The sequence below is a fragment of the Oryctolagus cuniculus genome, chromosome 1, assembly GCF_964237555.1.
Source record: "Oryctolagus cuniculus chromosome 1, mOryCun1.1, whole genome shotgun sequence".
NCBI classification, from domain to species: domain Eukaryota; kingdom Metazoa; phylum Chordata; class Mammalia; order Lagomorpha; family Leporidae; genus Oryctolagus; species Oryctolagus cuniculus.
This window is the reverse complement of record NC_091432.1, coordinates 214,790,109-214,862,197: the sequence shown is the minus strand read 5'-3', so window position 1 is coordinate 214,862,197 and position 72,089 is coordinate 214,790,109.

Here is a 72,089-nt window from a genome sequence, read left to right as displayed (position 1 = left end):
CCACTCCCCCCCCCCCAAAAAAAAAAACCCTCAGAAAAAACATGGCTACATAGCACTTATTACTGTGGAGGAGTATCTGAGTCCAGAATGAGTTTTCTCTCTTTGTCTTCTATGGGCTGTGGTTTTTATCCCCCCCCCCCCCCCCATCTAGTTCATTTGGTTCTTTTGGGAAAATCCACAAGGTACCGTTGCACCTGCCGATAATGATGCTGTACAGGTCCCCTTCCTCTTCCTACTTCCATAAGTATATAATGTAGGCCGGTCACAGTGTCACAGTCAACAGAAAGTGATTCCTTCTTAGGCAGGAACCTGAATCAGTCAGGCCCAATCAGAATCATACAGAATTGATACAAGGACAAGGGAGAAATAATTGTTTCTGCTCAATTTGTTAAGTGAGAGAGTGCATGTGGCATTAATGGTAGCCATGTTGGGGGTTGGTGATGGAGGGGGATTCAGAGAAAGAGAGGGACACAGAGAGAAAGAGATTGAGATTGAGAGAGACAGACAGACAGACACGCCAAACTGAGAAATGCAATTTGGAGTCTTGATTTAGCTGCCTCTGAAACCATATTTATCTTGGGTTTACCAGATTACTTGAATCAAAACCTTCTGTTTTTTATTTTTTATTTTATTTATTATTTTTTTTTTGACAGACAGAGTGGACAGTGAGAGAGAAAGAGACAGAGAGAAAGGTCTTCCTTTGCCGTTGGTTTACCCTCCAATGGCCGCCGCGGCTGGTGTGCTGCGGCCGGCGCACCGCGCTGATCCGATGGCAGGAGCCAGGTGCTTCTCCTGGTCTCCCATGGGGTGCAGGACCCAAGCACTTGGGCCATCCTCCACTGCCTTCCCGGGCCATAGCACAGAGCTGGCCTGGAAGAGGGGCAACTGGGACAGAATCCGGTGACCCGACCGGGACTAGAACCCGGTGTGCCGGCCTGCAAGGTGGAGGATTAGCCTAGTGAGCTGTGGCGCCGGCCCCAAAACCTTCTTTTTTAAAAGATTTATTTATTTATTTGAAAGTTAGAGTTACACAAAGAGAGAAGGAGAGGTGTGGGGCGGGGAGAGAGAGAGAGAGAGAAAGGTCTTCTATCCACTGGTTCACTCCCCAATTGACCACAATGGCCAGAGCTGTACTGATCCGAAGCCAGGAGCCAGGAGATGCTTCTTGGTCTCCGATGTGAGTGCATGGCTCCAAGGACTTGGGCCATTTCTACTGCTTTCTCAGGCCATAGCAGAGAAGTGGAGCAGCCAGGACTCGAACTGGCGCCCATATGGGATGTGGCACTGAAGGTGGCGGCTTTACCAGCTATGCAGAATGCCAGTCCCAAAACCTTCTTTTTTCCGGCCCCCAAACCTTCTTTTTTTTAAAAGTGCATTTAAGTTACACAAGTTTCAGGTATTTCATAGATACATATTTAGGAACATAGTGATACTTCCCATACTACCTCCCTCTCATCCAAACTTCAACCTGTCTTCTTCCTCCTCCCTCTCCTATACCCACTCTTAATTTTTACAGATATACTTTTAAGTTTACTTAATGATTGTAAGGTTAACTCTACACTAAGTAGAGTTCAACAAATAGCATGAAGAAAAAAAACCATTGTTTTTGAACAGAAGAGACACAGGCTGTAACAATCAACGAATCTCAAAATGTCCATGCCACTCCAATACATCACATTTTAGATACTCTATTGGTTACCCCAGATCAGGAAAAATGTGCAATATCTGTCTTTTGGGGACTAGCTTATTTCACTAAGTATAATGGTTTCCAGTTGCATTCGTCTTGTTGCAAAAGACAGGATTTCATTTTTCTTTTTTACAGCTGAGTAGTACTCCATAGTGTATATAGGCCATGCTTTATCCAATCAACAGTTGGTGGACATCTGGGTTGATCCCATATCTTAGCTATTTTATTTGTTCTTCAATTTACATGGGGGTACAGATAACTCTTTCATATCAGATTTCTATCGATTCTTATGTGTGGATTTTATATCTTGCCACTTAACTATTTATGAGTTCCAATAGTCTCAGTGGAGTCTTTTGGGTCCCCTATATATGGAATCTTGTCATCTGCAAAAAGGGACAGTTGGCTTCCCTCTTTTGTATCCCTTTGCTTTCTTTCTCTTGCCTAAGCCTCTGGCTAAAACTTCCAGAACAATATTGAATAGCAATGGTGACAATGGCATCCTTATCTGGTTCCACATCTTAGGGGAAATGCTTTTCTTGTGCATATTTTAGTATCTTTTCTTTATGTTTTACTGTTTAATGGTTTACTACAATGTGCCATGGTGAAGATCTTTTCTGTTCATGTCTATTAGGAGTTCTATGTGCTTCCTGTACTTGGACGTCCTTTTCTTTCTCCAAATTGGGAACATTTTCTGTAATTATTTCACAAAATAGGCCTTCTAATCCATTCTGTCTTTGTATGCCTTCAGGAACTCCTAAGACCCATATGTTGGGTCTTTTGATAGTATAATATTGGATAGTATCCCATAAATCTCCAACACTATTTTTAATTTTTGTAATTTCTTTTTATTCTTCTTGTTCTTTTTATTGGTCTGACTAAAAAATTTCTAAAACCTTCTTTCATAAACTTAATTTGAGTTGTTTCTTTTACTAGTCGCTAGGGATTTTGTCCAGTAGTGTCTTAGTTCCTTTGGGCCACTATAAAAAATTCCATTGACTGGGTGGCTTTCAAACAACCAAAGTTTCTTTCTTGTTGTTCTGGAAGCTGGGAAGTCTACGATGAAGGTGTACCCGACTCACTGCCTGGTGAGGACATGCTTTCTCGTTCCTAGATGTTGACTTCTTAGGATGTCGTCACGTGGCAAAGGAGCGAGGCAGCCTTCTGGGGTCACTTTTATGAGGACATTGACTCCAGTCCTGTGGGTTCTTACATAGGTTTGCCAGATCTGTAAAATCAGAATCAGGAAAGGATTTTCTGTCCTCTGGTCTCCTCAGCTCTTGGAGGCCCCAGCTCCGGTACCATCACCTTGGAGGTTAGGATTTCCACATGTGAATTTCGGGGATATACAAACCTTTAGAACATAACAAGAAGAAAAGAATCTACTTGTCCACTCTGAATACTTGTAGAATTCTTCACCTATCCATGAAATTTAAAAATGTCTGCAGAGCATGGTCAAGTTATCTCTTCAGTAGGTTTGTCAGGATCTGTAAAATCAGAATTAAGAAAGTATTTTTTGGCCAGCGCCACGGCTCAGTAGGCTAATCCTCCGCCTTGCGGCGCCGGCACACCGGGTTCTAGTCCCAGTTGGGGCGCTGGATTCTGTCCCGGTTGCCCCTCTTCCAGGCCAGCTCTCTGCTATGGCCCGGGAGTGCAGTGAAGGATGGCCCAGGTGCTTGGGCCCTGCACCCCATGGGAGACCAGGAGAAGCACCTGGCTCCTAGCTTCGGATCAGCGCGGTGCACCGGCCGCAGCACGCCAGCCGCAGCGGCCATTGGAGGGTGAACCAACGGCAAAGGAAGACCTTTCTCTCTGTTTCTCTCTCTCACTGTCCACTCTGCCTGTCAAAAAAAAAAAAAAAATCAAAAAAAAAAAAAAAAGAAAGTATTTTTCTAATATGTTTCTGAAGACAGCTTTTGTTCTATTTGTTCTTTTCTCCATATGTTGACTATCTAAGACCAGTCATCTGGGTCTGTCATTTTTCTTTTTTTTTTTTTTTTTTTAGAATTTTTTTTTTTTTTTTTTATCTTTTATTTAATGAATATAAATTTCCAAAGTACGTCTCATGGGTTACAATGGCTTTCCCCCCCATACCGTCCCTCCCACCCACCACCCTCCCCTTTCCCACTCCCTCTCCCCTTCCATTCACATCAAGATTCATTTTCGATTATCTTAGTATACAGAAGATCAGCTTAGTATACCTTAAGTAAGGATTTCAACAGTTTGTTCCCACACAGAAACATAAAGTGAAAAATAATAGATGATTTTTTTTTAAATGATGATGAAATCAGATCAGACCTATTGTCATGTTTAATCCCAGTGAGAGTCAAGTTGGGAATTGATAGTTTCTTTTCTTTTTTTTTTAACAGAAGATCAGTTTAGTGTACATTAAGTAAAGATTTCAACAGTTTGCACCCCCATAGAAACACAAAGTGAAATATACTGTTTGAGTACTCGTTATAGCATTAAGCCTCAGTGTACAGCACATTAAGGACAGAGATCCTACATGAGGAGTAAGTGCACAGTGACTCCTGTTGTTGACTTTACAAATTGACACTCCTGTTTATGGCATCAGTAATCTCCCTATGCACCAGTCATGAGTTTCCAAGGCTATGGAAGCCCCTTGAGTTCTCCGACTCTTATCTTGTTTAGACAAGGTCATAGTCAAAGTGGAGGTTCTCTCCTCCCTTCAGAGAAAGGCACCTCCCTCTTTGAAGACCTGTTCTTTCCACTGGGATCTCACTCACAGAGATCTTTTTGCCAGAGTGTCTTGGCTTTCCATGCCTGAAATACTCTCATGGGCTTTTCAGCCAGATCCGAGTGCCTTTAGGGCTGATTCTGAGGCCAGAGTGCTATTTAGGACATCTGCCATTCTATGAGTCTGCTGAGTATCTCACTTCCCATGTTGGATCACTCTCCCCTTTATTTATTCTATCGGTTAGTGTTAGCAGATACTAGACTTGTTTATGTGCTCCCTTTGACTCTTAGTCCTTTCATTATGATCAATTGTGAACTGAAATTGATCACTTGGAATAGTGAGATGGCATTGGCACATGCCACCTTGATGGGATTGAATTGGAATCCCCTAGTATGTTTCCAACTCTACCAATTGGGGCAAGTCAGCCCGAGCATGCCCCAAATTATACATCTCTTCCCTCTCTTATTCCCACTTTTATGTTTAACAGGGATCACATTTCAGTTAATTTTCAACACTTAAGAATAACTGTGTGATAATTACAGAATTAAACCAGTCATATTAAGTAGAACAGACAAAAAAAAAATACTATGAGGGATAATGTATTAAGTTGTCCATTAGCAGTCAGGGCTATGCTGATCAAGTCACCATTTCTCATAGTGTCCCTTTCACTTCAGGAGGTTTCCTTTTTGGTGTTCAGTCAGTTGTCACCGATCAGGGAGAACATATGGTATTTGTCCCTTTGGGACTGGCTTACTTCACTCAGCATGATGTGTTCCAGATTCCTCCATTTTGTTGCAAATGACTGGATTTCGTTGTTTCTTACTGCGGTATAGTATTCTAAAGAATACATATCCCATAATTTCTTTATCCAGTCTACCATTGATGGGCATTTAGGTTGGTTCCAGGTCTTGGCTATTGTGAATTGTGCTGCAATAAACATTAGGGTGCAGACTGCTTTTTTCTTTATCAATTTAAACTCCTTTGGGTAAATTCCAAGGAGTGGGATGGCTGGGTCGAACGGTAGGGTTATATTCAGGTTTCTGAGGACTCTCCAGACTGATTTCCATAGTGGCTTAACCAGTTTGCATTCCCACCAACAGTGGGTTAGTGTCCCTTTTTCCCCACATCCTCGCCAGCATCTGTTGTTGGTAGATTTCTGTATGTGAGCCATTCTAACCGGGGTGAGGTGAAACCTCATTGTCATTTTTCTTGACATTTTACCTTGTTGATCTCTGTCATCTGAGAAAACTCCCAATATTTGAACTTCACATCTCTGATTTTTTTTTTTTTTTTGGACAGGCAGAGAGAAAGGTCTTCCTCTTACCATTGGTTCACCCCACAATGGCCACTGCAGTCGGCGCACCGCACTGATCCGAAGCCAGGAGCCAGGTGCTTTTCCTGGTCTCCCATGGGGTGCAGGGCCCAAGCACCTGGGCCATCCTCCACTGCACTCCCTGGCCACAGCAGAGAGCTGGCCTGGAAGAGGGGCAACCGGGACAGAATCCGGCGCCCCGACCAGGACTAGAACCCGGGGTGCTGGTGCCACAGGCGGAGGATTAACCTAGTGAGCTGTGGCGCCGGCACTGACTTGATTTTATACCTTGTACATGTTGATCTTGTCTACTTCCAATGAAATTTTGCCAATTGTTATGTTATTTATTTCTCTGTCACTTCTGTATGAAATTCAGATTTATTTCAAAACTTCTTCCTGTTTCTCAGCTTCTTTGTAATTTTAAAGAGTCTGTAGTTTCTCAAGTTTGTGAAAAGCAAAGAAATTCACATGAAGTTTTTCATTTTCCTTGCAATAACAAATCTCTTTCAAAGGCACATGCTTCCTCTGAAGAATATTTTAATAGATTCTTTTTTCTTCTGTTGACACCTTTTCGAATAAAGAGAGGTCTATTTGTCCTTAGTGTTTACCCATCTAACCATCTAAGGTGGCTGAAATATCCTTGGGTCTCCTCTGTGTACAGCTAACTACTAATAGAATTTTTATTATTTTATTTTAAGCTAAAGGACTGACTAATGAATACTTACATTACCAACAAATTAAGGTGCATGAAGAAGGGGCGTGATCCTGGGCCATCACACAGGCTAGAACTTAAGGTTTGTTTCTCTCTTTTTCTTTGGAGCTGTTACTCTCAATACTATTTGTGCCTTGCTCTCCATGTAGCACAGCTATGTTTGTACCTTCTGTTCTTGTTCCATTGCCCAGGGCATTGAGGTCCTGGCCTCACCAGGCAGAAGCAGTGCTGTTTCAGAGGAGTCTTGCCACTCTGCCCACTTCCTGCTTGGTGCAACAATAGTGCAATGCCTCAGGTCTTCTTAAATAGCTGCTTTTGAATGTTGTTGACTGTCTTAGTTCAGACCTGTAGTAATAAAGCAGTATTAATTGTGTGGCTTCTAAAATGCAGAAATTTATTTCTCATAATCCTGGAGGCTGGGAAGTTGTAGGTGTGGTATCTGGTGAGGGCCCATTTCCTGACACATGGCAGAAGAGAAAGAGCAGCCCTAGAGGCCTCTTTTACTTAATTATTTCAATTTATCTGGGAAGGGGGTAGGGAGAAGAGAGAGAATGAGCAAGTACTCGCTCCCATCCACTGGTTCACTCCCTAAATGCCCACAACAGACAAGGCTATGCCAGGCTGGATCTAGATCTCCGAGGGTGTACAGAAACACAATTACTTGAGCCATCACTGCTGCCTCCTAGGGCTTGCATTAGCGGGAAGCTGGAGTCAGGCACTCAGACCAGGTATCAAATCTTGATACAGGCATCTTAACCTGCATGGACAGTGAGAGAGACAGAGAGAAAGGTCTTCCTTTGCTGTTGGTTCACCCTCCAATGGCTGCACTGTGGCCGGCGCACCACGCTGATCCGATGGCAGGAGCCAGGTGCTTTTCCTGGTCTCCCATGGGGTGCAGGGCCCAAGCACTTGGGCCATCCTCCACTGCCTTCCCGGGCCATAGCAGAGAGCTGGCCTGGAAGAGGGGCAATCGGAACAGAATTCGGTGCCCCTACCGGGACTAGAACCCGGTGTGCCAGCGCCGCTAGGTGGAGGATTAGCCTATTGAGCTGTGGCGCCAGCCCCTGGGACCTCTTTTCTCCTTAGAACCCCATTCATTAGGGCTCCATTTCCATGACTTAATCACTTGTCAATGGCTCCACCTCCAAATATCATGACATTGGGGATTGGATGGATTTAGCATCTGAATTTGGGGGAACACATCAGCATTAAGACTATAGCACTACTCACAGCTATAATTATACTTCTAGGGGGCGCTCCCCTGTGCTCACTGCTACCCCAACCTACAGCCCCTTGCTTGCCACATTTCTGAGCGGTAGTAGGTTTTGCCAGTGTGTTGTTGAGTTAGTACAGACTTAGTAGAGTACAGTTGTGGTCAGTATAGACTCACAGATGTTATCTGTAAGTATTATCTTTTAATTTGATTTTTTAAAAAAATTTATTTATTTGAAATCAGAGCTACATAGAAGGAGAGAGAAAAAGAGAGAGAGAGAGAGAGAGAGAGAGAGAGAGAGAGAGAGAGAGAAATAGAGATTTTTCATCCACTGGTTCTCTCCCAGAATGGCTGTAATAGTTAGGACTGGGCCAGACCAAAGGCACTAGCCAGGAGCTTCATTGAGGTCTCCCACATAGGTTCAGGCTGCCAAATACTTGGGCCCATCTTCCACTGCTTTCCCAGGCCATTAGCAGGGAGCTGGATCAGAAGTGGAGCAGCTGGGACTTGAACCGGTGCCCGTATGGGTTGCCGACACTGCAGGAGGCAGCTGTCTTTACCTGCTATGCTCAATGCCGGCCCTCTTTTGTTTGGTTTTATCAGAATCATTCACAACCTATACAAAAGAATGATTTCTCAGTTTCTAGCACAGAGGCAAGATTTCTCCCATTTTTATATTTTCTTTCCCATGTCAAAACAGTTTTGAGTGGAATAGAGAATTAGACTCAGCTTTCCTAATTGTTTTATTTATTTTTTAAAGATTTATTTATTTATTTGAAAGGCAGAGAAGAGCTTCCAGTCATTGGTTCACCCACAAAATGACCAAAACAAAGGCTAGGCCAGGCCCTGCTGAAGTCAGAAGCCTGGAGTTTTATCTACGTCTCCTATGTGAGTGCAAGGGCCTATAAGCACTTGGGCCATCTTCCACTGCTTTTCCAGGCACATCATCAGGGAGCTGGGTCAGAAGTGGAGCAGCAGCTGGAATTTAAACTGGTGCCCATATGGGATGCCAGCACTGCAGGTGGTGGCTTAACCTACTATGTCACAATGCCAGCCTGTACCTAATTCTTTATTGCAAAAGTACCCTACTGGCTCTTTGAGCTTCCTTTTTGTCACTGCTTTCCTAGTGCTGGTACTGAACTAAATAGTGATTTGGCTCCTAAGGGATGTTTTATTGTGTTAGGATTATGTTCAGCTTCACATAATCAAAAACTACTCTGGTTTCACTTGGCAGATGATGCGAAGTCTTGGGGTGATCAGTCCAGGACTAGAGACTCAGTGTTGCCATCAAGTGCATCCTCTGCCTTCCTGCCCTACCACGGCTTCCAGCAGCATCTGCAGCCCCAGACTGTGCATCCGTTCCAGGAGGAGGAGGAGGAGGAGGAGGAGGAGGAGGAGGAGGAGCGAGGCAGCATCAGGAAGTTTCCGCTTGCCTTTCCCTAGCTAGCAGTGTGCCTCAGGGCGCTCCCAGGCGTGGGAGGCAGGGGGCGTTGGAGTCTTCTATGGACTCCACGGCAGAAGCAGGGGAACAAAGGATGGTTTGGCAGAGGTAGTAGTCAGCTAAACTCTGGTGTCTGCTGCCTTCTTCATTCCAACATCTGTTGGTCCTGAGAAGGAACAGTGATAGGGCAAGGCTGCTCTCCTGGCTCCACGGAGGGGGAAAAGGAGCCCAGACAGGGGAGGAGTGGCTCGAACTGGAGGTTTCTCAGTTTTCTCCCTTAGTTCCTCTCCTCCAAATCTTTGTCTCTCCATATTAAGGGAGGTAACAGTCTTTCCAGATTGCCTCCATTTTATTCCACCGCACAAACATTGTTATTGCAAGGATACTGTTATGTGGTCCACAGCACAGTAATTAAGGCTGGAATTTTTTCCTGACTAATCGTGCTTCCTTTTTTTTTTTTTTTTTTTGAGTTATCGTCTACTTTAGTTAATTAATTTAATTTTTAAAAGATTTCTTTATTTGAAACTTAGAATTACAGAGAGAGAGAAATATACAGAGATCTTCCATATGCTAGTTCATTCCCCAGATGTCTGCAATGGCCAAGGCTGGGCCTGTTTGAAGCCAGGAACCAGGAGCTTCATCTGAGTCGCTCAGGTACGTACAGGAGCCCAAGCACTTGGGCCATCCTCTGCTGCTTTTCCTAGGCCACTAGCAGGGAGATGGATCAGAAGTAGAGCAGCCAGGACACAAAGTGGTGCCCACGTGGGATATCGGCATTGCGGGTGGTGGTTTTACCCGCTACTCTGCAACATTGGCCCTTTTGGTCCACTTTGGAGAACAGAGATTTACATGTATAGTTTATGTTATGGGTTCCCAAAGAATCCCTGTCCTGCAGATGAAGATGGGTCTGTGGTCCTGGATCTTCAGGTTCTTCTTTGCCTTATTTCTGACAGTCCAGCAATGTGTCCCCCCTTCTTTTTTCTTACTTTTCTCCTGTCTGCGTTTACTGCTCCTTGGCATTTTGGACCACTGCGGAGCATTGAGTGGCTTTTTCCATTTCTTTTGTGTGACTCAATAGCCACAGCAGGCTCCCAGTGGAAGTGACACTACTGAGAAGGTCAGAGAATGCTAATGGGACATTTAGCAGCAAGTGTTCCTCTTGACTTCTTGTTGAAAGTAAAATGGAATTGACAGGAGAAAATGCAGTTCCAACTTAATGTAGAAATAGTCTCACCTGAGGGTTTTTATATTAGTCATTGACAGACATAATTAAAGATGTTATTTTATAAGCAATAATGGCATCACCCCCATCCTCTAAAAATTGCCTGTGAGTGCAATATGGGGTGAGTTACCAGAGCATATCCTTTGTAAACTATAACCTGGGCTTTGGATGTGCTCACTATGTACGCAGTAAATTGATGTACATTAGAATTATGTTGAAATTTGAAGATGAGGATAAGTGGATAATTTGGGGACATATACTACTACCACAACTATAGAGTGGATAAGAAAAATTTTTATGCGCCTATCTCTGGAAACATCCCTGCTTCTAAGTGTTATATATTCTCCCTTTCCTGGTTAGGCATCATGATAAATGAAAAGGTCAGGTGAGTCAGGGTTAGAAGTTGTAAGAGCATGTCCTGGAACTCACTAGTTACATGAATTCAAATAAATCACTTGATTTCCAGTTTTATAATCTGTAATGGTGATATTAGTACCCTTCATTAGAGTTATTAGAGGAATTACATGGCCAATTCAGTTTGAAAATCATGAAGCTTTATGTCTTTGTAAGTATATACTATTTTGTAAACTGTGCCTCCATGTAACAAAGGTATACTATACTTTCTAAGTAGGTACATAACATTCATGATATTCTGTTATATGGAGAAATCAAACATTTATTTGTTTTATGTATGAGACAAATATATGTTTGAAGGTACTTCAAAACATTTTTTGGAAAATGGAATTAAGAGAGAATCCAAGACAGCTAAATAGGGAAAAATGTGCTAATTTTGACCACAGGAAGATAATAGAAGAGAAACAGAGAAAGTGCATTCCCAGGGGAGAGTTGGAGAAGAATGTGCAGTGCAAACTCTACAGGAAGAAAAGAGGCACTGCGGAGCAGTGTGCAAAGTGGAAACACACAGCAGCAAGCTGAGACGCTATTGGTGACTCCCACTGCTGGGGGGCTGGAGGAGACGCCATCCTCTCGGAGCGAGGTGAGAGGAGACTGCAGTAGCCCAAGTCACTGGTGACACTGCCTGAGGGAGAGCCTTGTGTACTGCACTGAGTCTGGCCTAGAGTGCTAGTTGAGGGCAGGATGCCCATCTGTCCCCATGAAGGGAGAGCACATTTCTTCTCTCCATCCCTCATAAGGGCTCCTGGTGACTAGCAGGGAGAAAGCACCATCTTAATAACATGAGTAGGGGCCGGTGCCATGGCTCATTTTGTTAATCCCCTGCCTGCAGCGCTGGCATCCCATATGGGTGCCAGGTTCTAGTCCCGGTTGTTCCTCTTCCAGTCCAGCTCTCTGCTGTGGCCCTGAAGGGTAGTGGAGGATGGCCCAGGTGCTTGGCCCCTGCACCCACGTTGGAGACCGGGAGGAAGCACCTGGCTCCTGGCTTCGGATTGGCGTAGCTCCTGCTGTAGTGGCCATTTTGGGGGTGAACCAGTGGAAGGAAGACCTTTCTCTCTGTCCCTCTCTCTCTCACTGTCTAACTCTGTCAAATAAAAAAAAAAAAAATAAAAAAAAATATAACACGAGTAGAAACTATGGTGTCTCATGTGCCCTGATGTCTAGGGGATTTTATTAGAGGGATAAATCAACAGTCCCCAGTGACTTTGAGTCTTGCCTGGAGGGTTGACAGAGGGCTGGGTGCCCACTTAGGACTGAGAGGCACTCCTCTTCCCCGACTCTCACAGGTGCCTGTGCTCAAACTGCCAAGGCAGAGCACCAATGGGCAGCTGGCTCTGGGGATGCCTCTGCTCTCTACACAGAGCAGGTTCGTGGGGCTGAGAGTGGGTGCCCTGCATCCTGTGACTAAGCGAGCCTTGTGTGCTGTGACTGTGGGAATTCTGTGAAAGCACACTAGGGTGGGTGCCCTGCATCCTGTGACTAAGCGAGCCTTGTGTGCTGTGACTGTGGGAATTCTGTGAAAGCACACTGGGTATAGCTGTGTCTAGGCAATCCATGTCTGGTTTCAGAGGCTCAGAGTTCTCTGAGTGCCTGGGGTAGGTCATTGCTGAGCGTTCTATGCCCACACTGAGGACCGCACAGATCCTTTGTGTGGTTCATGCACTCATGTGGGTGGGGTGTGTAGCCACTGGGGGCTTATCCTGGGCATTGGTTACCTTGGCAGAGAGATGATTCTGTGATTAGGCCAGTTGACATGATTATGCCCTCCCTTGGGTGTCATCCTGGACTCTTGCCCCATCCTTGAGCACTGACAGCGCTCCCTGGCCTTACTCAGGATAAGCCTCTAGATATCTACTGTAGAAGCAGACACTCCACTAAGCCACAGAGACATGGTTCAAAGATAAAAGCCGTCAGAATAGAAAACCAACAAGTGTTTCCACAATTGCCTAAAAGTAAACGCAGTACTACAGCAAACATGCATGAGGAAGACAACGTGACTCCCCAAAAGGAACACAGCACTTCAGTGTTCCAATGTGAAGATGAAGAGATTGATGAAATGCCTGAAAAGGAATTCAAAGGAATTGTTCAGAAGATTACCCAAAAGCACAAAGAAATACATGAGACAAAAAAATTGATACAAGACATGGATGAACAATTTTGCCTAAAGATTGACATATTTAAGAGAAATCAAACTGTAATATTAGAAATGAAGAGTTCAATATGTCAAATAGAAAATACAGTGAAAAGTGTTAACAACAGACTTGTTGAAACAGAAGAAAGAATATCCAAGCTAGAAGATAAATCCTTGGATCTCAGATTAAAAAAAAAGAAAAATTAGAAAAACTGAAATTAGTATTTGAGATTTATGGAATACTATGAAATGACCAAACATATGTGTCTTAGGAGTTTCAAGTTGTGGAAAGAGAGAATTGATTAGAAGACCTATTCAGTGAAATAATAGCAGAAAACTTCCCTAATTCGGAAAAAGATGTGGACATCCAAGTACAGGAAGCACATAGAACTCCTAATAGACATGATGAGGAAAGATCTTCACCATGACACATTATAGTCAAACTTTCAACAGTAAAACATAAAGAAAAAATTCTAATATATGCACAAGAGAAATGCCAGATTACCTTCAAAGGATTCCCAATTAGACTAACAAATGATTTCTCATCAGAAATCCTACAGGATAAGAGAATGGAGAGACGTAGCACTCTGATTTGGGATGCAGCCATTCCAAAACCTCTCTTCTGCTAGGCCATATACCCACTTCATGAACATCATTTACTTCTATTTCTCCCTGAACTTTTCATGTATTTGCATCATATGTATTACCAACATGACTGCAGCATACAACTTGGTAGATTTTACTTTGCTTACACACATTATTTTTTTCAAGAATATATTAGTTCACCCAGGCATTCCTGTGGCTCACAGCGTTTGGAAGTTAGTTGAGCCTTTATCTGATTCTTAAATAGTCACAACATAATGATTGCATTACCTTCAATTTTCCAAATGCTTAGATTACGATTTTTTAATTCAAAAAACATACCCAATTCACCATTTTATCTCTGACTCAGACAATTGAACAAATGACTGCAATAATTGTTGCTGTTATTTTTTATCATAATATTTCTCATAAAAACTTCTTGCATTTAATGTGTGTCTCATTTATTTCCACTTCTCATTTAATGTACTTATTTCTCTCACTTGTCACATTGTAAAAAGTAAACAATTGTAAGTCAGAAACAATCTAGGTAAAAGTCCTCTGTGGTTTATTTCTTATAAATATTTATGGTCTCTATGTTAAGCAGCCACAAAAGTACACATAATAGCCACTTCTCTATCTTATATTCCCAATTTCTCTTCCTATGGTTTATGAATCATTTCTAGATAATTTCTCTAGTTACCACATAAAGAGAAAACATTTGTGTATATGTCAGCTTAAGCACAGAGGGTTGTATGAGTATAGGTGAATGAAACTCTAATGCTACTTTTGTATCTTACTGCAAGAAGGCAGTGCATTAGTGAAGCATAGAACCAAGGAAAAGGTTTAATTCCCTCATGATCATTGAGAATATTTTGATACAAATTCTCCTTTAGACTGATTTAATAAACTCTAGTGAAAGGGAATTTGTATTTTCATTTAACTTTTCTAAGGACAGGCATGTAAGTAAATTAATTTGCTTACTAACAGTTTTGCCTTCCTCTCATTATTTTCAAAATACTATGATTTTCTTTCTGACAGATGCTTTTTATTATGAAGAATGTCAAATCCTACAGTACACTTGTTCCCTCAAAATATTTTTTTCAGAATATTTTTTAAAACTAGAATCCAATCAAGATTTGGCATCACATTTTATTACTAAGTCTCTGTGTCCTTTTTTTTTTTTTTTAAAAGATTTATTTATTTATTTGAAAGAGGTACACAGAGGAGAGGCAGAGAGAGGGAGAGAGGTCTTCCATCCGCAGGTTTACTCCCCAATTGGCTGCAGTAGCCAGAGCTTGGCCAATCCAAAGCCAGGAGCCAGGAGCCAGGAGCCAGGAGCCAGGAGCCAGGAGCGTCTTCCGGGTCTCCCATGCAAGTGCAGGGGCCCAAGGATTTGGGCTATCTTTATCTGCCTTCCCAGGCCATAGCAGAGAGCTGGATTGGAAGTGGAACAGCTGGGTCTCAAACTGGCTCCCATATGGGATGCCAGTACTGCAGGCGACAGCCTTACCAGCTACGCCACAGCAATGGCCCCCTCTGTGTCTTTTTTGGCATGGTTAAATTTTTGGATTTTTCCCCATTTGAAATTGTAATTTAGTGTATTTTTATTCACTTTTAAAAATTATGTTGATTAACTTTTTTTTGAAGATTCATTTATTTTTTTGAAAAGCAGAGTTACAGAGAGGCAGAGGAAGAGAGAGAGAGAGAGGTTTTCCATCTCCTGATTCACTCCCTAGATGTCCACAGTGGCCAGAGCTGTGCCGATCTGAAGCCAGGAGCCAGGAGCTTCTTCCAGTCTCCTATATGGGTGAGGGGCCCAAGGTCTTGGGCCATCTTCCTCTGCTTTCCCAGGCCATAGCAGAGAGCTGGCTTCAAAGTGGAGCAGCTGGGTTTCAAACCAGCACCCATGTGGAACGCCGGCACTGCAGGCAGCAGCTTTATCTGCTACACCACAGCACCAGCCCTGGTTATCTTTTCATATATTGAAGGAACCTGTTGTTTCATTTTTGGTGGACTTCTGACTTCCTGCAGTGGAATGCCCCAATCCCTCTGTGAATTCCATTTTACCCATTTTGTCTGACTATGGACATATATTCAAAACAGTATTTTAAGTTTTGCTTTCTACCCAACTATAATAAATATAACCATCTAATGTATAATATTTTGTATATATCTACTCTCTAAAATCATGTATATGACTTTTTAACTTAAAAAATGAGTAGCACTACACACTTTTCTCTATAGCTTGACATTTTTCTTAGTGGTGTATCATTGGCATTCCTTCCTAATGCACTTTAATGATTTTATTGGTATGATATTCCATAGTATGGATTTGTGATGCTTTGTGCAAATATTTCCTTACAGGCAGGCATTTCTTCTGTTTCTAATGCTTTGCTGCTACAGACATGGCTCCCAGAAATACGCTTGTACTAAGATTTCTATATTACCCAGTCCTGTAGATCGTTCAATCCAGGCTTTGGAGGAAAGGGAATCTATTGCTTCTTCTTCTTTTTTTTTTTTTTTTTTTTTTTTGACAGGCAGAGTGGACACTGAGAGAGAGAGAGAGAGAAAGGTCTTCCTTTGCCGCTGGTTCACCCTCCAATGTCCGCCGCGGCCGGCGCACCGCGCTGATCCGAAGGCAGGAGCCTGGTGCTTCTCCTGGTCTCCCATGGGGTGCAGGGCCCAAGCACTTGGGCCATCCTCCACTGCACTCCTGGGCCACAGCAGAGAGCTGGCCTGGAAGAGGGGCAACCGGGACAGAATCCGGCGCCCCAACCGGGACTAGAACCCGGTGTGCCGGCGCTGCAAGGCGGAGGATTAGCCTAGTGAGCCACGGCGCCGGCTACTTCTTTTCTACTGATTTTGAAAGCAGTGCCTTTTTCTGATGTAGATTTGGCCTCAGGGGAAAGAAGAAGTATTTCTTAGGCCATTCCATACAAGAAAAAGGAGTCTTCCTTGGGTTTCATCCTATTCCTTGGGGAGTTTCTTTACATTTTTTACATCTTCCACTGCCTTCCTGGGTTCATTAGCAGGGAATTGGATTGGAAGTGGAGCAGCCTGGGCTTGAACCAGCGCCCATATGGGATGCTGTTGTTGCAGGGAGCAGCTTAACCTGCTGCGCCACAGTGCCAGCCCCTCAATGTGAATTTTGACAAGGCATTAAAGGATTTATTTGAGAGGCAGGGAGGAAGAGAAGACAGCGACCTCCCATCTACTGATTCACTCCTCAAATGCCCTCAGTGACCAGGGCTGAACTGGGGCTGATGCCAGGAACCAGGAACTCACTCCAGGCTTCCCATATAGATGGAAGGAACTCAACCCACTGGAGCTATCATTGCGGCCTGCTGGGGTTTGCATTAGCAGGAAGCTGTAGCCAGGAATCAAGTCCAGGTTCTCAAGGTGGGATTTGAGTATCTTAACCAGCTAAATTTTTATTTCTAGATTTTATCCCACAAAAATTTTTGGATGAATATATAAAGATAGTAGTATAAGGATGGTCACTGCAACATTTTTGCAAATATATGTTAGGAAAACAGTCAAACTAGAAACATGTACATTTTTAAGATTTTTTTTTAAGATTTTATTTATTTGAGAGGAAGAGTTACAGAGAGAGGGAGAGACAGAGAGAAAGGTCTTCCATCCACTGGTTCACTCCCCAAATGGCCACAAAGGCCAGAGCTGGTCTGATCTGAAGCCAGGAGCCATTAGCTTCTTCTGGGTCTCCCACATGGGTGCAAGGGCCCAAGCACTTGGGCCATCTTCCATTGCTTTCCCAGTCCCTAGCAGAGAGCTGGATCGGAAGTGGAGCAACTAGAACTTGAACTGGCAGCTGTATGAGATGCTGACATTGCAGGTGGAAGCTTAGCCCACTATGCCACAGTGCTGGTCCCATTTAAAGCCAGCTTATCCCTCAGCATGGAACTAATTATTGGTATTTATAAACTAAAATTTTATATGGTAACTAAAAAATGAGACTGATTTGTATGTACTGATTTGAAAAAGCATTCCTGATGTGGAAAAAAGCAAATTTCAGGCTTGATTCTATAATTTTTTGCACTATCATGTAATATATAAAAAAAAGTGTTCTCCCTGATCGGTGATGACTGACTGACCACCAAGAGGGAAACCTGTTGGAGTGAGGTGGACACTATGGGAAACGGTGGCTTGATCAGCATAGCCCTGTCTGTTAATGAACAACTTAATACATTATCCCTCTTAGTAAAAAAAAAAAAAAAAAAAAAAAAAAGATAGAAAAAAGTGCATGTGCTTGTATTTGCACGGAAAGCAATTTGAAGGATATATAAGAAATTATTAATGGCAATGATCTTTTAAGAATCAGACTGAAGTAGGTGAGAAGAAGGTGGAGTTCACTCTACTCTTGATTTCCATATCTCCTTGTGGTTTGATTGGGATATGGCTCCCCAACTTGTGCAGACATTTAAAGTTTAAAATTCCAAGGCTTATGGTAATGAGTCTAAGGGTCCAGTCTTAATCCAGGTGTGGTGTTTGGGAGGTGGGCCTGCGTGAAGTCCTTGGGTCACTAGAGGAGTGCCCTTGGAAGGTGGTTTTCCTGGGAGAGTTGGTTATAAAAGCTGAGTTGGGCCCAGCCACTTTCTACTTCTCTGCTCTCTCCATGATCCCCTCCACACCTGCTTCACCATTGCCATCCTCTGGCCTCACCAGATGGCCAAACGCATGGGCCTCCCTGATCCTGGACCGTCAGTCATAATTAGCCTCCTTCCTTATCTCAGGTATTTAGTCACAGTGAGGAAAAGCTGACCTTGACCTCTACAGCACCCCAAATTTAATGATGAGAAACCTCAAACATCTAGAGAAGTTAAAAAGTCTACAATGAATAGCCATGAACTCATCACTTAGATGCCATAATTAACATTCTGATATAATAGCTTCAACACTAGATTTGAAAAATATCAATGTGGACAAATTATTTTTATAATATACTTAGAAACTAAAGAGTGTAGCAAGTACTAGGATACTTTAAAAATTTGTGGAAAAATTAAGAGGTAAGTTTATTTCAGTGCAAAAGATTTTTTATGCCATGCATCATTTTTTCTTAAGATATATTTTCCAGAAACTTTCTGAAGAAACTTGGTATGTCAATACATCATGTGCCACACAATAAATATATACAATTTTACCTGTCAATTAAAAAATAAATAGTTCATCAAGGGGAGCATGGAGTATTAGAATCATAGTATAAACAAATGACATAAATCTGTGGAAAGAGAAAGTGAAACAGGATAATGTGCTAAATGTCAGCAGGTGTTAGGAGGATGAAGTTCAGTTCTAAGCAACAGGAGTTTCAGAGCCACAGGAGGGGTTTCCTGGCTGTAGCTTCTGGGGCCCGAGGACACAGGAGATATTCCTAGAGCAGAGGAATCTCCAGACAGGTGGATTTTTGTCTCACATAAAAGATTTTTTAGAAGATGTGTTTTTTTGAAAGGCAGAGATACAGAGAAAGAAGGAGACACAGAGAGGTCTTCCATCTGCTGGTTCACTTCCCAAATGGCTACAATGGCCAGGGCTGGGCCAGGCTGAAGCCAAGAGCCAGGAGCTTCTTCCAGGTCTCCCATGTGGGTGCAGGGGCCCTAAGATGTGGGCCATCCTCCACTGCTATCCCAGGTGCGTTAGCAGAGAGCTAGATTGTAAGTGGAGCAGCTGGGACTTGAACTGGTACCCATATGGGATGCTGGCGCTGCAGGCAGAGGCTTAACCTTTGCCACCACAGCACCGGCCCCTCACATAAAAGTTTTGTGCTTGCTACATGCATTCTGGTCTCTAGACCTTTAAGCCTCTACTTCTTAAAAAAAAATAGTTTATATTTAGTCATTTTTTTTATTTGAAAAGCAGAGTGACAGGGAGAAGGAGAGAAAGCAAGAGAGAAAATCTCTCACCACAGGTTCACTCTCCAAATTCCTGCAGCAGCCAGAGCTGGGCTGGCAGGAGGCAGGAGGCAGGAGGCAGGAGCTCCGTCTGAGTCTCCCCTGTGGGTGGTAGGGATTCAGGAATGTGAGCTACTGCCTGCTGCCTCCCAGGGTGCACACCAGCAGGAAGGTGGAGGCAGGACGTGATCCCGACCACTCCTCTATGGGGATGTGGGATGAAGCCCAAGTGGTGGCTCAACCCTCTGCACCACAAGGTCCACCCCTTGTATCCCAAATTTTGCTATGTGTTTATTGTCAGGGACACTTGCTAACATGCAGTGGACTCCTGTTATGTCTGTGTGTATGAAAGAGCTCCCAATAGTATGGCAAACCACCTAGGATTTGGGTGAGGCCTAAAGGAGAATTTTTGTTTTTATTCTTTGAAATTAAACTTCCTAGTTGTTTAACATTGAACTGTTTCTCAACACATAAACCTTGGTTCAAGAGAAAAAGAGTCTAGAAATTCAAGTCTTTAAATATGGATATACTAATTTTTTTGTTTTTTAATTTTTTTAACTTTTATTTAGTAAATATAAATTTCCAAAGTAGTTTATGGATCGCAATGGCTTTTTCCCCTCTCATAACCATCCTCCCACCCACAACCATCCCATCTCCCGCTCCCTCTCCCATTCCATTCACATCAAGATTAATTTTCAATTATCTTTATATACAGAAGATCGATTTGGTATATATTAAGTAAAGATTTCATCAGTTTGCACCCACACAGAAACACAAAGTGTAAAATGCTATTTCAGTACTAGTTATAGCATTAATTCACATTGAACAACACATTAAGGACAGAGATCCCACATGAGGAGTAAGTACACAGTGACTCCTGTTGTTGACTTAACAATTTGACACTCTTGTTTATAGCGTCAGTAATCTCCCTAGGCTCTAGTCATGAGTTGCCAAGGCTATGGAAGCCTTTTGAGTTCACTGACTTCGATCCTATTTAGACAAGGTCATAGTCAAAGTGGAAGTTCTCTCCTCCCTTCAGAGGAAGGTACCTCCTTCTTTGATGGCCTGTTCTTTTCACTGGAATCTCACAGAGATCTTTCATTTAGGGCTTTTTTTTTTTTTTTTGCCAGAGTGTCTTTTTAAAGACTTATTTATTTGAAAGAGTTATAGAGAGAGGGAGAGACACAGAGAGAGATCTTCCATCTGCTGGTTCACTCTCCAAATGGCCACAAAGGCCAGGCCTGGGCCAGGCCAAAGCCAGGAGCCAAGAACTGGAAGCTTCTTCCAGGTCTCCCACGTCGGGGGTGGGGATCCAAACACTTGGGCCATCATCCACTGCTTTTCCCAGGCCATTAGCAGGGAGCTGGATTGGAAGTGGAGCAGCTGGGACATGAACCGATTCCCATACGGGATGCTGGCATCACAGGTGGTGGCTTAACCCACTATACCACAATGCCAGCCCCCAAATACCAATTTTTAACAAACACCTGGATGATTTGGTTGCTGGCAGGTGTTGCAAAACATTGTCCATTCCTAAGGGTGTGGTCTGTCTTGTCCCAGTGAGAGCCCAGGTGCATCACTAGTCAGGCAGCTCCCCCAGAATGCTTTCCTCTTGGCACTTCATTCTAAGCTTCTAAGGGGGCTTTATTGCTCTGTGTGGGTATATGCTGTCCCTCCACTGTTAACTACTTGTTTGACCCTGGCTGGGGCCTGGAGAGAGAAGAAGGCTATTATTTGTGACTTCCTGGTGGTTGCAGGTGACACTGGTGCTGTGTACCCCTTGCGAGCATTCATATTGGCATCTGATGTCATCCTCTTTCTCCTCTCGTTCATCAGGGCCTCCCAGATACATGCACTTAACTCTTCACCTCTCTCATGGAGAAAAGTCTCCAGGTCCCATTGCTCGAGTGTTTTTCTCTGGCAGCTTCTGTCCACTGTTCTTGCAGGGCATTTGGAGCCTGCTCAATTTTCTTGTGACTTCTGTAGCACAGGCTGCTAGAATGGCAGCTGTTACTTCTACTTAGAACGCGTTTGCTTTCCCTGAAGGATTAGTAGGCAGGCAAACTATTTGCAGTTGCTTCTCCACCAGTACTGACAGTCCTTTAGCCCCCTGAGAAAGAACGAACTTCGAGTTTCCCATTCCTGCTTGGAGTGACACTTGTGACCTCTTCCTTGTCTATTCTTCTCACCTTCTCTTTTTCCAACTTAGCCTTTCCATCTGAGTTGAGTTCATTTCGATGGTGGTCAGGCCCATGAGCTAACAGAAAACGTAATGAGTAGCTTAATTTTTTTTTTTATATATTTTATTTTTATTTATTTTTTTTTTGACAGGCAGAGTGGACAGTGAGAGAGAGAGACAGAGAGGAAGGTCTTCCTTTACCGTTGGTTCACCCTCCAATGGCCGCCTCGGCCGGCGCGCTGCGGCCGGCGCACAGCGGCCGGCGCACAGCGCTGATCCTATGGCAGGAGCCAGGTACTTATCCTGGTCTCCCATGGGGTGCAGGGCCCAATTACTTGGGCCATCCTCCACTGCACTCCCTGGCCACAGCAGAGAGCTGGCCTGGAAGAGGGGCAACCGGGACAGAATCCGGTGCCCCGACCGGGACTAGAACCCGGTGTGCCGGCGCCGCAGGCGGAGGATTAGCCTAGTGAGCCGCGGCGCCAGCCCATGAGTAGCTTAATTTGTATTAAGTTAAAAAACAATCATTTCTTAGGCTTTTCCTGTGTACTAAGCATTGTGTTAAGTGCTGGAAGAACAGGTGGAAGAACCTTGAAAAATCCAGGCTGAGAACATCTTATTTAAAAAGAAACAGCCTACAGCGCTGCGGCTCACTAGGCTAATCCTCCGCCTTGCGGCGCCGGCACACCAGGTTCTAGTCCCCGTCAGGGCGCCGGATTCTGTCCCGGTTGCCCCTCTTCCAGGCCAGCTCTCTGCTGTGGCCTGGGAGTGCAGTAGAGGATGGCCCAAGTGCTTGGGTCCTGCACCCCATGGGAGACCAGGAGAAGTACCTGGCTCCTGCCTTCGGATCAGCGTGGTGCGCCAGCCGCAGTGTGCTGGCCGCGGCGGCCATTGGAGGGTGAACCAACGGCAAAGGAAAACCTTTCTCTCTGTCTCTCTCTCTGACTGTCCACTCTGCCTGTCAAAAAAAAAAAAAAAAAAAAAACCAGCCTAAAATAAAGGGCTGGAAGGAAATCTATAGAACCGAAGCTGTTTAGATTTGCCTGGAATACAGAGGGCTTGGTGAGAAAGGAAAAGTTCTTTGAAGACTTGAGTGTTACTGTTAAAAATCTGAACATTATTCAGCAGGCAATTCTTTCTTAATCAAATTTAAAAGTATTTCTTGGGACTGGTGCTATGGTGTAGCGGGTAAAGATGCCATCTACAGTGCCAGCATCCCATCTGGGTGCCAGTTCAAGTCCTGGCTGCTCCACTTCTAATCCAGCTCTCTGCTGTGGCCTGTGAAAGCAGTGGAAGATGACCCAAGTGCTTGGGCCCCTGCACCAATGCGGGAGACCCAGGAAGAAGCCCCTGGCTCCTGGCTTTGGATTGGCCCAGCTCCAGCTGTTGCTGCCATTTGGGTAGTGAACTAGAGGATGGACGATCTCTCTCTCTCTCTCTCTCTCTCTGCCTCTGTAATTCTGCCTTTCAAATAAATAAATCTTTTTTTTTAAACAAAGTATTTCTTAACTTAAAAAATCAAGTATGGTGAATACATCATTCTGGTGTGAAGGCACAGTAAATAAACTAATGCTTCCATGTTGTTTTGAAATGGAGATTATAAAAGAAAAAAAAGAAGATCAATCCAGATTACTGGATACTCAGAAAACAAGAGGCATCAGCTAAGAGAAAGCTTCCCTGGGGAAAAGGTTGACAGATACAGAGCCTACAGGCCTGGAATTGTGCCAGCACACACTAGGTGCTTATGAAATACTTATTAAATGAAAAAAAAAATCAAGGGAAGAATATAAAGAAGGGCAAACAGGGGCATGCACACACAGGTATACACAGTGAGGAAAATATTAATAGAGGTAGCTGACATGGCTAGAAATATGCTATGCGGAGGAAGAAGATGGGAAGGAACACAGGGAAAGAAGGTATCAGGATGCACTGAGTTCATAAATTTATGCTGAGTACAGCTGAGCAAATGATTCTCTGTATGTATCGCATTTTAGGTGTGGGGCTGAGTATGTGATGTGGGCCTTGGGAAAGTCACTTGATTTTTTTTTAATTTGTTAAAAAATAACAGCTCTGGCCGGCGCCGCGGCTCACTAGGCTAATCCTCCGCCTAGCGGCGCCGGCACACCGGGTTCTAGTCCCGGTTGCCCCTCTTCCAGGCCAGCTCTCTGCTGTGGCCAGGGAGTGCAGCGGAAGATGGCCCAGGTACTTGGGCCCTGCACCCCATGGGAGACCAGGAAAAGCACCTGGCTCCTGGCTCCTGCCATTGGATCAGCGCGGTGCGCCGGGCGCAGCGCGCCGGCTGCCGCGGCCATTGGAGGGTGAACCAACGGCAAAGGAAGACCTTTCTCTCTGTCTCTCTCACTGTCCACTCTGCCTGTCAAAAAAATAAAAAAAAAATTAAAAAAAAATAACAGCTCTGAAAGGCAATGGAATGCAACACAGCACTGTAAAATGTTTTTTTTTTCTTTGTTTTGTTTTTTATTTGACAGGTAAAGTTATAGATAGTGAATGAGAGAGAGAAAGGTCTTTCTTCCGTTGGTTCACTCCCCAAAGGGCTGCTACGGCTGGCGCTGTGCCGATCCAAAGCTAGGAGCCAGGAGCTTCCTCCTGGTCTCCCATGCGAGTGCAGGGGCCCAAGCACTTGGACCATCCTCCATTGCCCTTCTGGGCCACAGCAGAGAGCTGGACTAGAAGAGGAGCAACTGGGACTAGAACCCGGCGCCCTTATGGAATGCTGGCCGTGCAGGCAGAGGATTAACCAAGTGAGCCCAGCACTGTAAAATGTTAAGATCTGGTGCAGTTAGATGGTAGGCCCATGGATTTTTGGCTGTACTCATTTCTGTATTTTTGAAACTTAAAATTTTTTAAAAAAGTGTTTATGTATTTGAAAGGCAGAGTAACAGAGACAGAGAATGACAGAGAGAGAGAAAGAGATCATTACACCCCAAATGACTGCAACAGCTGGGGCTGGGCCAGGCTAAAACCAGGAGCGTGGAACTCCATCCGGGTCTCCCATATGGGTGGCAGAAGTGCAAGCACTTGGCCATCTTCACTACCTTCCCAGGCTCATTATCAGGGAGCTGGGTCAGAAGTGGAGCAGCTGGGACCCTAACCCTTCCTCCAGTATGGGATGTCGGTTCTGCAGCTGGCAGCTTAACCTGTGAAACAACACAGGTTCCTGTTTGAAACTTTTCTTAATGAAAATTTCTTAAACAGTAATATAATGATTAACCCTTAAGTATGTCTTCCCCCACAGTTGCTAGCACTAGGATTGCCAAGACATGGCATCAGATTGGATAGAAGAAGCCAACGTGAGGAGAAGGTTGTGTGCTCTTCAAGGGCTGGTGTATGCTAATTAAGAGGATGATTGTGCTTAAGGGAATTAGAGGTTGGGGAAGGAGCTAGAAAGTTCATTTTCTATGAATGTTGGGGAGTTGTGCAAGGAGATGCTTATAGACCAAAGGAAGTTTGTTCTGTATAAAACTGGGGCTGCACATGGCACAGTAGAGAGGTCTGAAGAGGAGATGCAGAGGCAGGAAGAGGAGAGGGATGAGTAGAGAGGAAGGGGTGGCAGGAGACGGGGCTGGGGGCATGGTTCCGAGCTGTCAGCGGTGGAGGAGGAGGAGGTTGGGATGGAAGCCCAGCTGGGGTGTGGCAAGGCTGACAGCTGACCGCGCTGAATTACTGAGCCACAGTGTTCCTGGTGGAATGCTGACTTGGTGGCCTCTGCAGCGTTCTTTTGCCTCCCAGGTGCTCGGTACAGTTGCTCTGAGCAGCCCCTGCAGGAGGGGTCAAAGGGTCAGAAGGGAGAAGGTCAGAGGAGAGAGCTGGAGACACTGGCCTCTGCGACATGCACTTATTTTTCTCTGCATTTGACAGGTGGCAGAGCTGAAATCTAGCTGAGGGCCACGCCAGTCAACAGATTCCAACTGTGCTGACCACCCCCACAATGTTCCCCCTCAAGGCATCTCTGCCCCGCGTGTTTTCTTCCTCTTTGGTGGATATTTTACTTTAGTGTTTATTTGCTAAATGACACTTAAGGGAATAAGCATAGCAATCAACTGAAGTGGTTTTAGAAAATGACAATTCAGTGTGCTTAAAGAAACTTTTACATTATTATGAATTCCAGACATTTAACACTATTTTTTTTAGGACTTGGAAGTGCCCAACCCATTAACTGAGTTAGAGAAAGATATTTTTTCCCCCTTAACTTATTTGAGAGGTGGAGAGATGGAGAGAGAGTTCAAATGCCTGTGATGTCTGGAGCTGAGTCAGGCTGAAGCTGGGAGTCAGGAATGAAAGCCAGGTGTCCTTGCGGGTGGTAGGAACCCAATTATTTGAGCCATCATCAGTGCCTCCCAGGGTCTGCATTAGCAGGAGCTGGAGTCTGGGTCTGCAGCCAGAGATCAGACCCAGGTGTCTGCTGTGGGATGCAGCTGGCATCTTGACCACGAGCTCAAATGCCTGACCCTAGAGAAAGACTTTCTGATCTGAGATTAAAAGCGAATTTTTTATTTTGTTTGAGTGAAGGAAAATGTCTAATGTAATGCATTTGGAAATTTTAAAAATTTACATTTATTTAAAAGGTGGGAGAAAGACAGATGCACAGACAGATCTTCCATCTACTGGCTCACTCTCCAGGTGCCTGAAACTGCCAGAGTGGGCCCAGGCTGAAGCCAGGGGCAGGAACTCAGTCTGACTCTCCAGTGCGGGTAACAAGGACCCTAGTAATGGAGCCATCACTGCTGCCTCTGAGGGGGAGCTGGGACTTGAACCCAGGCACTCTGGTGTGGGATATGAGGGTCCCAAGTGGTGTGTTAAGCCCTGGGTCAAATGCCTGCCCCTCAAGAAATATTTTTTTGCATGGAATTGAATTTATGTTTAAATTCCATTTTTTCCATAAACTTTCTGAAGTATCCTTGTATTCTATTACCATGGAGTCCCAGCAAAAATTTACATCCTAAATAAGCACCAGCTGTTAGAACATCATAGCGAGGGTTAGGAAGATTCAAGCTTAATTCATTATTTCCTTGGTTAGAAAATAAAAATCTTTGAACAAAGGGAACATTGTGCCGAGAAGGCGCTAGCATTTCTAAGATTCCACCCACTGCAAGGCCAGCAGACATAAAGCTGCGCCTTTCACTGGCTTTTGAATCCTTCACATAAACTCAGAAAATTAGAACTGAGAGTTGAGTCTTGACAGCTGAGGTCAAAAGACTTGTCTGCTTCCCTTCCTTTGTCCCTCCCACCCCACCCCACCCCAGGTTCCTAACAACCAGGGTTCTTGTCTTTTATTCCTTTCCACCCAGATTGTCATCAAATCTGATTTCTTAAACACACCAGCTCTTCCTCAGGACTCTTCAGTATCAGTCCCATACTTCAAATCTTGTTTGCAAGCAATCAGGCGAGCGGTTTCGTGGTACGAATGAGACGTTATACATGACCAGGCTCTGTCTTAGATGCTACCATTTTTTTTTTTTTATCCTGTGACAACCCTGAGTGTGATGCTATTCTCATCCTGCAGAGTTACAGACCAGGAAACGAGGGCTTACAGCTGCAGTTCTCAGCTGTGGCTGCCCACTGGAAAGTATCACCTGGGGAACTTTTAAACCGATCGAGGTTTAAGCCATCATTCACCTGGACCAATAAAACCAGAGCCTCTGGAGGTGACACCTGGGCTTCGGCGGTTCTTAGCGCTCCCCAGGTGATTGCAAAGTGTACTGAAGTTTGGCACACTGGCTTTGAGGGCAGTTAATTAACTTGCACATGTTCCGGGTTGACTGAGCGATGGGGTTGGGGCTGGAGTCCAGCTTTGTCAGATTTCAGAGCCTTGTTTGGATTCCACTGCCTTTCAAAGTTTTTAAGATTTGCTTTAAAACACAAAACAAAGCAATTATTACTATGTTTCCATTTTATCTAAGTGTGCAAAAGTGCAGAAAGCATATATAAGGCTAATTAATGGTCAAAAAGCATATAGCATCATCTAATAGTATCACAGATTTCAAAGTAGAACATTGCCCTGTGGGCTCCTCCGTGATTGTAACTTTCTCTCTTCTCCTTTTAAGTATCTTGAACTTTTTTTTGGAAAAATTTGAATTTACTTATTATTTGGAAGGCAATGAAGACAAGGAAGCATGTAAAGAAGGAAGAGGGACTGGTATTGTGGCGCTGGTATTGTGGGTTAGGCTGCTGCTTGCAATGCTAGTATTCCATATCAGAGCACCAGTTTGAGTTCCAACTGCTCCTCTTCTGATCCAGCTCCCTGCTGATGCACCTGGGAAAGCAGCAGAAGATGGCCCAAGTGCTTGAGCCCCTGGATCCTGGCACTGGCCTGGAGAGTGAGCTAGTAGATGGAATATATCTTTCTCTTTGTTCCCCGCTGCCCCGTCACTATGCTTGTTCAAATAAATAAATGAGTGCATGAGCTTCTCTCCACTGGTTTACTCCCCAAGTGCCTGCAATAGCCTGAGCTGGATGAGGCCAAAGCCAGGAGCTGGAAACTCAGTCCATGGGCAGCAGGAACCCTCCACTGAAAGAGCCATCAGCTCTAAGTTCCAAGGTCTGCTTTCTCAGGATCTAAGTTCCAAGGTCTGCTTTCTCAGGAAAGGGGAATGAGGAAACCAAGCTGGAAACTGAATCCAGGTACTGAGATATGGAACATGAATGTCTTATCTGGTACCTTAACTGCTGAGTCGAACACTTGCCCCCTGTATGTCTAATGATTCAATGTCTGGCTTTTTTGATTTGAAAATGTTCTTGTGAAATCCATCTGTCAGACTATGGCTCTCCATTGTGCTTCATGTGCACTGGGATATGGTTTTACGCTGTATGAATAGAGTATAATTTATTCGTCTATGGATGACAGATACTCGGGTTGATTCCAATTTGGGACAATTGATGGAATTTTTTGAAAGTTTTTGTTTATTTATTTTATTATTTTTAAAAGTATTTATTTATTTTAGAGGTAGAGTTACAGATAGTGAGAGGGAGAGACAGAGAGAAAGGTCTTCCATCTGCTGTTTCACTCCCCAAATGGCTGCAGCAGCTGGAGCTGGGCTGATCTGAAGCCAGGAGCCGGGAGCTTCCTCCAGGTCTCCTATGCGGGTGCAGGAGTCCAAGCTCTTGGGACACCTTCTACGGCTTTCCCAGGCCACAGCAGAGAGCTGGAATGGAAGAGAAGTGGCTGGGACTAGAACTGGCGCCCATATGGGATGCTGGCGCTGCAGGCAGATGATTAACTGATTGTACCACCGCGCCTGCCCCAGTTTGTTTATTTCTGAGGTAGAGTTACAGACACACAAAGAGGAAAAAACAGAGAGAAAGGTTATGCATCCACCGGTTCATTCCCCAAATGGCTGCAATAGCCGGAGTTGTGCTGATCTGAAGCCAAGAGCCATGAGCTTCTTCCTGGTCTCCTGCATGGGTTCAGGCCAAGCCCTTGGGCCATCTTCCACTGCTTTTCCAATCCATAAGCAGATATCTGTATTGGAAGTGGAGCACCCATATGGGATGCCGTCACTGCAGGCAGAGGCTTAGCCTACTATGCTACAGTGCTGGTCTCAGTTGGTGGCATATTTTCTTTCTTTTTTTTTTAAATTTTACTTAAGTTATACAAGACTCATGTATTCATATATACAGATTTAGAAACATACTGTTACTTCCCACCCTAATCTTCCCACCTATACTCTAAACCTTCTTCCTCCTCCCTCTCACATTCCCACTCTTAATTTTTACAAAGATCTACTTTCAGTTTACTTAAAGATCATATAGTTAACTCTACACAAGTAAAAGAGTTCAAAGATGGTATGAAGCAAAACAAAACACTGTTCCTCAATAGAAGAGACAAGGGCTATAAACAATCATCAAATCTCATAATGTCCATTTCACTGCAATACATTACATTTTTGGTACTCTATTAGTTACCTTAGATCAGGGAGAACGTAAGGTATCTGTCTTTTTGGGATGGACTTGTTTCACTAAGTATAATGGTTGCATCCATTTCCAGTTGCATCCATTTTGTTGCAAAAGATAGGATTTCATTTCTTTTTTTACAGCTGAGTAGTACTCCATAGTGAATATATATTCCATAATTTCTTTATCTAGTCAACAGTTGATGAACATCTGGGTTGATCCTATATCTTAGCTATTATAAATTGTGCTACAATGAACATGGGGTTACAGATAACTTTTCCAGATGCTGATGTCTTTTTGGTTTGGGTAAATTCCCAGGAGTGGGATGGCTGGATCATCTGGTAGGTCTATATTTAGATTTCTGAGGTATCCCCATACTGTCTTCCATGGTGGCTGCACCAGTTTACATTCCTACCAACAATGGACCAGGGTATCTTTTTCCCCATATCCTCACCAGCATGTGTTGTTGTTTTTAAATTCCTATATGAGAGCCATTCTAACTGGAGTGAGAAAAAACCTCATTCTGGTTTTGATTTGCATTTCCCTGATGACAAATGATCCTGAGCATTTTTTCAACTGTCTGTTGGCCATTTGAATTTCCTCTCTTGAAAAATGAATATTAGAGTCCTTTGCCCACTTCTTAACTGGGTTGTTTGCTTTCTTGTTGCTGAATTTTAAAAAATTTTTCTCCTCAAAGAAACCTTTTATTTAAGGAATACAAACTTCTTGCATTTCTTTTTTTAACTTTTATTTAATAAATCTAAATTTTCAAAGTACAACTTTTGAATTATAGTGGCTTTTTCCTCCCATAATCTCCCGCCCACCCACAACCATCCCATCTCCCACTCCATCTCCCATTCCATTCACATCAAGATTCATTTTCAATTCTTTATATACAGAAGATCAATTTAGTGTATACTAAGTAAAGATTTAAACAGTTTGCACCCACACAGAAACACAAAGTGTAAAATGCTGTTTGAGTACTAGTTATGCCGTTAATTCACATAGTACAACACATTAAGGACAGAGATCCTACATGAGGAGTTAAGTGCACAGTGACTCCTGTTGTTGATTTAACAATTGACACTCTTATTTATGATGTCAGTAATCACCCGAGGCTCTTGTCATGAGCTGCCAAGGCTATGGGAGCCTCTTGAGTTGGCCAACTCTGACTTTATTTAGACAAGGCCATAGTCAAAGTGGAAGTTCTCTCCTCCTCTCAGAGAAAGGTACCTCCTTCTTTGATGGCCTGTTCTTTCCGCTGGGATCTCACTCACAGAGATCTTTCATTCATTCATTCATTCATTTATTTATTTATTTTTGCCAGAGCGTCTTGGCTTTCCATGCCTGAAATACTCTCATGGGCTTTTTAGCTGGATCCGAATGCCTTAAGGGCTGATTCTGAGGCCAGAGTGCTGTTTAGGACATCTGCCATTCTATGAGTCTGCTGTGTATCCCACTTCCCATGTTGGATGGTTCTCTCCTTTTTAATTCTATCAGTTATTATGAGCAGACACTAGTCTTGTTTATATGATCCCATTGACTCTTAATCCTATCACTATGATCAATTATGAACTGAAACGGATCACTTTGACTAGTGAGATGGCATTGGTACATGCCACCTTGATTGGATTGAATTGGAATCCCCTGGCACATTTCTAACTCTCCCATTAGGGATAAGTCCAAGTGAGCATGTGCTGAACTGTACATCTCCTTGCTCTCTTATTCTCACTCTTATATTTAACAAGGATCACTTTTCACTTAAATTTAAACACCTAAGAATAATTGTAGGTTAATTAAAGAGTTCAACCAATGGTATTAAGTAGAACAAAAAAAAAATACTAAAAGGAATAAAGTAGTAAGTTGTCCCTCGACAGTCATGCAACTTTAGGAATATAGTGATTCTTCCCTCCATACCCGCCCTCCCACCCACACTCCCACACTTTCTCCTATCCCTCTCCCATTCCCAGTCCCATCCTCCACTAAGATCCATTTGATGTTGAATTTCTTGAGCTCATTATAGAATATGGATGTTAACCCTTTGTCAGTTTCATAGTTTACAAATACTTTCTCCCATTCTGCCAGTTACCTCTTTGCTGAGTGCTTCCTTTGCAGTGCAGAAGCTTCTCAGCTTAAAATAATTCCATGTGAATTGTGCTTTTGATTGTCTGTGTGGGGAGCAGGGCCTGTCTCCCGCAACATGGTGAAATAAGTACTGAGACTACCAAGACTAGACCACTGAGACTTAAGACTAACTCTATGCATCTGATCTCCCATCATATAGCGCTGAGAGAGAGTAAACAAATCTTACACAGCTGCTTCGTCAATTAGCTGATTCCTGACCCAACCCCTGTTTGGAGGAAAGCGGCGTGTTCAGCACGTGGGCAGCAGAGCACAGATTGGTGGGAGAGGACTATAAAAGAGAGAGAGACAACATGCAGGGCCCCCTGAGAGAGTCGGTGGGTCGGAGAGCTCGCTGGTGCCGCTCCTCCGTGAAAGCATTGCCTATGCCAATGTGTTGCAGAGTTTCTCTAATGTTATCTAGTAATTTGATGGTATCGGGTCAGAAATTTAGATCTTTGATCCATTTTGAGTGGATTTTTGTGAAAGGTGTAAGGGAGGGATCTAATTTCATACTCTAGTTTTCCCAGCACTGATTGTAAAAGAGACTGTCCTTGCTCCTGGGGTTGATTTTAGCTCCTTTGTCAAAGATAAGTTGGTTGTAGAAGAGTGGGTTGATTTCTGGAGTTTCTGTTCTGTTCCATTGGTCTGCATGTCTATTTTTGGACCAGAACCAGGCTGTTTTGTTCATGACTACCCTAGAGTATGTGTTGAAATCTGATATTGTGATGCCTCCGGGTGTGTTTTTGTTGTATAAGGTTGCTTTAGTTGTTTGGGATCTGTTTTGTTTCCATATGAATTTTAGCATCATTTTTTCTAGATCTGAAAAGAAAGTCATTGGTATTTTGATTGGGATTACATTAAATCTATAAATTATTTTTGATAGTATGGAAATTTTGATATTGAGTCTTCAAATCTATGAATGAGGAAGGTTTTTCCATTTTTAATGTATTCTACTCTTTAATGTTTTATAATTTTCATCATTGAGATCTTTGATATCCTTGGTAAATTTATTCCAAAGTATTTAATTTTTTGTAGCTATTATGAATGGGATTGATCTTAGAAGTTCTTTCTCAGCTATGCATTGTCTGTATATATCAAGGCTATTGTTTTTTGTGTGTTGATTTTATACCCTACCACTGTACCAAAATCTTTTATGAGTTTCAATAGTCTATCAGTGGAGTCTTTGGGCCCCACATATATAGATCATGTCATCCCCAAATAGGGATAGTTGGACTTTCTGCTTCCCAATTTGTATCCCTTTGATTTCTTTTTGTTGCCTAATGGCTCTGGTTAAAACTTCCAGGACTATATTAAAAAGCGATGGTGATCTCTTCCTTTCATTTTCTGGCTTTTTTGCCAGTGTGAGCCCCTGCAGCCCTGCGCCTCCAGGGTGCGTGGCCTTTGGGCCATCCACCCCATGATGCTCTTCCACATGGCTGGCTCCTGGTACTCGGTATGAATCCAGATTTTCCTGTTTCCTTTAGATAAGGCTCTCACTCTCCTATGAATCTTTATCACTGAATAAAAGCTAAAATGTTAAAAAAAAAAAAAGCAATAGTGAGAGTAGGCATCCTTGATGGTTCTAGATCTTACGGGGAGTGCTTCCAGATTTCTCCATTCAATAGGATGCTGGCTGTGGGTTTGTTGTACATTTCCTTGATTGTGTTGAGGAATGTTCCTTTTATGCCCAATGTACTTAAGGATTTCATCATGAAAGGATGTTGTATTTTACCAAATGCTTTCTCTGCATCTACTGATATAATCATATGGTTTTTGTTCTTCAATGTGTTAATGTGATGTATCACATTTATTGATTCGTAAATGTTGAACCATCCCTGCATACCATGGATAAAATGCACTTGGTGTAGGTGAATGATCTTTCTGATGTGTTGTTGGATTTGGTTAGCCAATGTATTGTTGAGGATTTTTGCTTCTATGTTCATCAGGGATATTGGTCTAGCTCTCTTTCTCTATTACATCTTTTTCTGGTTTAGGAATTAAGCAATGCAGGCTTCATAGAAGGAGTCTAGGATAATTGCTTCCCTTTCAATTGTTTTAAATAGCTTGAGAAGAATTAGAATTAGTTCTTCTTTAAATGTCGTAGAATTCAGCAGTAAAGTCACTCAGTCCTGGGGTTTTCTTTGTTGGGAGGGTCTTTATTACTGATCAGTCTCTTTCTTGGTTATTGGTCTGTTTAGGTTTTCTATGTCTTCATGACTCAATTTTGGTAGATAGTATGTGTCCAGAAAAATACCCATTTCTTTTAGGTTTCCCAATTTGTTGGCATACAGCTCTTTGTAGTAATTCCTGGTGATTCTTTTTTATTTCTGTAGTATCTCTTTGTTACATTTCCTATTTCATCTCTGATTTTTTTGATTTGGGTCTTCTCCCTGTTTTTTGGTTAGTTGGGTCAAAGATACATAAATTTTGTGTTTTTTTTATAAACTCTTAATTTCACAGATTTTTTTATTATTGTTTTGTTTTCAATTTTTTTATTTCTTCTCTAATTTTAATTCATTCATGCCTCTTAAGAAAGTTGTGTAATAGGTTTTGAACATCTTTTATTTGAGTTCCTTGTATGTCTTTCATGAAGAGAAAGTGCTAACCTGTGTAAAAAGCTCATCTGTTTAAATTTCATTTTCTATTGATATGTGATTGATAGACTAACATATACATGCATACTGATACATACACTGGGATCCTAAAAGTAGGAAAAATTACAAATCATCACACTCATGATTATAGATGCAAAAATCCTAAAAAATTAGCTAATCAAATTGAACACTGTATGAAACCATTATTTTATCCTTATCATAGATTCATCCCAGGAATGCAAGGTTAATCTAGTGATTCTTTTTTTTTTTTTTTTTTTTTTTGACAGGCAGAGTGGACAGTGAGAGAGAGAGACAGAGAGAAAGGTCTTCCTTTGCCGTTGGTTCACCCTCCAATGGCCGCGGCGGCCGGCGCGCTGTGCCCGGCGCACCGCGCTGATCCGATGGCAGGAGCCAGGAGCCAGGTGCTTTTCCTGGTCTCCCATGGGGTGCAGGGCCCAAGCACCTGGGCCATCCTCCACTGCACTCCCTGGCCACAGCAGAGGGCTGGCCTGGAAGAGGGGCAACCGGGACAGAATCCGGTGCCCCGACCGGGACTAGAACCCGGTGTGCCGGCGCCGCTAGGCGGAGGATTAGCCTAGTGAGCAGCGGCGCCGGCTGATTCTTTTTTTTTTGACAGGCAGAGTGGACAGTGAGAGAGAGAGACAGAGAGAAAGGTCTTCCTTTGCCATTGGTTCACTCTCCAATGGCCACTGCGGTCAGCACACCGCACTGATCCGATGACAGGGGCCAGGTACTTCTCCTAGTCTCCCATGGGGTGCAGGGCCCAAGTACTTGGGCCATCCTCCACTGCACTCCCTGGCCACAGCAGAGAGCTGGCCTGGAAGAGGGACAACCAGGACAGAATCCGGCGCTCTAGTGATTCTATTATTACAATCTTCACTTACTGCACTTTGCCACATAGATAAATTGAGAAGGAAAAAATCTTTATGTAATTAACCTCCATTCCTGATTTGCCAAGTAATGAATGAAGAAAACTACCTTAATTTAATAAAGGTTAGTTTCAAATATTATAGAGCAAAGATTATCTTTTTTTACAGATTTATTTATTTATTTGGAAGTCAGAGTTACACAGAGTAACAGTAACACAGTGCTGACCTCCAAAGATTATCTTTAAGGTAAGACATGAAAACATATCCTTATTATTAAATATTAATAAATATTTAAATGATTCTAAGAATATCTTTTACTGAAAGCTGATATCTTTCCAAGATATTTGTCTTTCCAAGATATATATTCCAAGATATTTCCAAGAATTTCTTTCATTGAACAACAGTCTTTCATTGAATACTGAAATAGAACCTTTTGCTGGATCAGTTTGATAAGGAAAAGAAAAAAGAAGCATAGTGACTTGAGAAACTAATATATTATTACTCATAAGAAATATTATTGCCGTTTCTAAAGATTTAGAAAATTATAATTAATTAAAGGAATTTAATAAATTTACTTGATATGAAAATCAATATACCTGATTCAATTCTATTGTTATATACCTGCAATGAATAGTTACTATAGTTCTTGAAACATGCCATTTAAATAGCATAAATAACCTAGGGATAAGTGTAACAAATATTTGCAAAATTTTTAATGCCAACGTTAGAATATTTTATTAAAATAGCATTGAAGTCATACCATATCTTTGGATCAGAAGTCTTTAAATCATAAAAATTGTAGGGGCTGGTGCTGTGGCGCAGCGGGTTAACACTCTGGCCTGAAGCGCCGGTTCGAGACCTGGCTGCTCTGCTTCCCATCCAGCTCTCTGCTGTGGCCTGGGAAAGCAGTAGAAAATGGCCCAAGTCCTTGGGCCCCGGCACCTGCATAGGGGACCCAGAAGAAGCTCCTGGCTCCTGGCTTTGTATCAGCGCAGCTCTGGCCATTGCGGCCAACTAGGGAGTGAACCAGTGGATGGAAGACCGCTCTCTCTTGCTCTCTCTCTCTGCCTGTCCTCTCTCTGTGTAACTCTGACTTTCAAATAAATAAATAAAATCTTTTAAAAAATCATAAAAATTGCAGCACTCCATGAATTGATTTATAGATTTGTTGTAAGTCAAAATACTGAGTTGTTACTTTTGAGAAACTTGCTAATTTGGGTCTAAAATTTATATGGAAATAGAAAACCCAATAGCCTGCTCATTCCTGAAGAAGAAGGGAGGTAGATTTACCTTTTTTTTTTCTTTTTGGTTTTAGATTTATTTATTTCAAAGGCAGAGATACAGAGAGAGAAGGAGAGACAGGGAGAGAGAGAGAAAGAGAGAGAATGAGAATCTTTCACCTGCAGGTTCATTCCCCAAATGTCTGCGATGCCTGGGGCTTGACCAGGCTGAAGCCAGGAACCAAGAGCCAGGAACCTCATCTGGATCTCCCACATGGGTGCAGGAGTCCAAGCACTGGGCCATCTTCTAGTGGTCTCCCAGGCTCATTAGCAAAAAGCTGGATTGGAAGTGGAACAACTGGGACTGGACCAGTGCCCGTATGGGACGCCACCACAGCAGGTGGAGCCTGGATCACCTATATATAGAATCATATCATCTACAAATAGGAAAGTTTGATGTTCTGCTTCCTGATTTGTATCCCTTTGATTTCTTTTTCTTGCCTAGTGGCTCCGGTCAAAACTTCCAGGACTTTATTAAATAGCAGTGGTGAGAGTGGGCATCCTTGTCTGGTTCTAGATCTTAGGGGGAGTGCTTCTAGATTTCTCCATTCAATAGGATACTGGTTATGGGTTTGTCATAAATTGCCTTTATTGTGTTGAGGAATGTTCTTTCTATGCTCAATTTACTTAAGCTTTTCATCATGATGGGATGTTCTATTTTATCAAATGCTTTCACTGCATCTATTAAGAAAATCATATGGTTTTTTGTTCTTCAATGTGTTAATGTGGTGTATCACATTTATTTGTGAATGTTGAGCCATCTCTCCATACCAGGGATAAATCCCACTTGATCCAAATGAATGACCTTTCTGAGGTGTTATTTATTAGTATTTATTCCATATACACATTTTATAAATATTTTTATATACTAAATACTTTGTTATAGAATAAGTACAATATAAAATATATTATAAGCAAAACTAAAATAAAGAGCTAAAATCAGGTCCCACAAAGCTTCATTAGAAATGTTGCCAACCAGGAACACATATTAAATGATGATCATTCCATAATATTTTTATGCATATGGTGTAGGAAAGATAGATAGAAAAGGAACTATTGGGATTGTTTTAATTATCTCAAATGCATATCAAACCACCCTAAGACTCAGTGGCTTACAACAAAACCAGTTATTTCCTTGTGACTCTGCAACTGAGCAGAGAGAGCTTGGCAGGGTGGCGCTCTCTACCCCGTGTGTTGGCTGGAACGATGTAGTTGCATTCGGCTGGGAACTCAGTGGCGGCTGGCACATCTCAGAAGCTTAGCTTGCACGCTCACAACCCTGGCTGGGATGGCTCGGTGCCTAGTGGCAGAGCTTCTTTTTCCATGGTTTCGTATCATTCAGTGAATGTCAAGAAGGGGAAAGCAGAAACTACATGTGTTTTAAGATCTGAGTGTAGAGGTTCCAAAAATCACTTCTTCACGTTCTTTTGGTCACAGCACATCCCAAGGCCTGTTCAGACTCGACTCAAAGTGAAAGAAAACAGATGCCAGTTCTTGATGTGTAGATATGAGTGCCTATGAGGCAGGGAGGGATTGCTGGAGGTCATCTGAGGAAAAGATCTACGACTGTGATTATAATGCACTCATATGTCCAGCTTCCATAGTCTGTTGGTTGTGCCTGGTTCTTTGAATAACTGCATTCAACCGTTAATACCAAATATTGACTATGTGCCAGGGACTGCTTTAGACAGGAAGAGCAAGGAACCAAGGTGCTCCTTGAGCATTCTGCAATTCAATGATTCAGGCGGTCCTTCAGGTCATATGCCACTTTATAGCAGAAACTAATGAAAGTTTGGCAAAAGAGAGAACATTTGGTTAATTTGAATACAAGAATGAGAACAAGTGATATGTTTGTGATCTTACTTAGTGATTCACTTGTTGCTTACATAGTACAAAGGAACAAAAGTTGCCAGAAATATGCCTGAGATTCCTCTCAAATACCTACTACTACTGAGATATTTGCTAGCAAGCTGTGGTAAGAGATTATATTGGGAGCATTTGATCTGATGCAATTAGAATTTGTTGGACATTTTCATGGTTGCCAAAGGATATGAAAAAGATGAAGAACATGGGTTTCCTAATCTTCTGCTGGCAATGATGTTTAATACTTGTAAGAATGCAGGGCAACTAAGCTGAGGGCCATGAATTGATCTAAATGAACTACTAGAGACTTCAAAGAAGCTGGTATCACATTTCTTTGTGGCAATGATGGCATTTTCATGAAGTAGGTAGCGTTTGAGGTGGTTCTTAAGACACTTTCATTTGGGAGGAGATGAGTGGGCTCAGAGCAGGACAGAATAGCTCCATGCTTCCTGCTAGCATCAGCTCGGATGGTAGATGTCTGTTTCCTCCATGTGTCTAGTTGAAGCGAAGTGATGTGGGCATTAATGGTTCTTCAATGATTTCCATTTTCTACTTGGATACCTTGTTTAAATGACCTATTTACATTACCAGTCTGGGTGACACCTATGCCTAGAGACGTCTGCCAGTTGAAAATGAACAAACAGCTGCTGGGTATTTCTTATCTCTAATGGATGTTCTGCAAATCCCTTAGCTTTAGCATTTTGTGTGCAATGTACTTAAAAAAATGAATAGAAGGAATAGAAAATGACGGACACACATTCAGGTGCCTTGTGCAAACATCATGTTACTCTGTGGAGATGGCACTAAGCAAGAGGGTATGCAGTTTGAATGAGCTTGACACAGAACTGTATGTGCCTTTTTACTCACCTCGTCTCCCCTTTGTGAAAAATGGTCTTGTGTTTGGGGTAGAGAAACATTAGTGGTTTTTTTACATCTCAGCTTGCTATTGTCTGCTATATTGATATCTTAAATTACTAGTTTCACAAAAATACTCCTCTATATAAAAGGCTAACATGAATCAGGACAGCCTAATGCAACTGTGTCTTCTTGCTCTTTTTTTTTTTTTTTTTTTTGGCTATTGAATCCATATAGCCACTCTAAAAATTATTTAATTAAAAAAGATATATATACATATATATATATTTAATTATTGAAAGATAGAAAGGGGGAGGGGGAACAGGGACAAACAGAGAAAAAGATCTTTCATCTACTTGTTCACCTGTCAGATGTCCAAACTAGCCAGTGCTGGTGCAAGCCAAAGCCAGGAGCCTGGAATTTAATCCAGGTCTCCCACTCCGGGGGAACCCAACTACTTGAGCTATCGCCTGCTGCCTCCTGGGGTGCACATTAGCAGGAAGCTGGAATCAGAAGCAGAATCAGAACTTGAAGGCAGGCATTCCTATATCCCAGGGAGCATCCTAGTCACTGTGCCAAATGCCTACCCTAGATCTTCTCTTTTGGTACTGTGGGTACTCAGAATCCTATCAGGACTGCATCACAAACATCTTCCTCTGTCCCCTCCCCCAGAAAGCATTCATCCAATCATTCAAAAATTGAAAAATAAACATTTATTAAGTAACTCTGATATACCAGCCTCTATTCCTTGGACTTGCAATATATTTTTGAAGAAGATAAATACAATTAATTACCTGTTGAGCTTATATTCTAGCAGAAGGAAAAAGAAAATAAAGAATAATTCAGAAAATAAGGAAATTACATAGCATGTTACAAGGTGGTAAGTGCTATAAAAAAATAGAGCAGTGGGGTTGGGGTGAGTGTGCGAGTTACAGCGAAAAGCGATGTGTCAGGGTGGTCTTCAAGAAGGAGCAAACTTGCCTTTGTTCTTCTGGGTGGAGGGCATCACCACTGTTCAGACCCTAAGGTGGGCATTTGTCCAGCATGTTCTAGGAATAGGCCGGCAGCTTGGTGTAATTGGAATGGGGCCAGCAAATGGGAGAACTGCAGGAGAGGATGTGAGTGAGAGACGAGGGGTTTTGCAGGACTTTGGCTTTCACTCTTTTTTTTTTTTTTTTTTTTTACAGGCAGAGTGGACAGTGAGAGAGAGAGACAGAGAGAAAGGTCTTCCTTTGCCACTGGTTCACCCTCCAATGTCCGCCGCGGCCCGTGCACCGCGCTGATCCAATGGCAGGAGCCAGGTACTTCTCCTGGTCTCCCATGGGGTGCAGGGCCCAAGCACTTGGGCCATCCTCCACTGCACTCCCTGGCCATAGCAGAGAGCTGGCCTGGAAGAGGGGCAACCGGGACAGAATCCAGCGCCCCGACCGGGATTAGAACCCAGTGTGCCGGCACCGCTAAGCAGAGGATTAGCCTATTGAGCCACGGCGCCGGCCTTGGCTTTCACTCTTAATGAAAGCAGGAGCCACTAGAGGTTCTGCAGCAGAGCTGTGATCTCCCTTCGTCTTGCTGTTGCTGTCATGTGTTTCACCTCTACAAGTCTTGTAAACCCTACGTTACTTGGTTATTTTTGCTTTAAATGCACATCAAATTTTTTTGGAGGTAGCTTTTAGAACAATGTTTGTAGGATACATGTTTTTCTACCCTTTTATTTTATTTGTATTTAATTTGATTGATTGATTTGAAAGGCAGAGAGAGGAAGAGAGAGAGAGTGTGTGTCAGACAGACATAGAGAGATCTCCCATCCACTTGTTTACCCTCCAAAAGTCTGGGCGAGGCCAAAGCCAGTAGTGGGATCTGAATCCAGGTCTCCTGCATGAGTAGCAGGAACCCAACTGCTTGAGCCATCCCTTGCTGCTTCCCAGGGTGCATATCAGCAAGCGGCTGAAATTGGCAGTAGAGCGGGGACTCAAACCCAGGTGCTCTGATGGGATGCAGGCATTCTAACTGCGGTGCCAAATGCCTGCCTCACCGTTCTTTTATTTTTAAGCCTACCTGGGCTATTATATTTAAAGTGAGTTTCTCATAGACAATGTATTAATGGGTCATATACATACATACATATATATATATATATATATATATATTTCTTGCTGTGCTAATTTTGATACTCTTAACTGAAATCAAGACCAAATCTCTTACTGTTTGTAAGATCTTGGTCAGGAGTTCTTTGGCTTTGGAGCCTGTTTCCTTATCTGTAAAGTGGACATCATGGCATCATTTGCCTGTTTCACAGAGGCAGTGTACGCTGCTGCTCTTTGTAATCTTTAAAAAAAATACCAATATCAAAGGCATTCTTGGGGGCAGCTGTCTGGCAGGTACTGGTTAAGATGCCTATATCCCGTATCAAGCACCCAGGGTTGACAGCCGGCTTCACCTCTTGACTCCAGGTTCTTGGTAATGTATACCGCGGGAAGCCATGGAGATGGCTCAAGTAATTGGGTTCCTGCCACCCATGTGGGAAATCTGGACTGAATTCCTGGCTCTTGGCTTTGACCATAGCCTAAGCCCCGCATAGGCCATCGTAGGCATTTGGAAAGTGAATCAGCAGATAGGAACATGCCTTCTTATTGTGTGTTCCCCACTTGACCCTGCCATCTAACTGTGGATCTGTCTTTCAAATAAAAATGGCATTCTTATTTTATTTTCTTCTTAAAATATTCCCAGATCACTGTCTGTAAGAAGTGATTTTTTTTTTACTAAAATTGCTTATTGTGCAAAAACTGTCAGACATTTGAACTTCATGCTTGACTGTTTGCAATGGCACTAATCTTTTCATTCAGTGTGATAGAAATAGCAATAAGAGGGATTAACAAGTCAACCATCGTAACATGTATAGTTTACTGATGACCTGAGTCCAAATCATATGTTGTTTCTTTTGGCTTCAAAAATTCTTTCACTTATTATGTGGCTGATTATTTTTCTTAGTCTAGAAAGAGTATGGAGAATTATCTTATCTCTTTAGAGATTTCTCATTTGCTGTGTTCTAGGAAATAGAACTAGGAAACAGTATGTGTGAAAGTACAGTGACACCCAGATGCTGTGGACTCTCGGAGTTTCTAAGAATAAGTGGCACAATGCATTTCTGGGAAGGAAATGCCTCCTTTCTTGCCTTGTGCCCCTCATGACACCCAGAACAGCAAAGCAGCGTGGGCAACAGGGACAGGAGAGGCAGAAACAGTGATGGATAAGACAGCCTGGAAGGAGGTCATTGGCCACAGCAGAGAGACTTCAGGAATTCTTCTGGGAACCAAAATATTTGGGGGAAGAGGTGGTGGTAAGAAGCAAGAATGAGGCTCCAGCCACTACTCTTGTAAGGCCACAGACGTGGGTTTTGATTGTGCTTATTTATCTAGACCAGTGGATTGCATATGCTTCCACTGTGAACATTAAAATAAATAGTTAGGAAGCACGTAAGGGGCTTTGGAGACCAAGTTGGCCTTTTGTACCCTTTACATGGATATTTGTCTTACTGCTCAGATATTTTTCACTGGAAAAAATTTCACAATGCCAACGCAAAAGAAACCATTGGAAGCCCACAATATACAACATAGGGATCACTGAGGTACTGTAATACACAGAAATATTCAGCTAATTTTAAAAATGACAGCTTAAAATGTGGCCCCCCAAAGCAATCTAAACAATATAGGCCTTATTGTAAGCCACTTCATGAAGCAATATATTCAACAACTTTTTCCTTAGAAGATGCTGGAAAATTAAACCTTTGAAACTGCTTTTAAAAATCTCCATCTTCTCTCTTACACATTTTACCATGAAAAAGAAAACGCATAAACAGGTAAAGCAAGTAGGTCTATTTATACAAACAAGAGCACTCGCCTCTAACATAGCTTGAGGAGCTTTCTGCCCCCCTCCCCCAGCCTCCGCCCAAAGAAACCTTTTATTTAAGGAATACAAACTTCATAAATTCCATCAACACAACTTTAGGAACACAGTGATTCTTCCCACTGTATCCATCCGCCCACCCTGAGGAGCTTTCTTATGCAATCATGTAGGCCAGGGGCATCTATCCTAATGCTAGGATAGTCTAATAATTTTGATTTCAGGGCTGTATGGAGAGGTCCATACTCAATATACATTTGGACTTTTTAAAAAACATTTTTTGATGAGTGATCTTTTATCATGCCAGTATCTTGAGATAATTTTGACTGCGTTAAATACAAACAGCTGAAGATGATATAGTTAACTGTACCCTACATAAAACTGGGCAAGAGGCAATGAAAAAGTAACATACTTCAGGAAGGTGATGAATGAGGTTATTAAAGAAAACAGAAAGGAGCATCTTTATTCTTATTTTGTGGTTAAAAAGAGGTCCATTGAGTTAGAAAGAGCAGAGTGGTCTATGGAGAGTCAGTTCGGGACAGGGGCATGGAGATGCAACATTGCACAGCCTCCGCTTGCCTCCTATGGTGATGTCTGAGGAGAAAGCGGTCTTCTATAAGCATCAGATACGTTACAGAAATAACTACTAAGGATGAGAAACAGGGTCCATGACATGAGAAGGAGGTGTCTCAGCACAGGACAAGCAGAACAAAGTCCAGAGTGGGACCTACCAAGGATGAAAGCATCAGTCAGTCACACTGGTTAACGATTATTGTCCATTTCTTCCTGAGGACAATGTAGAGAGTAGAATCAGAACAATGGGTTGGAACAAGGAGTCAAGAGAGGATGGGTAAAAATACACTCATGCTTTGGGCTGGCAATTCCATATCTGGGTATGGATCCAAGAGAAAAAAGTTAGGTTCACAAAACTTTAAAAATTAATTATTTATTTACAGCATCTCCAGGTTGATCTGGGAAGGAGCACGTGGGAACATTTTCCGTATGTTGATTGCAATGTTAATGGCAGTTGTTTACATTTGTAAAATTTCATGGAGCTTTACACTTAAACTCTATACATACACTTTTATTATAAATTATACCTTAGGAAAACCCATTTTTTTTTTTTGACAGGCAGAGTGGACAGTGAGAGAGAGAGACAGAGAGAAAGGTCTTCCTTTGCTGTTGGTTCACCCTCCAATGGCCGCCGCAGCCGGTGCGCTGCGGCCGGTGCACCGCGTTGATCTGAAGGCAGGAGCCAGGTGCTTTTCCTGGTCTCCCATGGGGTGCAGGGCCCAAGGACTTGGGCCATTCTCCACTGCACTCCCTGGCCACAGCAGAGAGCTGGCCTGGAAGAGGGGCAACCGGGACAGAATCTGGCGTCCTGACTGGGACTAGAACCCGGTGTGCCAGTGCTGCAAGGTGGAGGATTAGCCTATTGAGCCATGGCGCCAGCCAGGAAAACTCATTTTAAAAAGAGATATGGAGATGTGGTGAGAAGAAGCAGAAAAATTCCCTTGCATAGCAGGTGGATAGCATCGTCTAGACTCAGAAGAGGCTATGTTCTTGGGCCTCTAACTCAGACTTCTTTTTCGTTTGTGCATATAACACTGAACAAGTAGATCATATTGGACAAAGAGACTACAGCTGAACTAGTTAAGATATCTATATTTATTTTGATTCAAAGTTGTAAAACAGAATTACAGAGAAATAACTAATTTGTTTGTTTTTTTTTTTTTTGAAACATTAAGGAGATATCTGCTGCCCTGATGCTCTGTTGCTCCTATGTAGTTTAGTGACTGGGAGAGGGGGAAGAGTGGTGGCCCCCAAAGATATCAGATCCTGGTTTCTAGAAACCATAAATATTACCATAAAAGGGAGAAAGCGTCTTTGTATATGTGATTAAGGATGTTGAGATGGAGAGATTATGCACATGGGCTCTAAATGCCTTCACAAATGTCCTTGGGAGATAGAGGCACAAGGAAATTAGACACACAGAGAGACAGAAGAGGATGTGGCCACGTAGCCCAGACTGTATCAGTAGAAGGCAAGGAGGGAGTAAAGAGGAGGAGGAAGAGCTGCATTTTATTTTTGATTACTTAAATAAATTTCTATTTCTAGTACTATTGTCTCTGGCAGATGGAAAGCTTATCTTTAGTTTCTGTGAATTCTGTTCCAGTTCCCACGGAGCTGTATTGAAGTTCCAGAGGGCTTTACACGGTGCAAAGGCGTTAGTGGGAAGCTTGTATCCCCTCTTTGGTCATGGGACCACCCAGGCTAGTGCTGAAAGCCCTCGTCTCGGTTCACAGGGGCTCTGCCAACCAAAAGAGCACAGCTACATTGCTCTACACAGTTCCTCTGGGCCCCAGCTTGGAGGTTATCTCCCTGCAGTCCTCCTCCATTTCTTTTGCTCTCACTTCCAGCCCTGGGCACATCATTGTGATGAGGTTGGGCACATTCAGGGTGGTATGGCCGTAGACGAGGGGCACATCATTCTGGTATTGGGTGGAGGCCACGTAGGAAAGCCCCACACCCTTCTTCCTGCTGTTCCCGAACATTTAATTTATGTCCCAATCTTTAAAGTCATCTCTAAATGCTTGAAATTTTGGAGCACAAAAGCCAGAGTGAATCATGTATTATTTATTCTTTCTGCTAGTCTAGCTTCATAAAATGCCAGAGTAAACAACTCTCCAAAATTCCTATTGATGAGTATCTGAGCTGCAAAACTCTGATTAAATGTTGGGTGAAAATTCTGCTGAGCACACGAGATGCACAGGGTAGAACCATTCCCTTCAAGATATAATTTTCTTTTCTGTCTCAGAATGTGTGTAAATGCAGCCAGTTTTAGCCATAATTATTAAATGCCTCAAAGCAAACACTAATCTTATATTTAGGTATCTATTTACTTGTCAAATCTATTTTAGTGCTGTTAAAATATCCATAAACATTTGTCAAAATTTGAATATTGATGTATATTAGATGATATTATGGAATTTTCATTAATTTTGATAGATAAACAGTAGTCTAATGATATGTATCATAATGTCCTTGTTATTAGAAGATGTATGTTGAAACGGTAAGTGGTGGCCTGACATAGAGTTTGCAACTTATTTTCAAATGAGACTGTGAAAAATGTGTGAGTGTATATATGTACATATGTGGTGTGTGGTATGTAGGCTGTGCATGTGTGTGGTGTGTATGGGATGCTTGTGTATTATATGTGCTATTTGTGTATGGTTGCATGTGTGATGTGTTATGTATGTTATGTGCATGTGTGTGATATTTCTCTTGCTCCTTCTTTATCCTCTTCTCCCTCAAAACATCGAGCAGATGCTTAACGAGTCAGGGAGAAGGAGAAGATGAGGAAGACAGAGTTAAAACACATGTGAAAAATGCTGAACAACTGTTAAACCTAAACAAGGGGTTGTAAGTGTTTAATGTTTCAACTTATTCGTAAATTCCAAAAAAATAAAAAGTAATAAAATAAGTTAGAAAGAATATAGCTTAGTACCAAGTGCAGCAGTAGAATTTTGGCTTTGCCACTGATACTGTGTGTCCTTGGGCAAATTAATTGCTCAAAGCCTCATTTTCTTTTGTAAAATAATGAATCTAAAAAGCATCATAGAAATGTGGGGGGTTCCTGTGCAGCAATGAGAGATGACACCTGTAGGGCACTAAGTATATGACAGAGAATGCCCCAAAGCCACCAACCACGTCACTTACTTCCTTATCACTGTGGTTGTGTCTCCAGGCCCCCGTTATGAGAAAGTAGCAAAGGTGCTCTTCTTGGCCAATTGTTTTGTCCTACACGGGTTGTGGAATAAACAGGGTGTGTATGATTCAATGAGAAGGCCAGGGGGATGTTGCCTGAAAAAGAAGGAGAAAGAAGGCAAAGAGTCAGGTAGAAAAGCCAGAAGTTTCTGTTTTTAGTGATTTCCACCGTTTGCATCTTAGTCTGAGAAGGCACATGGCTGGCAGGTGCAGTGGTGACGGATCACGAATACGTCGGATTCTCTGACACTTACTTCTCCCTTGGAGAGTTGGAGTCAGCATCCTTTTCCCCTTGAATCTGTGCTCCTACTTAACAGAATGCAGCAGAGCGACTGTGTTTGACTTCCAGAGCTGGGTCAGATATGGATTTTCTGGGGGAAGCCAGCCACCAAGCTTCAACAACCCCAAGGGCCATGCTGAAGAGGGTGTGTGTGTAGGGGGCAGCTAAGCTCTCAGGGGATGGGTTCCTGCAACTGTCAGCTACATGATTGCGCCATCTTGGCCATGGTGGAGGCTGAGCCAGGTGAGCCTTTGGAAGCCTGTAGCCTTGGCGGCCCTCTGAATGCAACTCCAGCAGGGACACTGCGTGGGAGCTGTGCAGCAGAACTTTGCCCCATTTCCTGACCTTCAAAATTGTGAGCAACATCAAATGAGTTGCAGCTTACAGTACCGAATTGTGGGTAATTTGTATACAGCAAGAGTGACTGGAACAATTGTGCAGCCTCATGCAGTTGAAAGAAAAGTAAAAGCAGAGGTTCCAAGCATCATCCCACAATGAGAATCCCAGAGCAGGCACTTGGCTTGCCAGAATCCAGTCTTTCATTTCACACAATGCTCCCCCTCCCGTCTGCTGCCTGGGTCGCCCTCATAGCCTACACCAGCCCCAAATCTCAGCAAGCCACCGTGGTTCAGGGTTTTCCCAGACTTACTCATTACTCCAATGGCCTCTATAAAGTCTATCGCATGGGGAGTTACTGTCCAAACTAACAGGAGGAAAGAACTGTGTTTCACTCAAAGCCACTGATTGGATTTGAGTTATGTGCTTCTCCTTGACATTCCAAGAACAAGATGCTTGTTTTTCCAAGATTCTTTTCTCCTGAATAACAGACTACAAATCATGGTGTAAGAACTTTTGTTGGGAACTGTCCACATGGGCTCAGAATTCATTTTCTCTCTTGTTTTATTTGTTTGTTTAGATTTACCTTCTTTAGGTGGCCTTAGAGAAGCCTGTGGGAAGATTCTTCCTACTTTGACAGATGTATGGACTTCATTGCCTCAGAATGAAAGAACATCTAATGCATGCTTTAGAGGAAATTTCATGGACCAGTAACAGAATTCTCACATCAAAAGCTAGTAAGGATGGACAATGATTTTTTCCCATCTTTCTTCTCTCCCCCTCCCTCCTTCCCTCCCTCCCTCCCTGCCTTTTCCTTCTCTCATCCCCTTTTTCTCTTTTCCTTTCTTGATGTAAGAGAGAATTTGTCATCTCTTCCATTTTCCTTTCTTTTAACAAAAGTTACTTTATTTTTATTCATTCAAAAAGCGTTTATTGAAGTGGGTATTGTGGTATTCAATTAAGCTACTCTATGGGATGCTTGCATTCCACAGCAGAGTGCTTGTTTGAGTTCCAGCACCTCTGATTTCAATCTAGCTTCCTGCTGATGTATCCAGAGAGACAGCAGATAATGGCTCAAGTGCTTGGGCCCCTGTTGCCCACGTAGGAGACTCAGGTGGAGTTCTGAGCTCCTGGCTTCAGCCTGGCTCAGCCCTGGCTATTGCAGGGATTTGGAGAGTGAACTAGTGAATGGAATATATCTCTTATATCTTTTACTGAGCACTTGTCATGTGCTTTTCACTGTTCTAATTGTGGGGATTTATACCTAAACAACATAGTTCCCAATCTAATGGGGTTTGCATAGATTAGTTGTCATTAAGGGCAACAGAGAAAAATAAAGCTCAGTAAAAAAGATTGGAAAAAAACTGTTTCCCCAATTTTCTTTAGCTCTGTCATAGTATTTTGATCCAATACCATTTCACCAAAGATCTGATGGAAATTTAGTATGCAGAGTCCTGCTCTCTTTCAAAGATGTTCATGGTCTATTCCCCCAAACCTGTGCATATGTCACTGTACACGAGTAAAGGTCTTTGTGGGTATGATTGTATTGATGATCTTGAAAGGGGAAGATTCTTCTGGATTCCCAGATAGGCCCAATATAGTTGCAAGCATCCTTATAAGCAGTAGACAAAGGATCAGAAGCAGAAAGAGACATAATATTGGAAGGAGGTCAGAAATAGTGGAAGATACTGTGCTGCTATGACCTATACTAGTATCTGTGTTTGAATCCTGCCTCATTCCTAACTCTGGCTCTTGTTAATGAGGACCCCTTGGAGGCAGCAGTGATGGCTCCATTGCTTGGGTTCCTGCCACCCATATGGGAGACCTGGATTGAGTTCCTGACTCCAAATTTTGGCCTAGCCCAGCCTCAGGCCATTGTGGTTATTTGAGGAGCAAACCAGCAGATGAGAGATCTCTCTCTGCCTCTGTTTCTCTCTGCCTCTCAGATTAATAAATAAAAATTTAAAATTTTTTAAATGGAGGAGCTGACATGACCCCCCCTACTACCTATTGTTCTGCCTTTCAGATAAGTACACAAATCTTAAAGAAATGGAGAAAGGCACCATAAACCAAAGAAAGCACACAGCCCATAGAAGATACTAAGGTTGGAAACAGTTTCTCCCCTGCTGGCCACACAGCCAGATTTCAGGCTGGCCTCTAGAAGAGTAGGGTAATACATTCGTGTTGTTTTAATCCACTCAGCTTTTGGCAATTTGTTACAAGAGCAATAAAAACTATCTCAGAAATGCAGAAGAAAGAGGTTCAGGTAACTGGGGCGAGATAACAGTGGAAGAAAGTATAGCAAGGGAGTGTGCAGGGTTGATTATGTGGCCTGAGGCACGCAGTGAGGTAGGAGGTGTGTGTTTGTGTGTGTGTGTGTGTGTGTGTGAGTGGCAGGAGGAGAGGCCAGGAAGCTGGGAGAGGATTGGAGGAAGACATTTTTACTTAATGATCTTGGCACCTCCAGAATTGGAAATTTTCATTACAACTAGAAATACATGACTTAAGTTGGTATTTTTAAAAATTTTTATTAAAATAAAGAGAGTAAATTTTATGTTGCTCATAGGTACAATTCTGAGAAGATAACCCTTCTTCCTCTCTCTCCTTGCTCAACCCCCTACTTCCTTCCTTTTTTTCTTTAATTTTTATAAAAACATAATTTCAATATACTCTGTTATCACAGTTAATGCACCACTAATCATAATAATCGACACATAACAAGTAGGAAGACCACAGTTCCACAAGAGTATAAACAAGGGCTGAAAACAACAATCAAATCACAAGATTCCATTTCATTTCTAGATATCTTTTTGTATTCTGTAGTAACTACCACATATCAGAAAATATGAATTTGTCTTTTGGACAATAGCTTATTTCACTAAACATAATGGTTTCTAGTTTTATCCATTTTGTTGCAAAAGACAAGATTTCATTCTTTTTATGGCTGAGTAATATTCCATACTGTATATGTGCTACCTCCCATCTCCCGCTCCCTCTCCCATTCCATTCACATCAAGATTCATTTTCAATTATCTTTATATACAGAAGATCAATTTAGTATATATTAAGTAAAGATTTCAACAGTTTGTACCCCCACAGAAACACAAAGTATAAGTACTGTATGAGTACTAGTTATAGCATTAATTTACATTGTACAACACAATAAGGACATAAATCCTACATGGGGAGTAAGTGCACAGTGACTCCTGTTGTTGATTTAACAATTGACACTCTTGTTTATGACATCAGTAATCACTCAAGGCTCTTGTCATGAACTGCCAAGGCTATAGAAGCCTCTTGAGTTCACCAATTCCGATCTTATTTAGAAAAGGCCATAGTAGAAGTGGAAGTTCTCTCCTCCCTTTAGAGAAAGGTGCCTCCTTCTTTGATGGCCCATTCTTTCCACTGGGATCTCACTCACAGAGATCTTTCATTTAGCTTTTTTGTTTTTTTGCCAGAGTGTCTTGGCTTTCCATGTCTAAAATACTCTCATGGGCTCTTCAGCCAGATCCAAATGCCTTAAGGGCTGATTCTGAGGCCAGAGGGCTGTTTAGGACATCTGCCATTCTATGAGATGTATATACACTATATTTTCTTTATTCATTCATCAGTTGATGGATATCTCGGTTGATACCATATCTTACCTATTGTGAATTAAGCTGCAATAAACATGGGGTACAAATAACTGTTTCATATGCTGATTTCACTTCATTTGAGTAAATTTCCCAAGAGTGGGATGGCTGGGTCTATGATAGATGTACTGAGGAATCACCATAGTGTCTTCCAAAATGATTATTCTAATTTCCATTCCCACCAACAGTGGGATTACAGTAACTTTTCTCCCACATCCTCACCAGCATTTATTGTTTGATTTTTGGATGTTAACCATTCTAAGTGATGAGATGAAACTTCATTGTGGTTTTGATTTGCATTTCCCTGCTGACTAGGGATCCTGAGCATTTTTTCATGTGTCTGTTGGCCATTTGAATTTCATCCTTTTAAATAATGCCTGTTTATATCCTTTTCCCATTTCTTAACTGGATTACTTATTTTGTTGTTGTTTATCAGTTGCATAGTTTGCAAATATTTTCTCCCATTCTGTTGGTCACCTCTTTACTTTGCTGAGTGTTCCCTTTGCAGTGCAGAAGATTCCTAGCTTGATGTAATCCCATTTGTCTACTTTGGCTTTGACTGCCTGTCCTAGCATCTTTTCAAGTAGTCTTTACCTATGCCAAAGTCTTGCAGAGTTTCCATAATGTTCTCCTCTAGTAATCTGATGGTATCAGGTTGTAAATGCAGCTCCTTGATCCATTGTGCATTGATTTATGTATAAGGTGTAAGGTAGGGGTCTTGTTTCATATTTCTGCAAACATAGATGCAGAAAAAAGCATTAGATAAAATACAACAGCCCACAGTTGTATCACCATGTAGGTGCATGAACCACACAAAGGATCTGTGCATTTCTCACTGTGAGCTCAGAACCCTGATCCTCTGAAGCCAGAGGCAGTGGCTGTCCGAAGCCCCAAGCCACACTCTATCTCGTGCCCTGCTGCAAAGTCACAGAATTCTCAGTTACAGGGGCCAGGGATCCATTCTCAGCCCCACAACCTTCTCCCATTTACAGAAAGAGCCATGACATTCCCAGCACCAGCAGCCGTTAGTTTGTCTGGTGGTATGCCTTGGCTGCCTTGATAGAGTGAGGGGGACAGGACCACTTCTCAGGCCCATGTGGGAATCCTGGCCCCCACCAACTCTCCAGGCCAGACTCAAAAATCAGTGGGGACTACAGACTTATCCCTCTGATAAAATCCCCCAGTCACGCTCAGGCCTCCACAGCCTCTGTTCACCTCATTAACATGGTGTTTCCTCCCTGCTGGTTCCTGGGTGTCTTGCTCCAAGAAGGCAGCATCCCCTGCAACCCCTGGCTGCTGGAGTCTCTGGCTGTGTCCTACTCACTGCCATGTGATAGTACTGTCCCTGCTACTCCACCACGTCTCTCGTCTTTCTGTAGAATTTCCACTGCAAACTCTTCTCCAACTGTCCACTGGGGATGTAGTTCCTTTCCTTTTCTTCAGTTATCTTCCTGTGTTCCAAATCAACAGGTCTTTTCCTTATTCAGCCATCTTGGATCTTCTGAGTTAGCCTGTTACTCAGTTTCTTATTGTGATATTTTCAAATCTGCTAAAATTTTCTTTTAAGGATTCTTCATTGCTTATATACTTAATATTTTCTTTCACAAAAATTAAGTAACCAGTAGCTATTCCAACCAGTTTTTAATGATCCCATATTGATATTTAATTTTTTAATTCATCATGTTAATTCTCACATACAGTCTTAGGTGAGGATCTAACTTTATCCTTGACTTTCCCCTCCAATAGAAGTCAATGTTCCCAACAGTATTTGCAAGATCATTCAGTATATTACCACTGGTGTGTGACAGCTCTTTACAATATATGAAATTCTTGTATGTACTAAAAATCTGTCTTCTGACAGCATATTCTTTTCTATTGATTTGTTTATCTGTTGTGGATCTGACCTTTCTGGTCTTTAGCAAATTGCTAGAAATATATATGTTTGTTTATAGTTTTAAGCATATCTTGCCAAAGGTCTGAAGTTAAGATGGAGTTCAGCTCATTTGGAAAATTAAGTCATTTTTTCATGGGGAAAGGAGGAGAGAAGGGAAAAGGAGAGGGCAGGGCCTGGAGATGAAGCTGGAGCATCGGTAGGACTGTAAGTCAAGCTGCACAGTTTGTACTGTATAAAGGCAATTGAAAATTGCTTATTAAAATATTTTATGCAGGGAAGGGACAGGATCAGATGTAGCATGCATAGGTCCTCTTATTGAAGATGAGCTCAGTGGAGAGCAACATCTCGAAGCTAGAAGAAATCACTAGAATGTAAATCCATTAGGAATATGCTACAGCTTGGGAGGAGGCCTTGGGCATCACCAATGCCACTCTAAGAATAGATCCCACTGACCACTGGGTCACAGAAAATGGTTAAATAAATAGCAAAACATTCATAATTTGTTATTTCCCATATCCAAATAAACTTCAGCCTCTAATATTAAATACTTTACTAATGTTGCTATGAATGAACTTTTTAATGACATGGACAAAAATTTGGGACATTGTTAAACAAAACTAGAAGGTTATATCCGGGTGGAAGATTTATAGGTGATTTTAACTTTTTCTTATTTGAATGTTCTTTTCATAGTAAGTTTATCACACATTTTGTAATTAAAAAGGAAGCATTTGCTCCAAGAAACAAAAGATATTTGGATTTTATATTTTTCTGTGTTCTGGTATATCTGGAATGACTATTCATTTATTCTCTTTTGATTTATTTGAAAGGCAAAGACATATAGAGATCTACCATCCAGTGGTTTACTCCCCAAATGCTTGCAGTAACTGGGACTGGGTGAGGCCAAAGCTAGCAGCCCTGGACTTGCTCAGGGTCTCCCGTGTGGGTGGTAGGGATCTGAGGATTAGAGTCATCCCTGATTGCCTCCCAGGATGCACACCAGCAGGAAAGCTGGGTTAGAAGCAGAGGAGCTGGGCTTGTACCATGCATTCTGATATAGGATGTTGGCATCCCAAGTGGCAACTTCATTGGGTCATTCTTGGGTCATGACTTTTACACTCCACACCTATAGATTTGTCTATTTTATTTAAAGATTCACTTATTTAGTTGAAAATCAGAGTTACAGAAAGAGAGGGAGCGCTGGAGAGCTCTTCCATCTGCTGGGTTAAACCTCAAATGCCCACAACAGCCACAACTTGATAAGGTAAAAGCCAGGAGCTTCTTCCAGGTCTCCTACATAGGTGGCAGGGCCCCAGAGAGTTGGAAAATCTTCTGCTGCTTTCCCCAGGCCATTAGTAGGGAGCTAGAGTGAAGTGGAACAGCCGGACAGGAGCTGGTACCCACATTGGGTATTGATGTTGCAGTTGGCAACTTCACCCGCTATGCCACAGTGCTGCTCCTCTGTTTCCTTTTGATGCTTTTTTAAAAATTCAAGCTATACAAGATTTATGTATTTCATATGCTTTAGGAACATAGTGACAGGTTTAGGAACATGGTGATACTTCCCCCTCTTCCCTCCATCCTGCCCATGCTCCAAACCTTTTTCCTCCTCCCTCTTCCATTCCCATTGTTAATTTTTACAAAGATATATTTTCAGTTTACTTAATGATCATAAAGTTAACCCTACACTAAAAGAGATCAACAAATAACATGAAGAATAAAAAAAACACTGTTCCTCAATGAGAGAGACAAGGGCTGTGAACAATCATCAAATCTCAAAATATCCATTTCACTCCAATACATTACATTGTATGTGCTCTATTGTTAGTACCTTTAGATCAGGGAAAACATATGGTATCTGTCTTTTTGGGACTGGCTTATTTCACTAAGTATAATGCTATCCAGTTGCATACATCTTGTTGCAAGAGACAGGATTTCATTTTTTTCACAGCTGACTAATACTCCATAGTGGATATATACCATAATTTCTTTATCCAGTCATCAGTTGATGGACATCTGGGTTGATTTCTTATCTTAGCTATTGTGAATTGAGCTGCAATAAACATGGGGATACAGATAATTCTTTCATATGCTGATTTCATTACCCTTGGGTAAGTTCCCATGAGTAGGGTGGCTGGGTCTTCCAGTAGGTCTATATTCAAATTTCTGAGATTTCTCCATACTGTCCTGCACAGTGGCTGCACCAGTTTACAATCCCACTAACAGTGGGATAGGATACCTTTTCCCCACATCTTCACCAGCATTTGTTGTTTGTTAATTTCTGTATGAAATCCATTCTAACTGGATGAGGTAAAACCTCACTGTGGTTTTAATTTGCATTTCCCTGATGGTGAGTAATCCTGAGCATTTTTTTCAACTGTCTGTTGGATAGTTGAATTTCCTTTCTTGAAAAGAGCCTGTTCAAATTCTTACCCATTTCTTTTTTTAAAAAACTTTTATTTAGTAAATATAATTTTCCAAAGTACAATTTATGGATTACAATGGCTTTTGCTCCCCCATAAATTCCCTCCCACCTGCACCTCTCCCATCTCCCGCTCCCTCTCCCATTCCATTCACATCAAGATTCATTTTCAATTATATTTATATACAGAAGATCAATTTAGTACATATTAAGTAAAGATTTCATCAGTTTGCACCCACACAGAAACACAAAGTGTAAAATGCTATTTCAGTACTAGTTATAGCATTAATTCACATCGGACAACACATTAAGGACAGAGATCCCATATGAGGAGTAAGTACACAGTGACTCCTGTTGTTGACTTAACAATTTGACACTCTTATTTATGGCGTCAGAAATCTCCCTAGACTCTACTCATAAGTTTCCAAGGCTATGGAAGCCTCTTGAGTTCTCTGACTTTGATCTTATTTAGACAAGGTCATAGTCAAAGTGGAAGTTCTCTCCTCCCCTCAGAGAAAGGTATCTCCTTCTTTGATGGTCCATTCTTTCTACTGGGATCTCACACACAGAGATCTTTGATTTAGGTCCTTTTTTTTTTAATCAAGATTGCATGTACCAATGCCATCTCACTAGTCCAAGTGATCAATTTCAGTTCACAGTTGTTCACACTGATAGGTCTAAGAGTCAAAGGAATCACACAAACAAGACTAGTGTCTGTGAATACTAACTGTTAGAATAAAAAAGGGAGAGAACGATCCAACATGGGAAGTGGGATACACAGCAGACCCATAGAATGGCAGATGTACTAAACAGCACTCTGGCCTCAGAATCAGCCCTTAAGGCATTCGGATCTGGCTGAAAAGCCCATGAGAGTATTTCAGGCATGGAAAGCCAAGACACTCTGGCAAAAAAAAAAAAAAAGTTCTTACCCATTTCTTAAATGGATTGTTTGTTTTGTTGTTGAATTTCTTGAACTCCATAAATTCTGGGTGTTAACTCTTTATCAGTTGCATAGTTTGCAAATATTTTCTCCTATTCTGTCAGTTGTCTCTTCAGTTTGCTGAGTGTTTCCTTTGTAGTGCAGAAGCTTCTCAATTTGATGTAATTCCACTTGTCAGTTTTGGCTTTGATTGCCTGTGCTTCTGGGGGTCTTTTCCAAGAAGTCTTTGCCTATGCCAATGTCTTACAGAGTTTCCCCAATGTATTCTAGTAATTTGATGGTACTGGGTCATAGATTTAGATCCATTTTGAATGGATTTCTCGGTAAGATATAAGATATGGGTCTAGTTCCATGTTTCTGCATGTGGAGATCCAGTTTTCCAAGCAATATTTGTTGAAGAGACTGTCGTTGCTCCAGGGATCGATTTTAGATAGTTTGTCAAAGATAAGTTGGTTGTAGATGCATGGATTGATTTCTGGAGTTTCTGTTCTATTCCATTGGTCTACAAGTCTGTTTTTGTGCCAGTACTAGGCTGTTTCAGATATTGTGATGCCTCTGTATTTGTTTTTGTTGTATAAGATTGCTTTAGCTATTCAGGGTCTCTTATATTTCCATATGAATTTTAACATCATTTTTCTAGATCTGAAAAGAATGTCATTGGTGTTTTCATTGGGATTACATTGAGTGTATAAATTGTTTTCAGCAATATGTACATTTTGATGATGTTGATTCTACCAATCTATCAACATGTAATATTTTTCCATTTTAATGTCTTCTTATATTTCTTTCTTTAATGTTTTGTAATTTTCATTGTGGGGATCTTTGACATACTTGGTGAAATTTATTCCAAAATATTTATTTCTTTTATAGCTATTGTGAATGTGATTGATCTTAAAAAACAGAGAGACCTTTTACATTCAAGGCAACTATTGATAAGTAATGACTTGGCCCTGCCATTTTTTTCATAAATATTCCTGTTGTTTACTTTGGATTTCCTTTGTATTTTTTGTGGGATTTTCTGCCTTCATATTCTTTTGTAATTTTGGCTATCTTTCTGTGTTTCTGTGTGTAGCATATCCGAAAGCAACTTTTGTAAGCCTGGAAGAGTGATGACAAATTCTTTCAATCTCTGTTTTTTTATGGAAAGTCTTTATTTCATCTTCATTCATAAATGAGAGCTTTGCAAGGTATAATATTCTTAGTTGATAGTTTTTTTATCTTAAGACTTGGACTATGTTTTGCCATTCTCTTCTAGCCTGTAAGGTTTCTGACGAGAAGTGGTTGTGAGTCTAATTGGAGATCCTCTAAAAGTAATCTGGTGTTTCTCTCATGTACATTTGAGAATCTTTTCCTTATGTTTTACTGTGCAAAGTTTGACTACAATGTGTCATGATGAAGATATTTTCTGGTTGTGTTTGTTAGGAGTTCTATGTACTTTCTGTACTTGGATATCCCTTTCTATCCCCAGATTGGGGATATTTTCTGTAATTATTTCACTAAATAGGCCTTCTAGTCCATTCTTTCTTTCCACACCTTCAGGGACTTATAACACCCATGTGTTTGGTCATTTGATAGTGTCCCATAAATCTCCACCATTGTTTTTAAGTTCTCTAATTTCTTTCTTCTTTTTTTGTTATTGTTGTTCTGACTGAAAGATTTCCAAAGATATGTCTTCTATCTCAGATATTCCTTCTTCTGCCTCACCAAATCTGTTGTTAAGGCTTTCCACTGCATTTTTATTTGGTTTATTGAATTTCTCATCTAATATTTTATTTTGATCTCTCTTTAAAATCTGAATTTCATGGGAAAAATTTTCATTCATGTCATGTATGGTATATTTCAGTGTGTGGATTTGCTCTGATGCTTTTGAGTAAGCCTATGATTTATTTTTTGAATTCTGCTTCTGGCATTTCATCAATCTCTTCATCTTCACTTTCTAGTATTAAAATGTTGTGTTTCTTTGGTGGGGGGTCATGGTGTCTTCCTTTTTCTTGTTTCTTGGATTTCTACACTTGTTTAGGTATTTGTGGAGTTAATTTTTTTTCTTTCCTAGTACTTTTATCTTTGAGCTATGCCTCTGTGGCTTGGTGGAATGTCTGTACTTTCAGTGATTACCATGAGGTGTGTGCTGGGTGTGGTCAGTTAGCTCTGGTCAGTGCCCCAGAGTGGGGCAAGTATCCAGGGTAACACCCACGTTGGGCATGGTCGATATTCTCTTATTAACAGAAAGAGGGAATGGACACCTATTTTGGTGTGATCACCCCCTCACCTCTTCTTCTCCAAGCTGAGCTATGCCTGGGTGTTAGCCTTCAGTATGTTCAATACTCATACACACCACTGTATGAACCACACAAATGATCTATGCAATCCTCACTATGAACCCTGTTCCTACTGCGATGACTTGCTCTAAGTAACCAAGGAGCTCCAAGCTTGTGGAGCTACACTCAGTGATTACTCAGAGACCCAGCTACAACCCTACACCCTCTTTCATAACCACCAAGTCCCCACAGTCTCAGCACACAAGCCTCCCACAGTTGCTGGGTGCAGAGGTTTCACTCTGCCTGTTAGCCTGTCCAGTGAACTGAGAGGCAGATGTTCCCTGAGCCAGCTCTGCCTAGGTGTCTTGATCTTGGGAGCCTAGGTATGTTGGGAGGCTGTGGGCCTCCTCACAATCCTGTGTTGGTGCCTGGTCACTTGTCACTTCTTGCAGCTAGACTCAAAGTCACGGGGAACTGCAGATTTTCTCACCACTAGAATCTCTGGATCACACCTGTACACAAGAGCCACTGGCCGACTGTTGCTCTCTCCCTGCCACGTACATCTTTGTCTCTGTCTCCGTCTCCATCTGTGTATCTGTGTCTATTATCTCAGTCTTTTCTATTGGGTTTCTGTCCCTCGAGAATTCTTTTTTTTTTTTTTTTTTTTTTTTTTTTTTTTTTTTTGACAGGCAGAGTGGACAGTGAGAGAGAGAGACAGAGAGAGAAAGGTCTTCCTTTTGCCGCTGGTTCACCCTCCAATGGCCGCCGCTGCAGCCGGCGCACCGCGCTGATCCTGGCAGGAGCCAGGAGCCAGGTGCTTTTCCTGGTCTCCCATGGGGTGCAGGGCCCAAGCACCTGGGCCATCCTCCACTGCACTCCCTGGCCATAGCAGAGAGCTGGCCTGGAAGAGGGGCAACCGGGACAGAATCCGGCGCCCCAACCGGGACTAGAACCCGGTGTGCCGGCGCCGCAAGGTGGAGGATTAGCCTATTGAGCCACGGCGCCGGCTATCCCTCGAGAATTCTAATGTACTTGATAATATTTCCTGCTACTGAAAACTTGCAGATTTTTCTTGTTCACAATTGAGTTCTTCTTAAAGATTTATTTGAAAGGCAGAGTTACAGAGAGGCAGCGGCAGAGAGAAAGAGGTCATCCATCTACGGGTTCACTCCCCAAATGGCCACACTGGCTGGAGTTGGGCCAATACAAAGCTAGGAGCCAGGAGTTTCTTTCTTGTCTCCCATATGGGTGCAGCAGCCCAAGGACTTGGACCATCTTCCACTGCTTTCCCAGGCTCAATAGCAGGGAGCTGGATTGGAACTGGAGCAGTTGGGACTTGAACCGGTGCCCATATGGGATGCTGGCACTGCAGGCCAAGGTTTTAACCCACCGCACCTGGGCGCCAGCCCCCTATTGTCTTTCATATAATTTTCATCTCCTTGCCTCTTACAGCTGCGTTTTAGGAAGGTTCTTCAAGTTATTTCTCACCTCTTCTCTCTTTGCCATATCTTTTCTTCTCTTTAATGCCTCAGTGACAGCTTTCAATCCTGTTAGTTCCATGCTGGTTTCTTTTTTACTCTTCCTTATCTCACTCAGTTCCCTCTTCATTTCTAAGCATCTAATTTCTTTGCATCTAATTTTGTTGTACTGCAAGTATCTTAGCTGCTCCTCTTTCTCCTCTTTCATATTTGTTCTTTCCTTTTCTTTTTTCTATTTTTGAACTTTTATTTAATAAATATAAATTTCCAAAATACAACTTTTGGATTATAATGGCTTTCCCCCCCTATAACCTCCCGCCTACCTGCAACCATCCCATCTCCCACTCCCTCTCCCATCCCATTCTTCATCAAGAGTCATTTTCAATTATCTTTATATACAGAAGATCTACTTAGTATTTACTAAGTAAAGATTTCAACAGTTTGCACCCACACAGACACACAAAGTGTAGAGTACTGTTTGAGTACTAGTTATACCGTTAATTCACATTGTACAACACGTTAAGGACAGAAATCCTACATGGGAAGTAAGTGCACAGTGACTTCTGTTGTTGATTTAACAATTGACACTCTTGATTATGGCATCAGTAATCACCAGAGGCTCTTGTCATGAGCTGCCAAGGCTATGGAAGCCTTTTGAGTTCACCAACTCCAATCTTATTTAGACAGGGTCATAGTCATAGTGGAAGTTCTCTCCTCCCTTCAGAGAAAGGTACCTCCTTCTTTGACGGCCCATGAATCCACTGGGATCTCACCCAAGGGATCTTTCATTTAGGTCATCTTGGCTTTCCATGCCTGAAATGCTCTCATGGGCCTTTTAGCCAGATCCAAATGCCTTAAGGGCAGATTCTGAGGTTTTTTTTAGGACATGTGCCATTCTATGAATCTGCTGTGTATTCTGCTTCCCGTGTTGGATGGTTCTCTCCTTTTTAATTCTATCAGTTAGTATTAGCAGACTCTAGATTTGTTTATGTGATCCCTTTGACTCTTAGCCCTATCATTATGATCAACTGTGGACTGATCACTCGGATTAGTGAGATGGCATTGGTACGTGCCACTTTGATGGGATTGAACTGGAATCCTCTGGTGTGTTTCTAGCTCTACCATTAGGGGTAAGTCCAAGTGAGCATGTGCTGAACTGTACATCTCCTCCCTCTCTTATTCCCACTCTTATGTTTAACAGAGATCACTTTTCACTTAAATTTAAACGCCTAAGATACTCGTGTGTTAATTAAAGAGTTCAACCAATGGTATTAAGTAGAACAAAAAAATACTAAAAGGAATAAAATAGTAAGTTGTTCCTCGACAGTCAGGACAAGGGCTGATCAAGTCATTGTTTCTCATAGTGTACATTTCACTTCAACAGGTTTTCTTTTAGGTGCTCAGTTAGTTGTCACTGATCAGGGAGAACATATGATATTTGTCCCTTTGGGACTGGCTTATTTCACTCAGCATGATGTTTTCCAGATTCCTCCATTTTGTTGCTAATGACCAGATTTCATTGTTTTTGACTGCTGTATAGTATTTTATAGAGTACATGTCCCATAATTTCTTTATCCAGTCTTCTGTTGATGGGCATTTAGGTTGATTCCAGGTCTTAGCTATTGTGAATTGAGCTGCATTAAACATTAAGGTGCAGACAGCTCTTTTATTTGCCAATTTAACTTCCTTTGGATAAATTCCAAGGAGTGGGATGGCTGGGTTGTATGGTAGGGTTATATTCAGGTTTCTGAGGAATCTCCAGACTGACTTCCATAGTGGCTTGACCAGTTTGCATTCCCACCAACAGTGGGTTAGTGTCCCTTTTTCCCCACATCCTTACCAGCATCATTGATATCTGTATGTAAGCCATTCTAACTGGGGTGAGGTGAAACCTCCCTGTGGTTTTGATTTGCATTTCCCTGATGGCTAGTGATCCTGAACATTTTTTTCATGTGTCTGTTGGCCAATTGTATTTCCTCTTTTGAAAAATGTCTATTGAGGTCTTTGGCCCATCTCTTAAGTGGGTTGTTTGTTTTGTTGTTGTGGAGTTTCTTGATCTCTTTGTAGATTCTGGTTATTAATCCTTTCTTGTTTAAATAATTTGCAAATATTTTCCCCATTCTGTCGGTTGCTTCTTCACTTTCCTGACTGTTTCTTTTGAAGTACAGAAACTTCTTAGTTTGATGCAAAATCAATTGTTCATTTTGGCTTTGACTGCCTGTGCCTCTGGGGTCTTTTCCAAGAAGTCTTTGCCCGTACCTATATCTTGCAGGGTTTCTCCAATGTTCTCTAATAATTTGATGGTGTCGGGTTGTAGATTTAGATCTTTAATCCATGTTGAGTGGGTTTTTGTGTAAGGTGTGAGGTAGGGGTCTTGCTTCATGCTTCTGCATGTGGAGATCCAGTTTTCCCAGCACCATTTATTGAATAGACTGTCCTTACTCCAGGAATTGGTTTTAGATCCTTGATCAAATATAAGTTGGCTGTAGATGCTTGGACTGATTTCTGGTGTTTCTATTCTGTTCCATTGGACTATCCATCTGTTTCTGCACCAGTACCATGATGTTTTGATAACAACTGCCCTGTAGTATGTCCTGAAACCTGGTTTTGTGATGCCTCTGGCTTTGTTTTTTTGTGTACAAGATTGCTTTAGCTATTCGAGGTCTCCTGTCCCTCCACATGAATTTCAACATCATTTTTTCCAGATCTGAGAAGAATGTCTTTGGTATTTTGATTGGTGGCACATTGAAACTATAAATTGCTTTTGGGAGAATGGACATTTTGATGATATTGATTCTTCCAATCCATGAGCATGGAAGATTTTTCCATTTTTTGGTATTCTCTTCTATTTCTTTCTTTAAGATTTTGTAATTCCTATCACAGAGATCTTTGACATCCTTGGTTAAGTTTATTCCAAGGTATCTGATTGTTTTTGTAGCTATTGTGAATGGGATTGATCTTAGCAGTTCTTTCTCAGCCGTGCATTGCCTGTGTATACAAAGGCTGTTGATTTTTGTGTATTGATTTTATATCCTGCTACTTTGCCAAACTCTTTTATGAGTTCCAATAGTCTCTTAGTAGATTCTTTGGATCCCCTAAAAAAAGAATCATATCATTTGTAAAGAGGGATAGTTTGACTTCTTCCTTCCCTATTTTTATCCCTTTAATTTCTTTTTCTTGCCTAATGGCTCTGGCTAAAGCTTTCTCCTCTTCTATTAAATACCCTTTTATCAATATTCCTTTGCTTCTCACCAAGTATTTTCAAAGATAGGTAAGTCTCCTCTAGGTTATCATAATTGTATTTTTCTTGTGATTTATTCTTTTTTTCCCATAGGAGTCACTTAACAGTTATTTTTCTTCTGTTTAAAAAAATTTAATCTAAAATGAGATTAAAATGTTTATTCACCTTTTTTAAAGTGGAAAAATCTATTCAGATTTTGTGTTTCTCATGTTGAGATGAGTAGAATGTCTTGAGTCTTTGCACTATCTCTTTGGGTGGCACTTAGCTAAGGTTTTACTGCACATGCATTTGTAGAGTGCATTTTATTGGAAGGAGGCATACTCTGAGTTTTACTTTCTGAACTGAAGACTACTTGATTCATTATAGCCTGCATTGTATTTTCTTATCAAGACTCCTGTATGGAGTCAGAGAAAGCGGAAGAAGGATGATATCTATCTACACCATCTTTCAACTCAGCATGCCCTTCATTTCACATGAGAGCTTGAGAATGCCTGAATGATTTTTCTCAATTCAGCTCCATTGGCATGTTAGTTGGTCGAAATTCCTTCCATATATTTAGAATACACTATGTATTAATATTATTGCTGGGTCCATAATTTTCTGAATCTTCATTAATAGGTGAATATGTTTTCAGGAAAGGTTGCTGTAGAAGTGGCACAGTAGATCCCATTTTATACCAGACCCTTCCATTTTCCTCTTTTTGGGAGAAATATCTAAATTTTTTAAATTGAAATTTTTTTTCACAGAATAGTTTTCTTACATAATTATTTATTCTACCACATCCTCAAAATGGCTTGGCTAGTCTTTCCTTTCATTTTATTTTAAGCCTCCTAAAATCCTTTTTGGAATTTGGAGGGCATAAATAATAAATGAATATATGAAGTGAATTCTTGTTCTAGCAAAAGTAGCTAAATCACTATGATTAAAATAATATAAAACATCAAAAATTAATAATACTCAAAATTTCCAAGCCAGGTTACAAACACAAATGCTTCCTGTATATAATTAGGTACACTTAGCATGCTAGGCAAAAGCTATCTTATTTATCTCTTTGCCAAAAATAAATGAACTGCAACCCATGGAAAATTAATATCTTGATATTTACACTACATTCCTGTCTTGAAGAAGCTTATGGCTATCTACAGCTTTGTGATTCATTTTAAAATTGTATCCCTGAGGAAGGAAGGGTTTGTATCTCTGTAAGCAGTGGTTCTGGGCTTCTTACCAATGGGTGTATAGACATTCTTTTTTTTTTTTTCCTTTTCTAGTCCTTTAAAATTCTTTATTTTATTTAAAGTATACAGATTTCATGTATTTCATATATAGAGATTTAGGAACATAGTGATACTTCGCACCCTACCCTCCCTCCCACCCACACTCCCACCCTTCTTCCTCTTTTCTTTCCTATTCCCTCTCTTAATTTTTACAATGATCTACTTTCAGTTTACTTTATACTCATAATATTAACTCTACACTAAGTAAAGAGTTAAATAAATAGAAGAACAAAAGACACTCTTCCTCAACAGTAGAGGCAAGGACTGTAAACAATCATCAAATTTCCTAATGTCAATTTCACTCCTATACATTATATTTTTTTGGTACACAGTTACCACAGATCAGTGAAACCATATGGTATTTGCCTTTATGTGACTGGCTTATTTCACTGACTATAGTGGTTTCTAGTTGTATCCATTTTATTGCAAAAGACAGGATTTCATTCTTTTTTAATGGTTGAGTAATATTCCATAGTGCATATATACCATAATTTATTTATCCAGTCATCAGTAGATAAACATCTGGGCTGATTCCATATCTTAGCTATTGTGAATTGAGTTGTAATAAACATTGGGGTACAGATAACTCTTTCATATGCTGATATCTTTTGCTTTGGGTAAATTCCCAAGAATGGGATGGCTGGATCATCTGATAGGTCTATATTCAGATTTCTGAGGTATCTCCATACTGTCTTCTACAATGGCTGTACTAGTTTACATTCCCACCAACAGTGGATTAGGGTACCCTTTTGCCCACATCCTTATCAGTATTTGTTATTTGCTGATTTCCATATGAAAGCCATTCTATTAGCAGGGATGCCGTGAAACCTCAGTGTGATTTTGATTTGTATTTCCCTGATGGCTAGTGATGCCAAGCATTTTTTCATGTGTCTATTGGTCAATTTCATTTCCTATTTTGAAAAAAATGCCTGTTCAAATCCTTTGTCCATTTCTTAACTGGATTATTTGTTTTGTTGTTGTTGAGTTTCGTGAATGCTTTACAGATTCTGGATGTTAATACTTTATCAGTTTCATAGTCTGAAAATATTTTCTCCCATTCTGTCAGTTGCCTCTTCACTTTGCTGAGTGTTTTTTTTTTTTTTTTTTTTCAGTGCTGAGGCTTCTCAGCTTGATGTAATCCCATTTGTCAATTTTGGCTTTGATTGCCTATACTTCTGGGGTCTTTCCCAAGAAGTCTTTGCCTATGCCAATGTCTTACAGAGTTTCCACAATGTTCTCCTCTAGTAATTGCATGGTATCAGGTTGTAGATTTAGATTCTTGACCCATTTTGAGTTGATTTTTGTGTAAGATGTAAGACAGGGGTCTTGTTTCATACTTAGGTATCCATGAATCCAATTTTACTAGTGCCATTTATTGAAGAGAGTCATTACTCCTGGGATTGATTGTAGCTCATTTGTCAAAGCTGGCTGTAGAGGCATGGGTTGATTTATGAAGTTTCTATTCTGTTTCCTTCGTCTACACAGACATTCTTGACTTTATTTTTCTGGCCTGATCTATCTACATTTTTGTTCTTTCTTTATGTCCTGCTGCCTCAGTGCTACCAAATAGTCCTGCCCTAGTAACAATTATGGTTTCTCTACCACAACTGGCAGACACACAGTGTATTATGATAATTGTACCTAATGCCAAACATTTGAGTGCTGTCAAAGTTTCTATGAAATCTCATTCTGTCCAAATTGTCAAAGTATAATAACTGTTTAGAAAATTTCAAGACTATGAGAAATTTGCAGATAATTCTAGCATTATATAAAATAATCTCTTTTTCCCAGAATTGTTCAAGAATGTAGAAGGGTATGGATTAGTACTTTAGATATGTGTGCTTCACACACCATGTGCCACTCTGTTTGTCTATAAATAAAAAAGGGGAGTGAGTTTTTTTTTTTTTTACTTTTACAAATATTTAATCTGGTATACCTAAACAATAGATTTATCTGATGAAAGTTGATCTGTTAGAATTCCTAGCAAAAATTATTTAAAAAGTTGATGTTTTCCATTCATATATGGCTAGCATATATGTAAAAACTGACAAATTCTTTGCTGTAAAACACATATGGGGTCCTATCATGCTTACTAAGTGTGTTTCCAGTATGTAGTTTATGTGGTCTTCATGGCCTTCGCCTCCGTCTTTTCTAAAGAAAGTCTGTTAATGCTCAGCCAGTAAGCTTTATTTATAGTCACAGAAAAAAGGTGGTTGGCCACCAGAATTTCACCGTGATGAAAGAAACAGAATTTGCACCAAACTTTAGCTTCTGTCAAAGAGCTGAGTTGTTTAGGAAGTGAAAATACCCCATGGACCATAAGGTTTGTAGATTTTGTTTTGAAATAATGGTACTTGCGGGAAGGGAAGAGAAGAGAAGCAGAGAGTTGGTACAAAATTCTGCTTACAGAAAATTAATTTTATAATGTAGTTAAGATAGTACTTTATCTAATTATCTAATTAAGCTGATTCTCAAGTCCTTTAAATTTTTGGTCTCCTTTATTTTAGTGGTGAAAAGACTTATATTCCCATTTATGCTCTATACTTTGCATCAACTTTTGCTGCTAATTAATAACGTGGCACACGAATGCACTCTCCCTTCCATCACTATACACATTAGTATACACATTATACAAGAAGTGGTAGAAAAATATTGTTTTGGCCCATGGCTTCATCACACACTATGGATGACAAGAGACATTAGAGCACCAATAGATGGGGGGAGGTTAGGGAATGAATTTACATTAAACAAAGGAGGTCATAAAACTGGCAGCAAGTAAGCGTGAAGCAGTCATTTACATAAATGTAGATTCTTTTCACACCTCTTGGGACAATAGAGCATATAGATTTCACCTAACTTAATTGGATAGTGTACAGTGGTCAACAATCTAGAATCAGACTGCTCTGGTTCTAATTCCATCTGTACCTCTTCCTAGCTATGTGATGTTGGGCAAGTTGCTTAACCTTTTTATATTTTTGGTGGTGGTAGCAGCAAAGTCTGCCAGAAAGGTGTTCTGGTACCACCTTGTGTGACCCAGTACCGCTCTACAATGGCCTGGAATGGTAGGTCTTAGACTGCTCAGCTTTCCCTAGTTCCTGCCCATTTCCAAAATATGTATCTATAAAATTCCTAACAATTTTAGTTAAGCTGTTATTATTTGAACCCCCTGTAATATATTCTGTTGCTTACAACAAATGGCTCTAAATGTGCACAGGCATCACAAAGTGATCTGACCATGTGGTCATACATTTTAGTTCCTTTCTATCACCTAACTTCTTTCCTATATATGTTTGACTGGTTTTGAATAACAGGTGTAATCTGACAGCTACCATTCTAGTCCATTGCAGTGTTGCTGTGCCTTCAGGATTTACAATGTCTTCTGCTTTGGAAATGGCAATATGAGTGTATTTGAATATTTGGCTCACCCATTCTTCCAGAAAGGGATTATTTAATAAATACCAGTGTAGCCGGCGCCGCCGTAGCTCAATAGGCTAATCCTCCGCCTGCGGCGCAGGCACACCGGGTTCTAGTCCTGGTCAGAGACCCGGATTCTGTCCCGGTTGCTCCTCTTCCAGTCCAGCTCTCTGCTGTGGCCCGGGAGTGCAGTGGAGGATGGCCCAGGTGCTTGGGCCCTGCACCCGCATGGGAGACCAGGAGAAGCACCTGGCTTCTGGCTTCAGATCAGCGTGGTGCGCCGGCCACAGCGCACCAGCCGCAGCAGCCATTGGGGGCGTGAACCAACGGTAAAGGAAGACCTTTCTCTCTGTCTCTCTCTCTCTCACTGTCCACTCTGCCTGTCAATAAATAAATAAATACATACCAGTGCTATCCGTATGTTAGGTGTTACAGTTGCATTATTTTTTCTTTTAACTGAATTTTCTTAAATATAATGTAGTGATATATTCTTTTATGAAAAATCTCACTGGGAAACATGACAATAGGTCTGCTCTGATTTCATCATCATTTAAAAAAAAATCATCTATTATTTTTCACTTTATGTTTCTGTGTGGGAGCAAACTGTTGAAATCCATACTTAATGTATACTAAGCTGATCTTCTGTATATTAAGATAATCGAAAATGAATCTTGATGTGAATGGAAGGGGAGAGGGAGCGGGAAAGGGGAGGGTTGTGGGTGGGAGGGACGGTATGGGGGGGAAGCCATTGTAATCCATAAGTCGTACTTTGGAAAATTATATGCATTAAATAAAAGTTAAAAAAAAAAAGAAAAATCGAAACATTAAGATTAAAGACAAGTTTCCTTTTGACTACTCCCATTTCTATTCCTCCCCACACCTTCCAAAGAACAAGAATTATTTCAAGTTTAGAGTAACTTTTCAGATACATTTTTTTCTATGTATAAAGGGAGTTAGAAACAATATGGAAAAACAGAAAATTGCTCCATATGTTCTTTTTTTAAAGATTTTATTTATTTATTTGAAAGGTAGAGTTACAGACAGTGAGAGGAAGAGACAGAGAGAGAGGTCTTCCTTCCGTTGGCTCACTCCCCAATTGGCCACAACAGCTGGAGCTGTGCTGATCTGAAGCCAGGAGCCAGGAGCTTCTTCCCAGTCTCCCACGCGGGTGCGGGGCCCAAGGACTTGGGCCATCCTCTACTGCTTTCCCAGGCCATGGCAGAGAGCTGGATCAGAAGAGGAACAGCTGGGTCTCGAACCAGCGCCCATAGATTGCTCAGAATTTTGAATTACCCAGGTGATCTTCTAGGTATCTCTGCTGAACCAAGGATGGTTCAGAAACGTGTACTCACCAGCTTAGGTCTGGGGAGTCCATGTACATCAGAGGGACCTCTGCTCAGATGCATTCTCTGCGCCTGCTGGCCTGGAGACGAAGGCCCCATTCTTTGGACTTCTGGTACTTTTGTCTGTACAAATCCATCTTCCCTTTCATTTCTTTTTTTTTTTTTTTTTGACAGGCAGAGTGGACAGTGAGAGAGAGAGACAGAGAGAAAGGTCTTCCTTTTGCCGTTGGTTCACCCTCCAATGGCTGCCGTGGCCAGCGCGCTGTGGCTGGTGCACCGCGCTGATCCGATGGCAGGAGCCAGGAGCCAGGTGCTTTTCCTGGTCTCCCATGGGGTGCAGGGTCCAAGCACCTGGGCCATCCTCCACTGCACTCCCTGGCCACAGCAGAGAGCTGGCCTGGAAGAGGGGCAACCGGGACAGAATCCGGCGCCCCGACCGGGACTAGAACCCGGTGTGCCGGCGCCGCTAGGCGGAGGATTAGCCTAGTGAGCCGCGGCGCCAGCCCCCCTTTCATTTCTTAATCCATCTAGTCCACCAAAATCTCTCTCCATTTAGCATTCTTGTCACAAAGAATGGGATAAAAACACAAGGGAAATCCTGGAATCATGATGGTGCACTAGGAAGAGTTAAAGGAGACCCTCAGGACACTGCATAATTAATATTTGTAATGCAATACATATTTTACACTCAATACATTAATTCATCAATAGACATTTGTGTACCATTGCCCTATGGGACTTTCTAGTCTCTGTCTCATAAACTACAGTGGGCCATTCTACTTTTTTGGTTTATTTTTCAAATGATATTGAAACATTGCTTCTAACATTGAGCAGCATAATATTTAACAGTTAAAACAATGAAACAAGAACACAGATTTCTGATACCACCATTAGTATATAATGTCTGGGGGTGCTTAGGAGCTAGTCCCCTTCATAGCTTCTTAAAATTGCCTCGAAAATACAAATAAGACAGTTATTTGTCTTAGTTTTCCTGAGAATGCTTTGGTTTGTAATTGTTGCCCCAGATCCAATAATTATTCATAGTATCTAGGTTTGGGTGATTAATTATACAATCACCATATTTATAAAAGTCTCCTCCCAGTGGGGATCATTAGCCCAGTAAAACTCTTAACTATTTAACGCATATTCCCTAATGTTTAGGAGCAGATGTTTTCTGATTTTTGTTTTGTTTCCTACACATACCTTTTCACATGATACTTTAACTTTTCCATTGCCTCTCAAGCATGCTGTCTGGTGGGATGTGGACTTTGGTTACCTTTTCCTCCATGAACATATGGGCAGGCAAGTCCTACTCTCCTTCATTCTCTCTGTCCCATGATTAGAATCCCCTTTGGCCCATACCCAAACTTACAGCCTTGGCACTTTGTGGACATTTGTAATGATTAGGGGGAAACTCATGATGTAATGTGAAGTAAAAGGAGAATAATATAAAACTATTTCCATGTGTGGTGCTCATTATGATTCTTTAATAGCTATGACTGGAAACATAGTCATTTGAATTTGTAATAGTTCTTAGCACTTCACAAGGAGATTATAAAACAAATATTATTTTGTGTTTTCTTCATACAAGTGTTGTTATTCCACAATCCCTATAAAATCATATCAGATTTTATAATCAGAAAAAAGAGTGTTATACAAATAATGCAAGGGTGTTGGTTGCCCCTTTGCCCTAAGGAGTCAGGTCTGGAAAGTTCTGGAGCTGCTCAGACAGTCCTGGAGTAGATGGACTTTGTTTTTAAAAAAGATTTATTTATTTATTTATTTATAAGGCAGAGTTACAGAGAAAGAGGGAGAGACAGAGAGATCTTCCATTTGCTGATTCACTCCCCTAAGCTGGCTGCAATGGCTGGGGCTGGGTGAGGCTGAATCTAGGAGCCTGGAACTCCATCCAGGTCTCCCTCGTGGGGTTAGCAGGGGTCAAAGCACTTGTGCCATCTTCTGCTGCTTTCCCAGGCCGCTAGCAGGGAGCTGGATCGGAAGTGGAGCAGCCAGGATGTACACCAGCGCCCATATGGGATGCCAGGATTGTAGGCGGTGGCTTAACCCCACTTTACATCAGTGACAGAAAGAGGCCCTAGGAGAAGGTTTCCAGGGCTTTGTCTACAATGACTGGGGGCTCCCCCAGAGGTACCAGAGACAAGGTTTCCTTCACTTATTCAGAGAACCCCTTGCATTTCTCAAGTTCTGAATTAACCAGTCGACAGTGAACCCAAGTAAATTATGAGGCTTGTGCATTGCTGGAGTGGATGGTGGGTTCTGGACCTCTTCATATTCTAAACACGGGTTGTATGATCTAACCCAGACATAAAACAATCAGCTAAGCATTGTGGATCTTCTCTGAGTAACTTGACCTGGCAGCACACCCCAGTGGTATTTCCTGTCTCTTCAGTGGTAGCCAGCATGATGCTATGAAAGTGCATGACTTTTCAAGTCAAGCTGACCTGGGTTTGAATCTTTAATCTACTTACTGGTTTTGTGTCCCTGGACTCTTCTTTTTTTTTTTTTTTTTTTTAATTCCATAACTGTTTTCTTAGAATAATTGCACGTTCTCATTGATGATTGGAAGTGTGTTTAAGGTTTCTGTTGTGTTGTCTGATTTGCGACGGGTACTTGGTAATTGTTAGGCCAAAGGTCTGTTGGAGCAGCTGAGAGTGCGAAGACCAGCAAGTGCCTTAGTTTTCAGTTAATTTTCCATGAATGCAGGGTCAGTCTCAGCCCAGGGGGTGTCAGTCTTTCTTCCAGAGGCCATGTGGAGAGAGGGGAAGGACAAGGTGAAGAGTCCATTGGTGCTATTACTTTGGTTTCTGCTACATTAGTTGCTGTTCCCAGGCAGGTTTGCTCACTGCTGGGTGCTGGTCCACTGTCGAGGCAATGCTGTTGATG